Source organism: Nicotiana tomentosiformis, chromosome 6, assembly GCF_000390325.3.
Source record: "Nicotiana tomentosiformis chromosome 6, ASM39032v3, whole genome shotgun sequence".
Lineage (NCBI taxonomy): Eukaryota > Viridiplantae > Streptophyta > Magnoliopsida > Solanales > Solanaceae > Nicotiana > Nicotiana tomentosiformis.
In genome coordinates this window covers 119024947-119097035 of record NC_090817.1, presented here as the reverse complement: position 1 = coordinate 119097035, position 72089 = coordinate 119024947, and the positions used below count along the sequence as shown (strand labels likewise).

General features: G+C 38.1%; 2 protein-coding genes across 4 annotated transcripts; one reads left to right on the top strand and one right to left on the bottom strand.

Moving 5' to 3' along the window:
• Window positions 1-35094: 35094 nt before the first annotated feature.
• LOC104110659 (flotillin-like protein 4) lies at window positions 35095-37568 on the top strand. The gene is made up of 3 exons (XM_009620192.4): window positions 35095-35553; window positions 35999-36627; window positions 36957-37568. Exons 1-3 carry the CDS (start codon window positions 35256-35258, stop codon window positions 37464-37466), a joined length of 1437 nt encoding a protein of 478 aa, XP_009618487.1. The 5' UTR covers window positions 35095-35255; the 3' UTR covers window positions 37467-37568.
• An 867-nt stretch (window positions 37569-38435) lies between these two features.
• Window positions 38436-52968, bottom strand: LOC104110660 (trafficking protein particle complex II-specific subunit 120 homolog). Of its 3 annotated transcripts, XM_009620195.4 has the most exons (11): window positions 52380-52513; window positions 51599-52046; window positions 50987-51193; window positions 50681-50863; window positions 48873-48982; window positions 47028-47096; window positions 45647-45932; window positions 44700-44992; window positions 41116-41993; window positions 39269-40177; window positions 38436-38922 (listed from the first exon to the last, which is right to left on the bottom strand). In XM_009620195.4, exons 3-11 carry the CDS (start codon window positions 51107-51109, stop codon window positions 38702-38704), a joined length of 3072 nt encoding a protein of 1023 aa, XP_009618490.1. In that variant the 5' UTR covers window positions 51110-51193; window positions 51599-52046; window positions 52380-52513; the 3' UTR covers window positions 38436-38701. The 3 variants fall into 3 exon arrangements, with proteins under 3 accessions (XP_009618490.1, XP_009618488.1, XP_009618489.1); XM_009620193.4 differs by lacking the exon at window positions 51599-52046 and having other exon boundaries at window positions 52380-52968; XM_009620194.4 differs by lacking the exon at window positions 51599-52046 and having other exon boundaries at window positions 47037-47096; window positions 52380-52968.
• Window positions 52969-72089: the final 19121 nt, after the last annotated feature.

Genomic DNA, 72089 nt, shown 5'->3' with positions numbered 1-72089 from the left:
GGAGTTCCAATATTTTTGTCATTTTGGACATTTTCAACATGATTTTGGGTGATTTTTCAGAGAGAATTCACGGAGGAACTTGAGGTAAGTCATATGTGATCATTGTTAGTCAATTATATTGGATTATCATTGAATATTTCGAATAGATTACATGTTTTTAAGGTGAAATTAGAAGATTTGGGCCTAGGAATTTCAAAATGAGAATTTGAGATTTGGAAGTCAAGTTGATGTCGGATTTTAGTAAAAATGGTATGGTTGGACTCGTGGTTGAATGAGCGTTCATATTTAGTAACTTTCGCCGGATTCCGAGACGTGTGCCCCACGGGCAATCTTTGAGTTAATTTCAGATTTTTATTTAAAAATGTAGTATTTTCTTATGAAATTTATTCTACAATTTTTGTTGACTGTATCGAATTAATTATGACTAGATACGAGTCGATCGGAGTCGGAAAATCGAGGAAAAAGTATACTACTTGGTTAAATTGGTACAAGTCGAGGTAAGTGACTTGTCTAACCTTGTGTGAGGGAAATTTCCCCTATGATTGATATTGAAGTGATAAACTGAAATGTGTTGAAAGTCGTGTACATGAGGTAAAGAGTGTGTATACGGGCTAAATGTAAAAGATTATGTCCTTAAATTGTGTAGATCGTTGTTGCATATTAATTAAATAATTTTACCTTGTTATGTTCTTCATTATTGATGTAAATGTTTATATTTTAAATTTGCTTGACCTTTTCCTGCTAATTGTTTTACCTGTTTAGTTGAAACTTGGTTTCTTTAATTCTGTGCATTATTTGAAGGGTGATTTTCTTTAAATTAAATATTATTAATATGAATTATTTGACATTTTAAATTTGGTATTGAATTAACGTATTAAAAATTTTGAAATATTATTTTGTTCAGTTATTTATTCCCGAATATTTTGTGAGATTTTCATACTCATTGTGATGGAGCCGTGAGCTCTTTATTGTGGAAAAATATTATTGTTGAATTATTTTGACATGAGCCGTGAGCTCTTTATTATGAAAAAAATATTGTTGTTGATTTATTTTGGCAAATTAAAATATTGGCACTTGAGGTGCGAATTGTGATATTGATACGCATGCGGTGGTATAAGGTTTGGGTGTTAAAATGCATGCGGTGAGATAAGGGTGGCTTGATACGCGTGGCTAGTAGGGAAAACTACTAGAAGTCATGCGGTGTGATAAGGATGGCTAAAACGCGGGATGCTATTTCGGGAAAAATATTTTCTTTAAAATAAATTGTGAAGGCTCCCGCGGTAATATAAGAAAATGTGATATTGTGAATTTATTTATGATTTGGGACTATGAGGCGGTACCTCGGGAGTGCCCTTGTTGATATTGATTTATAGCCGCACTTGCCTTTGATTATTGTTGTGATTTTCTTAAAGTTGAAAAGAATTATGTTTTGTTTTCACGAGGTACTAATTGCCATTATTTGGTGTAATTAAATGGTGACATACTATTTGATCCATTTCCATTGTCATTTTATCTTATTATATTGTTAAACATTTTACCATGTTATTATTTATTTTTCAGTAGGACCTGACCTCGTCACTACTCTACCGAGGTTAGGCTTGGCACTTACTGGGTACCGCTGTGGTGTACTCATACTACGCTTCTGCACATCTTTTTGTGTAGATCCAGGTACATCTTATCAGACCAGGCATCAGTAAACTAGTTGTACGAGGAGACTTCGAGGTATATCTGTCAGCGTCCGTAGACTCCGGAGTCCCCTTCTATCTTACTATGTTGTCTTCCTTATTTGCTTTAGACTCTGATATATAGAGACATAGAGAATAAATTTTTAGAAGCTTGTGACTTATTTCTACTGCATTTTGGGAGTTGTAATTATTGAATTGTAGTTATTTATTTTAGATTTTATGATAGGCTTACCTAGTCTTAGAGATTAGGTGCCATCACGACCTCGTACGGAGGGAATTTGGAGTCGTGACAAGTTGGTATCAGAGCTCTAGGCTCATAGGTGTTATGAGTCACAAGCAGGTTTATTAGAGTCTTGCGGATCGGTACTGAGACGTCTGTACTTATCTTCAGGAGGCTATGGAACTGTTAGGAAAAATATTCACTTCTTTGATTCCTTATCGTGCGTAATTGTTGACTTCAAAGTTCTAAACCATTATCTTTCTATTCTCTCACATATGGTGAGGACACGCACAACTGGATCCGATGATCAAAACCCGCGCCCCCTGTTAGAGCCGCAAGAGGCCAGGGTCGGGGCAGAGGTCGAGGAAGATCACGTGGTGCAGCCAGAGCACCTGCACGAACTGCTACACCAGAGCCACCAGTAGCTCCAATTGGAGAGCAGGCACCTGAGATGCCTGTTACTACTCCTGCACTTCAGGAGATTTTTGCCCAGTTTTTGAGCATGTTTGGCACTCTAACTCAGGCAAGGTTAATTCCACTTGCTCCTGCCACATCTCAGGCCGGGGGAGGAACACAGACTCCCGCCGCCCATACTCCAGAGCCACGGGCCCAAGTTGACCATGCCCTAGAGGTTATACCAGTGCAGCCAGTTGTCCCAGTTCGGCCTGAGATTAGGACAACAATTTCAGAGGGGGAGCAGCTTAGGCTCGAGAGGTACAAGAAGTACCACCCTCCCACTTTCAGCGGTTTAGCTTCAGAGGATGCTCAAGATTTTCTGGAGGAATATCATTGTATCCTTCGTACCATGGGTATTGTGGATTCCAGTGGGGTTTCTTTCACGATATTCCAGTTTAGAGGAGCAGCCTACCAGTGGTAGTGGGCATATGAGTTGGATAGTCCCGCTGAGGCATCTTCACTCACTTGGACTCAATTTTCATATATGTTCTTAAGGGAGTATGTTCCTCATAGTCTTAGAGATGCATGGCGCACAGAGTTTGAGCAGCTATGCCAGGGTTCTATGACCGTGTCAGAATATGCGGTCCGATTCAGTGATTTGGCTAGGCATGCACCAGCCTTAGTTGCTATTGTTCGAGAGTGGGTTCGCAGATTTATTGAGGGTCTTCACCCTAGTATCAGATTCAGTATGGCCCGAGAGCTAGAGATGGACATCACATACCAATAGGTGGTGTCAATTGCTAGGAGATTGAAGGTATGCAGACTCGGGAGAGGGAAGAGAGGGAAACTAAGAGACCCCGAGATTCTGGCATATATAATAATTCTCGTGCCCCAGTTGCAGCCCATCATGGTAGAGGTTATGTGAACCGTCCTATTCATTCAGTACTTCCAGCTTCCAATGGTATTCCGGCTACTCCCAGACCTCAGGTTCCATATTATGCACCGCCAGTGTCTACTGTACCTCCTGTACGGGGTGTTTTTAGCGGGCAGTCTAGTCGATCAGGCCCGAGCCAGTCCCAGCAGCTACGTCCTCCGAGGGCTTGTTTTGAGTGTGGTGGCACTCGTCATATCATGAGAGATTACCTCAAATTTAGGAGGGGTGCACCTCCACAGATTTCTCAGGCCCCACCTATTCCACAGGGCCCTCAGGCTTCTCAAGCCATGATTATTGCACCAGTTGCCACTCCACCTGCACATCCATCTAGAGGTGGAGGTCGGACAGGTAGAGGTCGCCCTAGAGAGGGAGGCCAGGCCAGATATTATGCCCTTCCTGCTAGAACAGAGGCTGTTGTATCCGATTCTGTTATCACAGGTATTATTCTGGTCTGTCATAGAGATGCATCAGTCTTATTTGATCCAGGCTCCACTTCTTCTTATGTGTCATCTTATTTTGCCCTGTATTTGGGCGTATCACGTGATTCCTTGAGTTCTTCTGTTTATGTATCTACACCCATGGGTGAATTTATTATTTTGGACCGCGTATATAGGTCGTGTTTAATTGTTATCAGTGGTTTTGAGACCAGAGCTAATTTATTATTGCACAGTATGGTGGATTTTGACATTATTTTGGGCATGGACTGGTTGTTGCCCTATCACGCTATTCTTGATTGTTACACCAAGACGGTGATGTTGTCTATGCCAGGTCTACCATGGCTCGAGTGGAGAGGTACCTCGGATCATATTCCTAGCAGGGTTGTTTCATTTCTTAAAGCTGACCGAATGGTTGAGAAGGGGTGTGATGTGTATCTGGCCTATGTGAGAGATGTTAGTATTGATACTCCTACCATGGAGTCAGTTCCTAGAGTAAGGGATTTTCCTGATGTATTTTCAGCGGATCTCCCGGGTATGCCACCCGACAGGGATATTGATTTTGGCATTGATTTGTTACCGGGCACTCAGCCCATTTCTATTCCACTATATCGTATGGCCCTGCAGAGCTGAAAGAATTAAAAGAATAGTTACATGAGTTTCTTGATAAGGGCTTCATTCGGCCCAGTGTATCGCCTTGGGGTGCTCCTATCTTATTTGTGAAGAAGAAGGATGGTTCTATGCGGATGTGTATTGATTATCGCCAGCTGAACAAAGTCACAGTGAAGAACATGTACCCATTGCCTCGTATTGATGACTTATTTGATCAATTATAAGTTGCTAGAGTGTTTTCCAAGATTGACTTACGTTCAGGATATCATCATTTGAAGATTCGGGAGCCAGATATCCCGAAGACTACTTTCGGGACCAGATATGGTCACTATGAGTTTCTTGTTGTATATTTTGGGCTGACCAATGCCCCAGCAGCTTTTATGCACTTGATGCATAGTGTGTTCCGACCTTATCTTGATTCTTTCGTAATTGTGTTCATTGGCGACATTCTAGTGTATTCCCAGAGTCTGGAAGATCATGAACAACACCTGAGGACTGTGCTTCAGACTTTGAGAGAAAAGAAGTTATATGCAAAATTTTCAAAGTGTAAATTCTGGCTTGATTCAGTGGGAGTTTTGGGCCATATAGTTTCGTGCGAGGGGATCAAGGTAGATTCGAAGAAGATTGAAGAAGTGCAGAGTTGGTCCAGACCGTCCTCAGCTACGGAAATTCAGAGTTTCCTTGGTTTGGCAGGGTATTATCGCTGATTTGTAGAGGGTTTCTCTTATATTGCTGTATCTATGACCAAATTAACCCAGAATGGTGCTCCGTTCAGGTGGACTGAGGAATGTGAGGAGAGCTTCAAAAAGCTCAAGATAGCTTTGACTACAGCACCAGTATTGGTGTTACCTATAGGTTTAGGGTCTTATACTGTGTATTGTGATGCATCGCGTATTGGTCTCGGCGCAATGTTGATGCAAGACGGTAGGGTGATTGCCTACGCATCCAGACAGTTAAAGGTACATGAGAAGAATTATTCGGTCCACGACCTTGAGTTAGCAGCTATTGTTCATGCCTTGAAGATTTGTCGGCATTACTTATACGGTGTCCATTGTGAGGTCTACACCGATCACCGGAGTCTACAACATCTGTTTAAACATAAAGATCTTAATTTGCGATAGCGGAGATGGTTGGAGTTGCTTAAGGATTATGATATCACCATTTTCTATCATCCTGGGAAGGCTAATGTAGTAGCTGATGGCTTGAATCGTAAGGCGGAGAGTTTGGGCAGCATAGCATATCTACTAGTAGCAGAGAGGCCTTTAGCCTTGGATGTTCAGGCCTTGGCCAACCAGTTTGTCAGGTTGGATATTTTTTAGCCGAGCTGAATTTTGGCTTGTGTGGTTTCTCAGTCTTCTCTTTATGATCGTATCAGGGAGCGTCAGTACGATGACCCCTATTTGTATGTCGTTAAGGATATAGTTCAGCATGGTGATGCCAAGGAAGTCACTATTGGAGATGATGATGTATTACGGATACAGGGCAGGCTATGTGTACCTAATATGGATGGTTTGCGTGAGTTGATTCTCCAGGAGGCTCACAGTTCGCGGTACTCCATTCATCCGGGTACTGCAAAGATGTATCAGGACTTGAGACAGCACTATTGGTGGAGGCGGATGAAGAAAGACATATTGGAGTATGTAGCTCGGTGTCTAAATTGTCAGCATGTGAAATACGAGCATCAACGACCGGGTGGATTGCTTCAGAAGTTAGAGATTCCAGAATGGAAATGGGAGCGGATCACTATGGATTTCGTTATTGGGCTCCCACGGACTCAGAGAAAGTTCGATGCAGTTTGGGTGATTGTGGATAGGTTGACCAAGTCATCTCATTTCATTTATGTGATGACTACCTACTCTTCCGAGCAGTTGGCTTGAATCTATATTCGCGAGATTGTCAGACTTCACGGCGTACCGGTATCTATCATCTCTGACCGGGGTACACAGTTTACATCATAATTCTGGAGGGCAGTACAACGTGAGTTGGGTACTCGGGTAGAGTTGAGTACATCATTTCACCCTCAGACGGACGGGCAGTCCGAACGCACTATTTAGATACTGGAGGATATGCTTCGTGCGTGTGTGATAGATTTTGGGGGTGCTTGGGATCAATTCTTTCCACTTGCGGAGTTTGCTTACAATAACAGTTATCAGTCGAGCATTCAGATAGCTCCGTATGAGGCCTTGTATGGTAGGCGATGCCGGTCTCTAGTGGGTTGGTTCGAACCGGGCGAAGCTAGGCTATTGGGTATAGACTTGGTTCAGGATGCCTTGGAAAAGGTTAAATTGATTCAGGATTGACTTCGTACAGCCCAATCTAGATAGAAGAGTTGCGCATATCGAAAAGTTCGTGATGTTGCATTCATGGTTGGTGAGCGGGTCTTGCTCCGGGTTTAACCTATGAAGGGTGTTATGAGGTTCGGGAAGAAGGGCAAGTTGAGCCCTAGGTATATTGGGCCTTTTGAGATTCTTGAAAGAGTTGGAGAGATGGCTTACAGACTTGCACTACCACCTAGTCTCTCTACAGTTCATTCGGTATTTCATGTTTCTATGCTCTGGAAGTATCACGGCGATTCGTCTCATGTGTTAGACTTCAGTTCAGTTCAGTTGGACAAGGATCTATCTTATGTTGAGGAACCAATGGCTATTTTGGATAGGCAGGTTCGAAAGCTGAGGTCAAAGAACATTGCTTCTGTGAAGGTTCAGTGGAGGGGTCATCCGGTTGAGGAGGCGACTTGGGAGATCGAGCATGATATGCGCAGCTGTTATCCTCATCTTTTCACCCCTCTAGGTATAATTCTAAAATCGTTCGAGGACGAATGTTTGTTTAAGAGGTGGAGAATGTAATGACCTAACTGGTCATTTTGACTTTTCAAATCCCGTTCCACTAAATAAAACTCCCCGTATGTGCTTTTATAAATTATGACTTGCGGGGATGGTTGGTTCGGGATTTGGAAGTGTTCCGATTGAAATCGGAACACTTGATTCCTTAAGTTGGCCTTAAAATGCTAAGTTTGACTGCGGTCAACATTTTGAGAAAACGACCCCGGAATAGAATTTTGATAATTCCAATAGCTCCGTATGGTGATTTTGGACTTAGAAGCGTGTTCGAAATTTTATTTGGAAGTCCGCAGTTAAATTATGCTTGAAATGGCTAAAATAGGAATTTAAGCTTGGAAGTTTGACCGGGGAGTTGACTTTTATTATCGGGGTCGGAATCCAGTTCTAAAAATTTTCATAGCTCCGTTATGTCATTTATGAAGCAAAATTTGAGGGCAATCGGACTTGATTTGATAGGTTCTGGTCTCGTTTGTAGAAATTGAAAGTTTCAAAGCTCATTGGGCTTGAATCTATGTGTGATTCGTGTTTTAGTGTTGTTGGATGTGATTTGAAGACTCATCTAAGTTCGTATAATGTATTAGGACTTGTTGGTATATTTGGTTGAGGTCCCGAGGGGCTCGGGCGTGTTCTGGATGGTTAACAGATCAAATTTGGACTTAGAACAATTGAAACTTGCTGTTGCCTACTGATACAATCGCACCTGCGGAATTTGGCTTGCCGGTGCGAGCTCGCAGAAGCGAGCATGGGAGCGCAGAAGCGGAAAAGGGAGAGTTGGCAGCGGCCGCAGATGCGAAGGAAAATACCGCATCTGCGAGTCCGCAGATGCAGACGAGGGATCGCAGAAACGAAGTTAGCCGCAGAAGTGAGGGAGGCCTTCGCATCTGCGAAAGCGCAAATGCGGTCACGTGCATCGCTTGTGCGAAAGCCCTGACAGACTATAAAACAGAGGGGTTCTGACACTTTTGTCATTTTGGACATTTTCAACATGGTTTTGGGCGATTTTTCAGAGAGAATTCATGGAGGAACTTGAGGTAAGTCACATGTGATCATTGTTAGTCAATTATATTGGATTATCATTGAATATTTTGAATAGATTATATGTTTTTAAGGTGAAATTAGAAGATTTGGGCCTAGGGATTTCAAAATGAGAATTTGAGATTTGGAAGTCAAGTTGATGTCGGATTTTAGTAAAAATGGTATGGTTGGACTCGTGGTTGAATGAGCGTTCATATTTAGTAACTTTCGCCGGATTCCGAAACGTGTGCCCCACGGGCAATCTTTGAGTTAATTTCAGATTTTTATTTAAAAATATAGTATTTTCTTATGAAATTTATTCTACAATTTTTGTTGGCTGTATCGAATTAATTATGACTAGATACGAGTCGATCGGAGTCGAAAAATCGAGGAAAAGGCATACTACTTGGTTAAATTGGAGCAAGTCGAGGTAAGTGACTTCTCTAACCTTGTGTGGGAAAAATTTCCCCTAGGATTGGTATTGAAGTGATAAATTAAAATGTGTTGAAAGTCATGTACACGAGGTGACGAGTGTGTACACGGGCTAAATGTGAAAGATTATGTCATTAAATTGTGTAGATCGGTGTTGCATATTAATTAAATTATTTTACCTTGTATATTCTTCATCATTGATGTAAATGTTTATATTTTAAATTTGCTTGACCTTTTCCTGCTAATTGTTTTACCTGTTTAGTTGAAACATGATTTCTTTAATTCTGTGCATTATTTGAAGGGTGATTTTCTTTAAATTAAATATTATTAATATGAATTATTTGACATTTTAAATTAGGTATTGAAGCAACGTATTAAAAATTTTAAAATATTATTTTGTTGAGTTATTTATTCCCGAATATTTTGTGAGATTTTCGTACTCATTGTGATGGAGTCGTAAGCTCTTTATTGTGAAAAAATATTATTGTTGAATTATTTTGACATGAGCCGTGTGCTCTTTATTATGAAAAAATATTGTTGTTGATTTATTTTGGCAAATTAAAATATTTGGCTACTTGAGGTGCAAATTGTGATATATTGTGATATTGATACGCATGCGGTGGTATAAGGTTTGGGTGTTGAAATGCATACGGTGAGATAAGGGTTGTGACTTGATACGCGTGGCTAGTAGGAGAAACTACTAGAAGCCACGCGGTGTGATAAGGATGGCTAAAACGCGGGATGCTATTTTGAAAAAAATATTTTCTTTAAAATAAATTGTGAAGGCTCCCGCGGTGATATAAGAAAATGAGATATTGTGAATTTATTTTTGATTTGGAACTACAAGGCGGTACCTCGGGAGTGCCCTTGTTGATATTGATTTATGGCCGCAGTTGCCTTTGATTATTGTTGTGATTTTCTTAAAGTTGAAAAGAATTCTGTTTTGTTTCCACGAGGTATTAATTTCCATTATTTGGTATAATTAAATGGTGACATACTACTTGATTCATTTCTATTATCATTTTATCTTATTATATTGTTAAATATTTTACCATGTTATTATTTATTTTTCAGTAGGGCCTGACCTGACCTCGTCACTACTCTACCGAGGTTAGGCTTGACACTTACTGGGTACCGCTGTGGTGTACTCATACTACGCTTCTGCACATCATTTTATGCAGATCCAGATATATCTTATTAGACCAGGCATCAGTAAACTAGCTGTACGAGGAGACTTCGAGATATATCTGCCAGCGTCTGCAGACTCCGGAGTCCCCTTCTATCTTACTATGTTGTCTTCCTTATTTGCTTTAAACTCTGATGTATAGAGACATAGAGAATAAATTCTTAGAAGCTTGTGACTTATTTCTACCGGATTTTGGGAGTTGTAATTATTGAATTGTAGTTATTTATTTCAGATATTTATTATTATTCCGCATTGATAGGCTTACCTAGTCTTAGAGACTAGGTGCCATCACGACCTCCTACGGAGGGAATTTGGGATCGTGATATTTACCCTTTAAAAATATATTTTATACTCGATAAAACAATCATTTAATTATTTTTCTAATATTTAGGAATTCAAAAATCAACTAATTTTTTTTTAAAAAAAATATCTTATTTAAACTACATAGAAGGTCCTAATATTTGGGACTTCAAATTTAATTAAAATTTACTTTACTTCAATTCTTTTCTTAAACCAACATTATATCTTTGCGGACTTTAAACATGCTTTTGGAGTTTAATGCGTATCCTTAGCCTGTAATGTATATAATTCTTAGTATCTTTTTCTTTTACAAATACTTTCAATAATTGATTACCTAAAAGACATCATCAATGCATGTTAATTGTTTTTTTCCTCTTATTTTTAAAGAGTTTTGATTTAACTTTAGGTATAAATTTCTAGAAGTCAGAATCATTGTTAATGTTAATTTTAAAAATAAATTAATCTACATCCATACTATGTAAAATTATAACTATAACTGATATTTAAACTTTAAATAAACTAATATACTTGGAACTTTGAAATAACTATAATTTTGAAAAATTGTCTTAATGAACATGATTTTAAAATTGGAAAATTGTCAATGACAGAGTTTATTCAGAATGAGTTTAAGGTAATGTTAACTTTTATTTGGTCTTCGATAAATATGTATAGAAGGAATTTAGACTTAGACCAATAAGAATCTAGCCAATATTTTTACATAAGAAGAGGTTCACTTACCGTATATATAATTTTGATGACCTTTAAATGAACAAATAAGATTTTTATGTACTTAAATTAAAAAAATTAATGTTAGACTAAACCCAAGAAAGGAAAAAAAAAAGAGCAGAACACGTTTTTAAACTTTTAATATCTTTTGTTATAAAGTAACTCAACCTCATTTTTCTACATAAAATAATTATATTAGAATCTTGATAAATTAAAATTAGATTTTATTTTTGTATTGTCCAATAAAATAGAAAACTAATTTATTCCTTACATGATGATTATCATAAAGTTTTTATACTTTATTTATACCAACTGAAAGACTGTGTGCTAAGTTGCGTTGAAAATACATGTTTGTCCAAAATTAACAATTAATTAAGTAATAATTAATTTATTATTTTATTGTATTATGATATTCTGAATATAACATTAATAAGAGAGATGTTGCGTGAGATATAACAACATAACATATATTTATATAATAATTAATAAAATCCCAAACTCCAAATACTATATAACTAATTCAACTAAATTCATCTTCTTTATATATTTTAAAGATATTGAATTCAATTATTGTATTAATGTAATAACATTTATTGTAATCATTTGAACAACTATCGCTTTTATTTTAACATCAATTGTTATTTTTCAATAATTTATTCTCTTTTACACGTTTTATACTAATTGACGCGATATATATCTGCAACGCACATACACTAAAACTAGTAAAAAAAAATATATTAAGTATAAATATAAAAACATTGCTTGTCATTAAGTGGTTTATTTATCTGTTTACTTTTTCAAATATAAATATTGCTTACGAAAAAACAGTGTATGTCACTAAGAGAGAGTGCGAGTTAAAAAAGATGAAGAGTTAGTATTGCAAGTAACCAAAACAATTACTAGTATATTAGGCTACTAGAAAGCATAAACTAATGGTTACTAGCATTAGGGGTGTTCATAAAAATACGAAAAATCGAACCAACAACAACAACAACATCATATCCAGTAATATTCCACATTGTGGAGTCTTGAGAGGGTAGTGTGTACGCATACCTTACCCCTACCTTGTGAGGATAGAAAGGTTGTTTCCACTAGACCCTCGGCTCAGGAAAGCAGCACCACATTAATGAAAATATAGATAAGAAGGGACAGTACCAAAAAACTATATAAAAGTAGAATAAAAATAACAAGACAGTAAGGTGATCAACAATGAAAGAAAACACCGGTTAGTCATAAAAACCTACTACCAATCGAAAGAGACTGCGTGCCAATACTACTGTTATGAATACTTTAGACTACCTACTCTACTACTCTAATCCTCGACCTCCATATCTTCCTATTAAGGGTCATGTCCTCGATTTGGTTTGGTTTTGAATTTTAAAAACCAATCCAATTTGGTTTGATTTTGGTTTTAATCAAAAAATAACCAAAAAAAAAAGCGAACCAAACCGAATATAGAAGTAACTATTTAAAATTTATTTTATATATATATATAATATATATATATATATATATATATATATATATATATATATATATATATATATATATACAAAGTTTTTAAAAATTTATGTTACATTTTAATAGTTTGCACTTTTAGTCTAGTTCTTTGCCTTTACATTCTAGTTTGATTAGTAGTTTTCTTTTGCTAAGTACAAGAATTTATTTCATGTTAAAAATAATTTATTTTTAATTGAGTCCTAAAATTATTTATCACTATTGTGATGACCCAATATGTCATCTTTAATTTTAAACATTTATTTCTGTGTTCTGAGATCTCGAATAGCATCTTTCAGCATTCCTCAACTTGCATGCGTAGTTCGTAAATTTTTTCAGAAAGTTTTTATATGAAAAATTAATAAAAATGTGAAATTGAGCTGTAAAACTCATTTGAGTTGACTTCGGTCAATATTTTGAGCAAATGGACTCGGATCAGTGTTTTAATAATTTCAGTGGGTCTGTATGATAATTTTGGACTTAGGAGCGTGTTCGAAAAATTATTGGAGGTCCGTAGTTAAATTAGGCTTGAAATGACTAAAATAGAAATTTAAGCTTGGAAGTTTGACCGGAGAGTTGACTTTTTGATATTGGGGTCGGAATCCAATTCTGAAAATTTAAATAAGTCCGTTATGTCATTTATGACTTATGTGCAAAATTTAAGGTCAATCGGACTTGATTTGATAGGTTTCGACATCGAATGTAGAAGTTGAAAATTCTTAAGTTCCTTAAGCTTGAATTGGGTATGATTCATGGTTTTAGTGTTCTTTGATGTGATTTGAGGTTTCTACTAAGTTCATATGATGTTTTACGACTTGTTGGTATATTTGGTTGAGGTCTCGGGGGCCTCGGGTGAGTTTCGGATGGTTAACGGATCGAAATTTGGACTTAAACAAATGCTGGAAATTTTGGCCTTCTGGTGCAATCGCACCTGCGGAATTTAGCTCGCAGGTGCGAGCTCACAGAAGCGAGCCTTGCATCGCAGAAGCGGAAAAGGGGAAGAGACAGCCTCGTCGCAGAAGCGGACGCTTCATCACAGAAGCGGACTCTTGTCCGCAGAAGCGACTAAGTCCGCAAGTGCGAAAGCACTGGACAGATTACAAAACAGAGGGGTTTCGAGATTTTTCTCATTTATGGATATTTCAAGTACATGTTGGGGCGATTTTTGGGCAAGAATTCACGGAAAAATTTGAGGTAAGTCACTTGTGATCATTGTTAGTAAATAATATTGAATTATCATCGATTATTCAGACTAGATTACGTGTTTTTGAGGTGAAATTCGAGGATTTGGGCCTAGGGATTTGAAGGTCGATGTAACGATCCGACCAGTTATTTTGAGCTCTAGCGTGTCGTTCGGCGGTTTGAGGCCTTGAGTAGCTTTACTTCAGGTATTATGACTTGTACGCATGGTTGGAATTTAATTTCGGGAAGTTCGGAGTTGATTTGGAAAGAAAATTCTCATTCCGAAAGCTTTAAGTTGGAAAGATTGACTAAGGTGGGATTTTTGAGTAAATGACCTCAGAATCGGGGTTTGAAGGTTCCAACAGGTTCGTATGATGATTTTGGACTTGAGCTTATGTTCGAATCGTTTTTTGGATGACCCGGGAGCGTTTCGACGCCTATTATGGAAGTTGGCATTTTGGAAAAATTTCATTAACTTGAGTTGGAGTGCATTTCAATTTATCAATGTCCGTTTGGGGTTCCGAGTCTAGGAATAGCTCTGTATGGTGATTCTGGTATTGGGAGCACGTCCGGAAATGGATTTGGGGGTCCGTAGGTCATTTTGAGGTCATTTAGCGAAAGTTAGAAATTTAAAGGTTTTTGGAGAGTTTGACTTGGAGTGAACTTTTTGATATCAGGGTCGGATTCCGATTCCGAAAGTTAGAATAGGTCTATAATATCACATATGACTTGTGCACAAAATTTGAGGTCAATCGGACGTGATTTGATAGGTTTCGGCATCGATTGAAGAAGTTGAAGTTTCAAAGTTCACCAAGTTTGAATTGGAGGGCGATTCGCGTTTTAGCATTGTTTGAAGTGATTTAAAGGCTCGACTAAGTTCGTAATGTGTTTTGGGACGTGTTGGTATATTTGGTTGAGGTTCCGAGGGCCTCTGATGGATTCCGAATAGTTAACGGATCGAGTTTGGACTTGGATGAAATGCTAAGGCAGCTGATATCTGGTGCAATTGCACCTGCGTGAAAAGGACCGCAGGTGCGAGCCATGAGTCGAAGGTGCGATAGAGAGTAGGTTGGCCAGCAACCGCAGGTGCGGAACATTGGGCGCACCTGCAAAGGCGCAGGTGCGAGATTGTTGGGCCGAGCTGGAACCGCATTTGCGATAGAATTTCCGCAGGTGCGGGACCGCAGATACGGCCAAGGCACCGCAGGAGCGTAGGTCGGGCCTGGGCAGTGTTCTTTTAAAGACGGGAGTTGGACTCATTTCCACCCACTTCTTCATGGGAGCCGACTTTGGGGACGATTTTGGAGCACCATTTTCATAGTCAATCATGAGGTAAGTGATTTCTACTAGTTGTGAGTTAAATACAAGGTTTATACATGGATTTAGATATGAAAATTTGTAGAAATTTGAAATTTTGAAGAAAGACCTAGAAATTGGTATTTTTGCATTTTGACCACGAGTTTGGGCACGGATTTGAGAATAAATCATATATTTGAGTTCATAGTGTTATAGGTAATGATTATCTTCAAATATTTTCGGAATCCGGGCAAGTGGGCCCGAGGGTGATTTTTATCGACTTTTCAAGCGGAGTTGGAAATTGTTGTAAATTGAATTATAATGAGTATTAGAATATATATTTATGGATTTGCACATTTATTGACTAGTTTTGGAGTGACGGGCATCAGTTTGAGTTGATGGAGAGGCTTTGGAGCTGGTTATGGAATTTGCGGAGCAAGGTAAGTCTCCTTTCTAACCTTGTAAGAGGGAATTAAACCCCACAGGTGAATTGAATTAATATGTGCTTCCATTTGCGGGGGCTACATACACACGAGGTGACAAGAGTCCGTACGTAGCTACTAGTTATGCCTATGTCTGGGTAGTTTTAGGTTTACACCATGCCTTGCTGATACCGTTATTTGATTACGTTATTATTTGCCTTGAAAAGAATTGAGATCGAGTATGCTTATTAAATGCCTTGAAAAGAGTTGAAATTGAGGATTTCGAGACTTGAAAGTTTTCATTGAATTTCGTATTTTTGAAAGAAAAAAAAAGAATTTAAGAATATTATAATAACTTAAGAAATCTATGTGCAACCGCGTCGCACAATATATTTCGCGAGCGGGGTAAATTTCCACTACAATCATGGGAGCGGGCCGTTCGCCTCGGCAGGTTAATAGATGCATATATGGTTCGTGCCGTTCGACCCTCGGCAGTGCATAATTTATATTTACATATTGGTTCGTGCCGTTCGACCCTCGACAGTGCACAATTTATATTTATATTGGATCGGGTCGTACGACCTCGGCATGATTTGCGCATAATTGAATTGTTTTCTCTAAAATTTATGATAATTGATATTGCTCCATTGGCCATAGATACAAGATGATAAACGATGAACAATGAATTTGGAAATTTCTTATTAACAAAAGAATTGTTTTCTTATTTCATGAAATTGAGCTTACGGCCATTCTACGTACTCCATGCTTAATTATATCATTAATATTTTATTTATAGCCCATAGTAAGTGTCGGAGTCGACCCCTCGTCACTACTTATTCGAGGTTAGGTGGGATACTTACTGGGTACGCGTTGATTTACGTACTCATGTTGCACTTGCTGTACATTTTTGTGCAGGTACATATATGTCTAGTGGCCTTGTGGGCGTAGAGATACGGTTATTGCGAGGACTTAGGAGAGCTACACTCTATACCACAATCCGCAGCCAACAGAGTCTCCTTCACAGTTACTTATGTATTTTCCTGTCTAATTTGTATTCTGGACAGGTGTTGTATTTTATTTTATCTTTCTAGTTATTGCTCATGCACTTGTGACACCAAATTTTGGGGTGATTATGGGTTGTTCAGTATTGAAAATTGTTAAGATATTATTACTTACTCTGTAAATTCCATACTTTTACCATTTAATGGAAGGAAATTTTGATTTCAAAAATACTAAAATGAGTAACTAAGTTAATCAATTATTGTTGGCTTTCCTGTCAGCGGTGTTCGGCGCCATCATGACCTTTAATGGATTTTGGGTCGTGACAACATGGTATCAGAGCACTAGGTTCACTTAGATCTCACGAGTCATGAGAAAGTCTAGTAGAGTCTTGCGGATCGGTGCATAGACGTTTGTACTTATCTTCGAGAGGCTACAGGTCTGTTAGGAGCACTTCCCTTCTTGATTCTTCATCGTGCGATTTGATTCCTTCGAGGATCATGCCTTCATTTCTTTCCTATTCAATCTTATGCGACGTGAAGCGCTTGTCATAATCGGGAATTGAGGAATTGTAACGGCACTACTGATATAGAGCAGGATGTTTCTCCCTGCGTATTCGATTGGGCTAATGTCATCGCCTTGTGGAAGGATGTTATGTCATCTCAGCTCAGTAGTTGTATTTCTGATGGTTTTGGGGCTTTGCACCAATTGCTATAATGTTCATGAGTTGTTATCACACAGTATTAAAATAATGGTAGGATACTTGTCTACGTGTAGGGGCAGTGAATGAATTGAAAGGAGGTTTTTCTCAATGCGTGATTCAGAGGTTCAATGTTTTATTTCCAGCGGAGGGAAAGGCAATCGAACTGAGAGTGTTCAGGTTGGATTAATGGAGTAACGAGACTTGGTATTTTCAAGTGTGGTGGAATCTTCATCCGAGATGTGGTGTCATCGTCCTTGATTGAATGTGTTAAGTTTACCGGTGTTATGGCCTTCTTCAAATTGCCTTTGGGGCAGAGTGTTGTGAATGGTGCCGGGGGAAGCGGCTGTCAGATATCGCAGTGTGTTGTGGTTCAGAATCGAATCGGTAATCCTAATATTGATGGCTCATGGAATATGATCTTCGGGGAGGTTTATAGTTGGCGGCGATCTGTTGGTTCGGGTGCTACAGAGATGAATTTTGAGTTAAGGCAACAACTGGGTAGCGAAGGATGAGGAAGGACATGTGGGAGGTGTCTGGCGATGGTTAAACTTCTAGAAGGCCAAGTGTAAGGAAACAGGAGTCGAGTAGTTGCTTAAAAGAGAGGGTTTGATCAAAATGGGAGAGTGGTAGAGTAGCATACGGGCTCTATGGTAGGATAGCTACACGCCTTGGGGAAAGTTAGAGTGATTTGGGATTCATGGTGGACAGTAACTAGGTTTACGTGATTAATTTGGAATATTGGCTGCTATATTGAGGAAGATTGGGTGTTGATGAAGCTTCTACGAAGAATTTTACTGATTATCCAGTAAGAGGTCAAATATGTGAATGCAGCTAGTGATTCAGAATATTCATAAAATGTTTAACATAAGGATTTCGAGGAAATTTGGCGGGTTGATTGTGCAAGATCATATCAATAGGGGATCAGGAATCTTGGTGAGTTCCAGGGTTATGCAATGGTAGCTTCAGGCTAAGTGGGAGAGCCCCACCGTCTATGATTGGATTGTGTAGTTGTCAACTAGTGCGTTTATGGTTATCGGTGTATTGGTGGGTTACCATGACTAAGGAAAGAAAACATCAGTGGTAGTTTGAGCAAAGTATTTGAGGAATGTGTGCTATATTTGGCCTTATCGATTCGTGTTCAGGTTTTGGGAAGGCTCAGAGTCTATGCTTTGTGTGGATGTGATGTATAAGGAAGGGGATTCAGCCAGTTGCTTCTTTGAGAGGGTGTTCATGTGCTAACAGGGCCTTGGAGCTTGATCATAATTGGGCACAAGTCAGAATGGGTGACTCAATAATGGTCCTAGTAAGTTCAAAAATTAAAGTGTCATGCCTAAGGATTTCGAGTCCATAGTATGGTTAAGTATCGAGCTTTGGCAGTGGATTATGAAAGGTAGCTTGGAGTGTTCTACATTATCTTCGGTCTGCGGTGTGGCATTTGAGGAATGGGAGAAAATAACTTCAGATTCATAGAGGGATTTTCAGAATGGGTGTATCAGTTGAAGATGTGAATATGCGCATAAAGAGGGTATGAGATGGTTCGTGGGTTTTGGAGACAACGTGGTCTCGTGAAATAAGGTCACTCAGGATGAGTGCGGATTTGGGTTCATGATGTTTTGAATGGAGCTATTATTATTCCTAAGGCAAGTCCAGGGTAAATTAGAAGAAATCAAATCAGTTAGCAATGGTTGAATTGGCGTGATGGTGGCAATAATCAATTCCTTCAGTGTGTTAAGTATACATGTGATTTGTGGCGGTACGTGCGAGGCTTGACGGCCACCGTAATTGATTTTACTTGGAGACACTCGAGTTATTATGGACTGTTATATGTAGATAGATCTCGGAAGGGACATGGTGGTTTAGACCACTACTTGGGGTTGTATTTTCTGCGGTTATGAGAATTCAGTCGCGTGTTGCAATGGTTCTCCTAAAATGAGCTAAGTGAAAGGTTGCTATATGACGGAGTGTTTATTCTATTAGTGGATCAGGGGTTATTATGCAATTCTTGTACTCTCACGTATTGTCATGTAGGATACAGTGAGCGACCTGGAAATCGAAAGCTGAGGATCAAGGTTGCGGTTCTGTGTTGACAAGAATGTCACGAGCTCGGACGAGCAGGAAAGAATTCAGATGGTTAGAATCAGCTGGTATTGTCTTTAGCGTCACCTGAGATCGGTGTCCTATGTAAGAGGCTTTGCGTACTGATTGTGGATTCTTGATTTGCTTTACCACATTAGTATGGCCGATGGTTTGGATGTGTAGACTTGTTATCTGATGCGGAAGGTCGTGGGAGCGTGTCCCACGGAAAGATTATATAAGTGTGACATGTAGTCACTTGCGTGATTGAAGATTGAAACCAAGTATGGAGATTGTGGTACTATCGCTAATTTGAGAATTTATGCCTGAAGGGCGCTCAGTTCATTTGGTTGTAGACTGTGAAAGTTTGTTCCGGGTTTGACGGCTATTCTTATGTGTCATGAATAGGTCATTGTGGGTCCTTGAGGGGCTATTTAGCTAAGCATGGTATGATCAGAATCAGTTTGAGGTCCGTGGATAGATCTAAATGTGAATGTGGCTCTATATCAGGCCGGATGTGTTCATTTCAGCATAGCGTTGTTTTCAAAGGGGTCTTCGGGCCTTGGATGTTATTTTTCTCGTCAGCTATTCCGCGTAATCTATATTATGCCAGGTGGGTAATGAGGTGGTTTGATTATTCGCACTCGTATTGAGATCCCTTGTAATTTGTGGTGTTGTGAGAGCAGGAAGACTCTCAAGATACAAGTCATTTATTGCACCTTAGTTGTGCTTGAGTTTCATAGCGTATGGCGCTATCCGCCTCCCCAGGATTTGTATTATGCACTTGGCGTGCTTATGGTTGATATTCGGGCATTTTGTGAGTATAAGCGTTACGACTCGAGGTCTGTTTTCTTTAGATTATTATGTGTGGATCGGGTGGCACGCTACCACAGGTATATGGTTGGATCGGGTGGCACGCCGCCACGGATATGTTGTTTGGATCGGGTGGCACGCCGCCACGGGTATCATGGTTGGATCGGGTTGCATGCCGCAATGGTATCATATGTGGATCGAGTTACACACCGCAACAGTGTGATGTTGAGTACATTTCCCTATATCTATTCTTGTGTTTTTTGTCTCTCATTTCCGAGGAAGATTCATAACACCTCTTCGGTCGTTTAATTAGTTACGTGGGTTGAGTAGTTCGTTCCACGGTTCGTTTTCCTTATATATCGCATTCGAGTTTGTAGCTTGTTAGCACATTATGGCATCATTTGAGACTTTTGGCAGTGTCTGAGGTGGCTTATTGCCTGAGCAGCTTGTACTGGGTGAGACCAGATTATTGGACATGGGATCAGTGCGATCAAATTTATATGAAGCACGTTAAGAGTAAATATTGTTATTCAGTCCAGAATGAGGTAATGGTTCTTGTCGGGAGGGGAGACTCCACAAATTGTGATTCAGCAGGTGGTTATGAGTTCTACACATCTTCTCTGTCGTGGCAGTATTGCGAGAGTTAAAGCAAGGCTTAATTGGTCATGAGGTACACTATGGGCTTTGGTCAGTGGAAATTTTAGCTGTTATGCTTTGGAAAGAGTGCCTTGGGCAAATGAGTTAGGTGGTGCGTGGTAAGAATTCAGTGAGAGTATACAATCATGTATTAGTGCATCGTTTAGTGATTGAAATGGTGTTCATATGTTGGAAACAGGCCTAGTAGAGAATTTCGGATGTTGGAATTTGGATCTAAGGCTTATTTGCCTAAATAAAGGGGATGATCTTCAGAATTGCTCGAGCTAATGTGCTCAGCTGGGTTGTGGTAGCACGAGTAGGTGCACAAGGTGTTAGACAGTGATTTCAGACAACTCCGGAGCATTTCTTAGCACGTTCGAATACGAACGTATGTTTAAGTGGGAGAGAATGAAACGACCCGACTGGTCATTTTGAGCTCTAGCGTGTCGTTTGGCGGTTTGAGGCCTTGAGTAGCTTCACTTTAGGTATTATGACTTGTACGCGTGGTCGGATTTTAATTTCGGGAAGTTCGAAGTTGATTTGGAAAGAAAATTCTCATTCCGAAAGCTTTAAGTTGGAAAGATTGACTAAGTTCTGATTTTTGAGTAAATGACCTCGGAATCGGGGTTTGAAGGTTCCAACAGGTTCGTATGATGATTTTGGACTTGGGCGTATGTTCGGATCAGGTTTTGGATGACCCGAGAGCATTTCGACGCTTATTATGAAAGTTGGCATTTTGGAAGAATTTCATAAATTTGAGTTGGAGTGCATTTCAATGTTATCAATGTCCGTTTGGGGTTCCGAGTCTGGGAATAGCTTCGTATGGTGATTCTGGTATTGGAAGCGTATCCAAAAGTGGATTTGGAGGTCCGTAGGTCATTTTGAGGTCATTTGGTGAAAGTTAGAAATTTGAAGGTTTTTGGAGAGTTTGACCGGGAGTGGACTTTTTGATATCGGGGTCGGATTCCGATTCCGGAAGTTGGAATAGGACTGTAATGTCAAATGTGACTTGAGGTTCCGAGGGCCTCGGGTGGATTCCGGATGGTTAACGGATCGAGTTTGGACTTGGATGAAATGTTGAGGCAGCTGATATCTGGTGCAATCACACCTGCGTGAAAAGGGTCGCAGGTGAAAGCCACGAGTCGCAGGTGTGAAAGAGAGGAGGCTGGCTAGCAACCGCAGGTGCTGACTATTGGGCGCACCTGCGAAGGCGCAGGTGCGAAGAGACCAACGCAGGTGCGACGCATGGACCGCAGAAGCGGACGCACAGACGCGCTACATGGAGCGCAGGTGCGGGACTGTTGGGCAGAGCTGGAGCTGTACCTGCGATGGAATTTCCGCAGGTGCGGGATCGCAGATGCGACCAAGGCACTGCAGGTGCGTAGGTCGAGCCTGGGTAGTGTTCTTTTAAAGGCAGGGGTTGGACTCATTTCCACCCCATTTCTTCATGGGAGCCGACTTTGGAGACGATTTTGGAGCACCATTTTCATCGTCAATCATAAGGTAAGTGATTTCTGCTAGTTGTGAGTTAAATACAAGGTTTATACATGGATTTAGATATGAAAATTTGTAGAAATTTGAGATTTTGAACAAAAGACTTAGAAATTGGTATTTTTGCATTTTGACCACGAGTTTGGGCACGTATTTGGAATAAATCATATATTTGAGTTCATAGTGTTATGGGTAATGATTATCTTCAAAAAAATTTGAAATTCGGACACGTGGGCCCGAGGGTGATTTTTATCGTCTTTTCGAGCGGAGTTGGAAATTATTGTAAATTGAATTATAATGAATATTAGAGTATATCTTTATGGACTTGCACATTTATTGACTAGTTTTGGAGCGACGGGCATCAGTTTGATTTGATGGAGAGGCTATGGAGCTGGTTATGGAATTTGCGGAGCAAGGTAAGTCTCCTTTCTAACCTTGTAAGAGGGAATTAACCCCATAGGTGAATTGAATTAATATGTGTTTCCATTTGCGGTGGCTACATATGCACGAGGTGACGAGAGTCCGTACGTAGCTACTAGTTATACTATGTCCGGGTAGTTTTAGGTTTACACCATGCCTTGCTGATACCGTTATTTGATTACGTTATTATTTGCCTTGAAAAGAATTGAGATCGAGTATGATTATTAAATGCCTTGAAAAGAGTTGAAATTGAGGATTTCAAGACTTGAAAGTTTTCATTGAATTTTGTATTTTTGAAAAAAAAAAAGAATTTAAGAATATTATAATAACTTAAGAAATCTATGTGCAACCGCGTTGCAAATATATTCCGCAAGCAGGGTAAATTTCCACTACTCTCATGAGAGCGGGCCGTTCGCCTCGGCAGATTAATAGATGCATCTATGGTTCGTGCCGTTCGACCCTCGGCAGTGCACAGTTTTTATTTACATGTTGGTCTGTGCCGTTCGACCCTCGGCAGTGCACAGTTTATATTTATGTTGGATCGGGTCGTACGATCTCGGCATGATTTGCGCATGATTGAATTATTTGCTTTGGAATTTATGATAATTGACATTGCTCCATTGGTCGGAGATACAAGATGATAAACGATGAACAATAAATTTGGAAACTTCTTATTAACAAAAGAATTGTTTACTTATTTTATGATATTGAGCTTACAACCGTTCTACGTAATCAATGCTTAATTATATCATTGATATTTTATTTATAGCCCATAGTAAGTGTCGGAGTCGACCCTCGTCACTACTTCTTCGAGGTTAGGCAGGATACTTACTGGGTACGCGTTGATTTATGTACTCATGCTACACTTGCTGCACATTTTTGTGCAGGTACATATATGTCTAGTGGCCTTGTGGGCGCAGAGACACGGTTATTGCGGGGACTTAGGAGAGCTGCACTCTATACCAAGATCCACAGCCAGCAGAGTCTACTTCACAGTTACTAATGTATTTACCAGTCTAATTTGTATTCTGGACAGGTATTGTATTATATTTTATCTTTCTAGTTGATGCTCATGCACTTGTGACTCCGAATTTTGGGGTGATTATGGGTTGTTCAGTATTGAAAATTGTTAAGATATTATTACTTACTCTGTAAATTCTACCTTTTTACCATTTAATGGAAGGAAATTATGATTTTAAAAATACTAAAATGAGTAATTAAGTTAATCAATTATTGTTGGCTTGCCTGACACCGGTATCCGGTGCCATCATGACCTTTAATGGATTTTGGGTCGTGACAGTCGAGTTGATGTCGGAATTTGGTAAAATTTGTGTGGTTGGACTCGTGGTTGAATGGGCGTCCATATTTTGTAACTTCTGTCGGATTCCGAGATGTGGGCCCTATTGTCGATTTTTGAGTTAATTTTCGAATTTTAATTAGAAAATTTAGTATTTTCATATAGAATTGATTTCTATAATTCGTGTTGAGTATATTGAATTTTTTGTAACTAGATTCAAGGCATTCAGACACCAATTCGCGAGGCAAAGGTTTATTAAATCTTGAGTTGGTTGCAAATCGAGGTAAGTGTCGTGGTTAACCTTAACTTGAGGGAGTAGGACTTATTTGTTTATTTTCTACGTGATTTAATGTGCGGGTACAACGTATATGTGAGGTGAAGAGTACTTATGCGTTGTGGTTGAGTCAAAGCATGCAGATGGAATTTGATTATTGTGAATACTTACCTATTTAATAAAGATATTCATGCTTAAGTTATTATTGTTTATTTGATCATTTTTCATGAGATTATTGCTAGTTTAACTATTGTTGAATATTTTGGAAGGTGAAGTCAGTATTCTGGTATTGAATTGATTGATAATTATATATATCCCCACATTTAAATACTCTTTCAAATTTATATTATTATTTTTATGGTAAGAAAGAGTGTAAAAGTACGAAGGGTGATGCCATGCCATTTATATTATCCTTGCCATGGTGAGAAAGAGTGTAAAAGCACGAAGGGTGATGACATGTCATTTTCAAAGAGTGTAAAAGCACAAAGGGTGATGTCATGCCAGAAGAGAGTTAAAGCACAAAGGGTGATACCATGCCAGAAGAGAGTAAAGCACGAAGGGTGATGTCGTGCCAGAGGAGAGTTAAAGCACGAAGGGTCATGTCGTGCCAACCTTATTATTTATTTATAAATTTATGGGAAGGATGAGAGTTAAAGCATGAAGGGTGGTGCCGTGCCATTTCATATTTTCAGTTGCTCATTTTATTGTTGATAAATTAATTGGCTGCTATGTGACACTTCTCCTGCTGAAATTACTATATCATCCCCCTTCGCATGTTCCCTCCCAAATTTATAAATTATTATTTATTGTGCTATTGTTGCTTCGTATGTGTATATACTTGTACAATTTGTTTACGTACGTGTCTTGTCATAGCCTCGTCACTACTTTGTCGAGGTTACGCTCGACACTTACAGAGTACATGGGGTCGATTATACTCATAATACACACTGCACTTCTTGTGCAGATTTTGGAGTTGGTCCCAGCAGAGTACCATAGACTTGCTCGGATTCAGCTACCCAGAGGAGACTTGAGGTATAACTGCATAGCGTCCGCAGTTCTGAAGTCCCCTTCTATCTTATTTTAGTTGTGTATTATCTTTCAAACAGCTTGAATTCTATTCAGACCTTTATTTGTATTATTCTAGTAACTCGTGCACTTGTGACACCAGATTCGGGGATGTATTTTGATGATTCGGTAGTTATGGTCTTCCGCACTTTATTTTAGTATGTGACTTCCATTTAATTTAATTTATTTAAAAATGGTTAAGATTATTCTAACGTTGGCTTGTCTAGTAAGTGAAATGTTAGCGTCATCACGGTCTCGAAGGTGGAAATTTCGGGTCTTGACAAGTTGGTATCGGAGCACTAGGTAACTTAGGTCTCATAAGTCACGAGCAAGCTTAGTAGAGTTTGAAGGATCGGTACGGAGACGTCTGTACTTATCTTTCAGAGGCTATGAAGTTTAGGAACAATATCACTTCTTTCTTATTCTATCATGCGATTCTAATTCTATCACCAATGAATGAACCATTCTATTCTTATTCTCTCGCAGATGGTGAGAACACGTAATACATCTACCGACGGACAGGGACCAGAACCCTCGGTGGCAACTATGACCAGGGGTAGAGGCCGAGGCCGAGGTTGTGCCAGAGGTAGAGGCAGAGGCAGAGCTCAATCTAGAGTTCGAGCAGCAGTACTCATAGTGGAGCCTCAGGTGGATCTTCAAGAGGAGGTTCCAGTTCAGACTGTACCCGTTGGACCAGTTCAGGTCCCATAAGGATTCATAGCTACTCCAGTGCTTCAGGACGCTCTAGTCCGTTTGGTGAGCCTTATGGAGGGTGTGGCACAGAATGGTACATTTCCAGTGCCACCAGCCGTCTCACAGGCTAGGGGAGGAGAACAAACTCCTACTAATTCCGCTCCAGAGTAGATGGCTCCCCAGTATCAGCTCCAGCAGCCTCACCAGTTGGGGTAGTTCAGCCAGTTGTTGTGGCACAGGCCGGTGATATGCCCGCCATGTCTTCTGAGGCTTTATTGAGGTTGGACAAGTTTACTAAGCTCTTTCCAGTTCACTTCAGTGGTACACCTTCTGAGGACCCACAGGATTATCTTGACCGCTGCCATGAGGTGTTGCGGAATATGGGTATAGTTGAGACCAATGGGGTCGGTTTTGCTGTATTTCAGATGACGGGTTCTGCCAAGAGGTGGTGGAGAGATTTTATGTTTACCAGACCAGCTGGGTTGCCTGCACTGACTTAGGAGAAGTTCTCACGACTATTTCTAGAGAAGTTCCTCCCTATCACATTGAGAGAGGATTATCGCAGGCAATTTGAGCATCTCTAACAGGGCAGTATGACTGTTACTCAGTACGAGACCCGTTTTGTGAATCTAGCCCGTCATGCTCTCCTTTTACTCCCTAATGAGGGAGAGAGAGTGAGGAGGTTTATTGATGGACTCACTCACCTTATCAGGCTTCAGATGGCCAAGAAGACCGGAAGTGAGATTCCTTTTCAGGCGGCTGCTAATGTTGCTAGGAGGATCGAGATGGTTCTTGCACAGGAGAGAGGGCAGGGGTCTGATAAGAGGCCTCGTCAGTTCGGTGGGTTCAATGGTGCCTCGTCTGGAGGCAGGGGTAATTTTGGTAGATGCCATCCTCCCAGGCCTTTTCATTCAGTGCTCCAGGCATCCTACAGTGCTTCAGGTGGTCGCGGCCCTCATATGTCTCATTCTGACCAGCTAGCTTACAGTGCACCACCAGCTCCTAATAGTGCACCTCCGATCTAGAGTTTTCAGGGTGGTTACTCAGGTTGACAGGGTCATCAGTCACAGCAGCCGAGGTCCTGTTATACGTGTGGTGATATGAGGCACATTACTAGATTTTGCCCTTGGGCGTCGGGCAGCTCACAACAGCAGGGCTCTCGTGCCATGGTCCCGTTACCGGTTTCTTCACCGCCTGCTTAGCTAGCTAGAGGTAGGGGTCAGGTAGCTAGAGGTAGAGGTCAGGCCATTAGAGGTGGAGGTCAGGCTGTTAGAGGTGGAGGCCAGCCAGTTAGAGGCCGTCCCAGGGACGCGGTTCAGAATAGTGGGGCCCTGCCCCGATTTTATGCTTTTCCAGCTAGGCATAAGGCCGATTCATCTGATGTCGTGATCACAAGTATTGTTTCAGTTTTCCATAGAGATGCTTCAGTTTTATTTGATCTAGGATCTACTTATTCCTATGTGTCCTCCTATTTTGCTTCATATCTGGTTGTGCCCTGTGATTCTCTGAGTGCTTTTGTGTGTGTGTCCACGCCGGTGGGAGATTCTGTCATGGTAGATCATGTCTATCATTCATGTATGGTTACTATTGGGAGTCTTGAGACTAGCATGGATCTTCTACTTCTTGATATGGTAGATTTTGATGTCATTTTGGGTATGGATTGGTTGTCACCTTATCATGCTATATTGGATTGTCACGCCAAAATGGTGACCTTAGCCATGCCGGGATTGCCTCAATTAGAGTGGAAAGGGATTCTTGGCCATTCTATCAGCAAGGTTATCTCTTATGTAAAAGCTCGGCATATGGTCGAGAAGGGGTGTCTAGCTTATTTAGCTTATATTCGCGATCCCACTGCGGATGTTCCTTCTATGGATTCAGTCCCAGTCATCCATGAGTTTCCAGATATTGACTTCTGTATTGATTTGGCTCCGGGCTCCCAGCCAATTTCTATTCCACCATACCGTATGGCCCCGCCAGAGCTAAAGGAATTAAAGGTACAATTAAAAGACTTGCTTGATCAGGGATTTATTAGACCTAGTATCTCTCCCTGAGGTGAACCAATGTTATTTGTAAAGAAGAAATATGGTTCAATGCGGATGTGTATAGATTATCGGCAGTTGAACAAGGCTACTATCAAGAACAAGTATTCGTTGCCAAGAATTGATGACATATTCGATCAGCTTCAGGGTGCCAAGGTGTTTTCAAAGATTGATTTGAGGTCTGGTTATCATCAGTTGAAGATTAGGGCATCTGATGTCCCTAAGATGCCTTTTCCGACTTGGTATGGGCATTACGAATTCCTTGTGATGTCATTTGGACTAACAAATACCCCAACAACATTTATGGATTTAATGAACCGGGTATTCAAACCCTATTTGGATTCTTTTGTGGTTGTATTCATTGATGATATCTTGATTTACTCCAGCAGTCGAGAGGAGCATGAGCAACATCTTCAGATTGTGCTTCAGACTCTGAAGAATAATCAATTATATGCCAAATTTTCAAAATGCGAATTTTGGTTAGACTTAGTTGCCTTTTGGGGGCATGTAGTATCGACTGAAGGCATAAAAGTGGATCCTAAGAAGATTGAGGCAGTTCAGAATTGGCCTAGACCTACTTCAGCTATAGAGATACGGAGTTTCCTGGGTTTGACATGTTATTATCGCCGGTTTGTGGAGGGGTTTTCATCCATAGCATCCCCACTTACCAAATTGACCCAGAAGGGTGACCCATTCAGATGGTTAGACGAGTGTGAGTTGAGCTTTCAGAGGCTCAAGACTGCTTTGACTACGGCTCCAGTGTTGGTATTGCCCATAGGTTCAGGATCTTATACGGTGTATTGTGATGCACCTCGCATTGGGCTTGGTGCAGTATTAATGCAATATGGCAGAGTGATTGGATATGCGTCACGACAGTTGAAAGTTCATAAGAAGAATTACCCTGTTCATGACTTAGAATTGGCATCCATTGTTCATGCACTGAAGATTTGGAGGCATTACCTTTAAGATGTCTCGTGTGAGGTATTCACTGATCATCGTAGTCTACAGTATCTGTTCAAACAAAAAGATCTCAATTTGAGGCAGAGAAGATGGTTGGAGCTGTTGAAAGACTATGATATCACCATTTTATATTACCCCGGAAAGGCCAATGTGGTGGCTGATGCTTTGAGTAGAAAGGATGTGAGTATGGGCAGCCTTGCGTATATTCAGGTTGGTGAGAGGCCATTAGCTGTAGTTGTTCAGACTTTGGCCAATCAGTTCATGAGGTTAGATGTTTCAGAGTCCAGTCAGATTCTAGCTTACACAGTCACTCGATCTCCCTTGTATGAACGTATCATAGAGCGACAGTATGATGATCCTCATTTGCTTGTCCTTAAGGACATGGTGCGGCACGGTGGTGCCAAACAGGTTGTTGTAGGGGAAGATGGAGTTCTGCGGATGCAGGGTCGTATTTATGTGCCTCATGTGGACGGACTTCATGAATTAATTCTTGAGGAGGCCCACAGTTCCCGGTATTCTATTCATCCGGGTGCCGCCAAAATGTATCAAGATTTGCGGCAACATTATTGGTGGAGGAGAATGAAGAAGGATATAATTGCATATGTAGCTCAGTGTTTAAATTGTCAGCAAGTCAAGTACAAGCATCAGAGACCTGGTGGTTTGCTTCAGAAGTTAGAAATTCCTGAGTGGAAGTGGGAGCGTATCACTATGAATTTTTTTTTGGGGCTTCCACAGACTCAGAGAAAGTTCGATGTAGTATGGGTCATTGTGGACAGGTTGACCAAGTCAGCACATTTTATTCCAGTAGCAGTTACCTATTCTTCAGAGCGGTTAGTGGAGATTTACATTCGCGAGATTGTACGCCTTCACGGTGTTCCCGTGTCTATCATTTCTGATCAAGGTACGCAGTTCACCTCGCACTTATAGAGGGATGTACAACGTGAATTGGACACGCGGGTTGAGTTGAATACAATATTTCATCCTCAGACAGACGGACAGTCCGAGCGCACTATTCTGATATTGGAAGATATGCTTCGCGCTTGCGTTATAGACTTTGGAGGTTCTTGGGATCAGTTTTTGCCACTTGCGTTGGCTAGTTTGAACCTGGAGGGGCTCTGTTGTTGGGTACTGATTTGGTACAGGATGCCTTGGATAAGGTCAAGGTTATTCAAGATCGACTTCGCACAGCTCAGTCTAGGATAAAGAGTAATGCCGACCGTAAAGTTTGTGATATTGTATTCATGGTTGGGGAAAGAGTATTGCTCTGGGTTTCACCTATGAAGGGTGTAATGAAGTTCGGAAAGAAGGGCAAGTTGAGCCCTAGGTATATCGGGCCCTTCGAAATTCTTGAAAGGGTAGATGAAATAGCCTACAGGCTTGCACTACTACCAAGTTTATCAGCAGTTCACCCGGTGTTCCATGTGTCTAAGCTCCGGAAATATCATAATGATCTATCCCATGTGTTAGATTTTAGCTCAGTCCAATTGGACAAGGATTTGACTTATGAGGAGAAGCCGGTAGCTATTCTAGCCTGGCAGGTCCGACAGTTGAGGTCTAAGAGTTATCCATCAGTTTGAGTGTAATGGAGAGGTCAGCCAGTAGAAGCATCTACCTACGAGTCTAAGTCGGACATGCGGAGTAGATATTCACACCTTTTTACCAGCCCAGGTAGTTTTTCTAATTTCGTTCGAGGACGAACGTTTGTTTTGGAGGTGGAGAATGTGATGACTCAATATGTCATCTTTAATTTTAAATATTTATCTATGTGTTCTGAGACCTCGAATAGCACCTTTCAGCATTCTTTGACTTGCGTGCATAGTCCATAAATTTTTTCGGAAAGTTTTTTATGTGAAAAATTGATTAAAATATGAAATGGAGTTTTAAAACTCACTTGAGTTAACTTCGGTCAATATTTTGAGCAAACGGACCCAGATCAATATTTTAACGGTTCCGGTGGGTCCGTATGGTGATTTTAGACTTAGGAACGTGTTCGAAAAATTATTTGGAGGTCCGTAGTTAAATTAGGCTTGAAATAGCTAAAATAAAAATTTAAGCTTGGAAGTTTGATCGGGGAGTTGACATTTTGATATCGGGGTCGAAATCCAATTCTGAAAATTTGAATAGGTCCGTTATATCATTTATGACTTATGTGCAAAATTTGAGGTCAATCGGACTTGATTTGAAAGGTTTCGGCATCGAATGTAGAAGTTGAAAATTCTTAAGTTCCTTAAGCTTGAATTGGGGTATGATTCATGGTTTTAGCGTTGTTTGATATGATTTGAGGTTTTGACAAAGTTCGTATGATATTTTAGGACTTGTTGGTATATTTGATTAAGGTCCTGGGGGGCTCGGATGAGTTTCGGATGGTTAACAGATCGAAATTTGGACTTAAACAGCTGCAGAAAATTTTGGCCTTCTAGTGCAATCGCACCTGCGGAATTTAGCTCGCAGAAGCGAGCCTTGCATCGTAGAAGCGGAAAAGGGGAAGGGGAAGCTTCATCGTAGAAGCGGACTCTTGTCCACAGAAGCGAGCCAGCCTGCAGAAGCGACTACAATCTCCGCAAAAGCAGAACCGCAGATGCGGTTAAGTGTCCGCAGGGGCGAAAGCACTGCACAGATTACAAAACAGAGGGGTTCCGAGATTTTTCTCTTTTTGGACATTTCAAGTATGGGTTGGGGCGATTTTTGAGCAAGAATTCACGGGAAAACTTGAGGTAAGTCACTTGTGATCATTGTTAATCAATAATATTGAATTACCATCGATTATTCCGACTAGATTACATATTTTTGAGGTGAAATTCGAGGATTTGGGCCTAGGGATTTGAAAATAAGATTTGAGGATTTGAAGGTCGAGTTGATGTCGGAATTTGGTAAAATTTGTATGGTTGGACTCGTGGTTGAATGGGCATTCATATTTTATAACTTTTGTCGGATTCTGAGATTGTTCAAGCTTGTCTTCTTGGTAATAGTGAACAATTGTAACTAAATCTTAGTTCTCTGTGGGATTCGACTCCGGACTCTTAGACCGAATTATATTTGCAGCGACCGCTTATCCTTTTTAGAAGTAGAGTCGGGCATGATCAGTCTCTATTTTTTTTCTTTCTCAGCATCAATTTTTTTGTTGCACCAAGTTTATATATATGTGTGTGTGTAACGGTACAAGGATGAGCTGTAATGGATTTGATAATAATATCAACATACACAAACTTTAACGGTAATTTGCTATCAAGTATGTGTTTATCTAGAAAATTCAATTTCTTTATCTAAAAATGAAAAATATCGTTTCAAATTCGTGCAAAAGTACATTACATTTTTGCATGATGATAGATAAATCGCATGGCCAAACAATCTTCAATGTTGATTTGTATCTACCACAATATGTTTTATCATATTTTATTTTATGTTGCACTTTCTGAAGGGGCCAATATCCACAACAAGAGGTCATGATAGAGTTATGAGAACTGATAAAAAGAACATACACCAGGAAATATTGTCTATGAGAGTAAGTATTATTAGATGAGATACACTTCAATACATATTTGCACCTCATAAAATCAAAATAAGCAAAAAATTAAAAATTTCTAATTAAACTATAATAGTTCATCTTTGTAAGTTAAGAGGATATCTTATCATCTTAACATCAACAAATAAATCACAGACGATCCACATTGATCATTCGCTAAAACTTGCACTTTATTCTTTCATGTATAATTATTTACTTAAAATTTTATTTAATAATATTAATATTATTTTATAAAATTGTGTACTATGCGACTTAGCATACACGTCGAGAAACTAGTATTTATAAAAAAAACGAACCAAAATATTATATCTCAAAAGTACAAAATTCATTTCTAGTTGAAAGTTTCTCTATTCTTTTCCCTTGCTCCAGGTTAGTCTGAAAACATCTAGGGAAAAAAAAAAAAGACCTAATACACAATAAGTTAATTATATACTGAAATTTTTAAAGACGCTACTAAAAATTGTACTTGTCTATTTTATGTATTTTATTGTTTGGTTTCAATTACCGTGTTTCTATTTATTAATGAGAAAAATAATATGTCTTTTACTTTTGTGAATTTATCTAATAACTAATCAGATTTTTTCTGAAATACTGAGATTAGTGAGATAGATGACGATAATAGTAATGCTAATAAATGACGATAATGATGTATAAACCAAATGAATGTCTTGGTTCATCATAAAAAGATTAAAATATTAACATGCGAATGAAGAATTTGGGGATTTGCTGTTGTACCTTATATTTGTGTCACATTTTAACTTGTACCCTATTTTTTAAAATTATTGATTTGGTAGCCATCTCACAAAAAATCCGTAATAATATGACAATTACACCCCTGACAAAAGATATAAAACGATCTCCTCCTCTCCTCTCAGCAACTTTATAAAAAAATCAGAAACTTGTCCAGGTTCCTCTTCAGAATCATACTTGCATGAAGTTGTTTCACCTTGAAGCTAAAACTTCATGATAATGTAGCATAAATTTGTTTCATGTTGAAGCTAAAACTTCATGTTAATATATCATGAAGTTTTTTCACATTAAAGCTAAAACTTTATGTTAATGCATGCTGAAGTTATTTATCCTGTAGTCTACAGTTTTGTCATGAATTTTATCCGAAACTTCAGTCTAAATATGATGAAGTTATTTAGTTCATTTGCTAAAACTTCAGACTAAACATGCTGAAGTTATTTAGTTCATTTGCTAAAACTTCAGACTAAACATGCTTAAGTTATTTAGTTCATTTGCTAAAACTTCAGACTAAACATGCTTAAGTTTTTGTTTTGTAGTATGTAATTTTCTAATGAGTTTTTGCTAATGCATGCTGAAGCTATTTAGTTCATTTGCTAAAATTTCAGACAAAACATGCTGAAGTTATTTAGTTCATTTGCTAAAATTTCAGACTAAACATGCTGAAATTTTTTAGTTCATTTGCTAAAATTTCAGACTAAACATGCTTAAGTTTTTGTCTTGCAGTATGTAATTTTCTAAAGAGTTTTTGCTAATGCATGCTGAAGTTATTTAGTTCATTTGCTAAAATTTCATACCAAAACATGTTGAAGTTTTGTAACGCAATCTACAGTTTTGTCCTGAGTTTTATCCGAAACTTCAGTCTAAACAAGCTGAAGTTTTTTAGTTTATTTGCTAAAACTTCAGCCTAAACATGCTTAAATTTTTGTCCTGCAGTTTGTCAATAATCTTTTATTAAAGAAGGAAAAAATCGTCTTTTTAAAACGCTTTTAACCAAAAAAAAAAAAAATGGGTACGGATGCAAACGGAAAAATAAAACAGGTATAAGTTAAAAAGGGACGACCAAATAGGGCGTTCCATGCAATTTTTACAAGAATTTGGCGATGATTGAAAATCTTGAGTTCTCTAATTTGTCTAATATCTCATCTTTTGTATAGTACCCAAGGCAGATTAAGCAAAATTTCTTTGAGCATATTTAGTGAAACTTAATCCTCATGAGCTTTTCCTTGAATAAGGATTTTATAAATTACATTAGCCTACGAAATATTAGATGAGAAAAATATATTTTATAAAAGAATAATTCATAGAAGACTAAGCCGTCCATGGGAATTTTAAGTGCACAAGGGACGGAGAAGGAGACTGGGTCAGCGCATTATGTCAATCACAATTTTTTTTCTTTTTTCTCTTATAATACTAGTTGAATCCACAAAACTACTGAATGGTGTATAAGAAATCTAATATTCATTCACTCTTAAAGATTTTAGGTTCGAGTTCGGAGAGTGAAGAACTTCTTTATGATGAGCGTTTTATCCCGTTTAGTGAGTCTACCTAGCGAAACGACATTAGTCAAATCAATATATTTCGGATAACAAAATACACACATAATCTCACTAATACTATTAACCTGTTAGTCTTGTTAATATGAAACGATTACGTCAACCACGATTAATATATCAAAAGACAACCTACTCATTTAGGTTAGCTTAATTTAATAAGCAAATCTACACAAGTTCACACTAAATGCTAACGTTGATAATATCCTAGAATTGCTAGGAAACTGTAGTACAGCTTAATTAATTGTCATTTGAGGATCGTTTTCAAACGCCACACACTGCCCCTCCACAAAGAAATAACACATTCAAACTACCTTGCATTTTCAGCTTATAATATAATCATTTTCTTGGTCGTACTTTACAACTTAGAAAAGAATGAAAAGACAGCAAAAAATATCGACCTTTCCCATCGTTCTTAGCAGGCATTAATAACTATGGTTTGACTATATGATGTATTGTGGACCTTTTCTAATGAATACTTGGAAATCAATTAATCTTCATTTTTCTATCTTGACAACGATTGCAACCAAAATATAAAATACATAAGGTTACAAACAACATATTATAAATCCTCATAATCAGTATCTTAATGTTCTTCTTGTAGTATTCTTTTATAGCTTTGAAATTTCAAAAGAAAAAAAAAATCCAAATGGTATGTTCAACTTTCTTTGACATGTTCACCTCAAACTTCAGTATATATACTCTCTAAATCTGATCCATATAACTCCATTATAGTACACCTCCAACACCAAATCTAATCCATCCAAAATACCAAAAAACTTGTGTCGAGAAAATGTATAGAGTTGCAAGTGCATCAGAGTACTTGGTGATCACAGGGCTAGGGATCCCTGATATAAATATAGCCAAGAAAGCTTGGGTACTTCCTGGACAATCTAGTAGAAAGTTTGATGTTTCCCCTGTGAATTACACTTTTGAAGTCCAAGCCATGAGTGCTGAAAAACTCCCTTTTGTTCTTCCAGCAGTTTTCACAATCGGTCCTAGAATTGATGATGAAGGCAGCCTCTTGAAGTACGCAAAACTCATCTCTCCACATGACAAACTCTCAAACCATGTCAAAGATCTTGTTCAAGGTATAATTGTTTTTCTAATAACAATGGTGTCTAGCACAGCTCGACACAACTCGAGTATTCCATAGTATACCTACCATCTCCCACCAGCATAATACTAGTAACTCTACCCAGTAATATTTAGGCAGAAAATTACCTATTTTTTGTCGCTACTGGATTTGAACCCAAGTCCCTATGGTTTTTATCTCATTTCATTGGCGGTGCCCTCATATAACTCCATATGCAGACGGAGTATATTGTCTAGGGGTTTAAAGGAACCCAATATTTTTATACAGAATATAGATATATAAGAGAAAACCCACTAGAATTTAACAAGTATTGAACATAGAATTTTAAAAAGTAGAATGAACCGAGTGCTAAGAACCTTAAGGTTGAATCATCAAGTATAAATACTAATCCGCCTATATTTGAGTACTATCATTAATTTGGTTATTTTTACTTGTTCAAGGTATCATTGAAGGAGAAACTCGAGTTCTTGCTGCATCAATGACAATGGAGGAAATATTCAAAGGAACCAAAGAGTTCAAACAAGAAGTATTCGGGAAAGTCCAACTTGAACTAAACCAATTTGGGCTATTAATCTACAATGCAAATGTCAAACAGCTAGTTGATGTTCCAGGACACGAGTACTTCTCCTACTTGGGTCAAAAGACACAAATGGAAGCCGCAAATCAAGCGAAAATAGACGTTGCAGAAGCCAGAATGAAAGGAGAGATTGGAGCAAAGCTAAGATCAGGACAAACACTACAGAATGCCGCAAAAATTGATGCAGAAACAAGGATTATATCGACACAAAGGGAAGGAGAAGGGAAGAAAGAGGAGATGAAGGTGAAGACTGATGTGAAGGTTTATGAAAACCATAGAGAAGCAGAAGTTGCTGAAGCAAATGCAGAATTGGCAAAGAAGAAAGCAGGGTGGGCTAAGGATGCACAAGTAGCAGAGGTGGAGGCAGAGAAAGCTGTGGCTTTGAGGGATGCCGAGTTGCAGAGGGAAGTGGAGAGGATGAATGCTTTGGCCATGACAGAGAAGCTTAAGGCTGAATTCTTAAGCAAAGCTAGTGTTGAGTATGAAACTAAGGTTAGCCTAATGCCTTTGACAACATCATTGATTACGAGAGAATCAACAATAATTCAAAAATTCATGAACAATTTTTACGTTGTCACACCTTAAAGAGGGATTTAAATTATATACTATGATGATTTGTTAACACTAACAATGTAGTTTAAAATTATGGTATAGTAGGTCAGTTACTATTTTTATTAAGTTACTGATTAATGCTTATCACACCAATTTACATGTAATTATCTTACAAGTAATCTGATTATCTAAATTTCACGGTCAGTGCATAAAACTAAAAAGAAAAAAAAAACGAAACTATGAAGCTTCTAATGCCTCATTTTCTAAAGGTGCAAGAGGCAAATTGGGAGCTCTACAAGAAACAAAAAGAAGCAGAAGCATATCTCTACGAAAAGGAGAAAGAAGCAGCAGCGCAGAAAGCAATTGCAGAAGCTGATTTCTACAGTCGTAAACAGATAATTGATGGAGATTTATATGCAAAAATGAAAGAAGCAGAAGGACTTAAAGCTCTAGCAGAAGCTCAAGGCACCTATTTGCACTCTCTCTTAGAAGCTTTGGGTGGAAACTATGCTGCTCTAAGGGATTACTTAATGATAAGTGGTGGAATGTTTCAAGAACTTGCCAAGATTAATGCTGAGGCTATCCATGGCCTACAACCCAAAATCAGCATTTGGACAACTGGAGGATCTGAGGCAGCAGCAGAAGGTGGTGGAAGTGCCTTAAAAGAAGTTGCTGGCATCTACAAAACATTGCCACCATTGTTCAAGACTGTTCAAGAACAGACTGGAATGTTGCCACCTTCATGGATGGGCACCATGACTAATGACACTAGTCATTGACTCTTGTTCTCTTTGACGAATAATGTAATGATCAAAATGTCACACTTTTGCTATTTTGTTCAAATAAGAACCCCACGGGAATGGTCCACTACATTAGTGCTAGTGCATGTGACTTGAGGCTTGCTCAGTTAGTGAGGCTACTTCTAAGAAGCAGGTCAAAAGTTTGAGTCATGAGGGGATGATTGTTGAACTTAAGAAAGTTCAATGGCTTCCGTTTTTCTACATCTCTTTTTTACATGTTGCCCAATTTGATGTTGGGATCTTTTTAAATTGGGCATCTTTGATTTGCTTTTCCAATCAAATTATTTACTAGTCGGTCAAATGAATGACTATTAGAACATGAAAGACAGCTGAATATAAAATGAGACCTGGCAAACTATTTCACTGCCTTGAGTTGTGAAGCACAAAGAATTAAGTTGTGATTAAGATTTTTTTTTTTTTTTTTAAACGATCAGAAAAAAACAGAATAACTGAAAATGAAAAAAAGGCCCCGAAATTTCACTGTCACGGCCAGCTTACAGCATTGATGATTGGATTTGAAAGAACAAAAGAAGATATAAATCATACCCCTTCCCCCAAACAAAACAAAACAAAAGAAAAAAGGAGGAACGTGTGTTCTACAATAGAAGATAGAACGTGCGCAACTCTAGAACAAATTCTCCAAAACAAAAGAAAATTAATATTAATATAATGGAGAAAAACATGGAACAGATAGTAAGAAGAAAAAGGATATGCATTAAAGAATCATGAAATTGAAACAAATTTGATGTGTCTGCTAAGCAAGCAGCAGCAGCCAACAGGGAAAGAGAAATGGCAGCATCCAAAAATCAGTAGAATATGTGGGATCAAAAGGGGAATTCATGGTACCACGTACACTCATTAGTGCCCCACTCCAAAAGACAAAATGAACAACTAGTACACAGTTCACAGTAGAAGCGTCTACTTTAAGACCATTAAAAGAAATTCATAGGCAACAAAATCATAAAGCTCTAAACTGCAGGGAAAAATGTCCAGCCATTCAGTGTCCGGTACAGTTTTACAATCTCTGTACATGGAATCCTATTGTATATCAATTGAAAACTGAGTGATACAGTTTTCTCCTAAGCACAATGAAAATCTATGAATAGGAATCACCAGAACTGCCAAGTGCAAATAGCAAGGTATACTCTACAAATAGTTATGGCTCAAGATGGCAAATTCACCTTGTTTAGTAAAGGATGGACACTTCAACAAGGTCACATAGTCCCGTCCACTCGGATATGGAATGGTGGCCCACGACAAAATATGGATTCGTCGCATGAATTAGCTCTTGCTCTGGCTCGCAGCATTTCATTAGCATCATCGATCACAGCAGCAGCTAATAGTGTGTACTCACCAGGAACCAGGAAATACAAGGAGAACGAATGTCTATATTCCTTCAGTGGAGGTACCTCCATGGTGACACCGCTGAGAACACCTAAAAATGATCAAGAAACCATAAACATATCAGATCAAGAGCGATACAGGTCTTCATTTGCACATCATGTGTATAGTTGCTCTCTTAATTTTTGTAAAGTGAAGGCAGCATTCATAAACACACAAAAAAAAAAAAAAAGGCAGCTAATGAAAACTTCCCTCATTGATGTGACTACTCCAAAATAATTACAGAAGTTACTGAAATAGCACTATATTTGCAATAAAAGCTTATAACTAAGTACTTGGTAAATGTTGAAATGCTACACATGCAAAAACAAAATTACAGTGGCAGTTCAACTTAAATAAGAACATGGAAAAGGGAGAGAACTAATGTTTTAGAATAGCACCTGCCCATAACACCGTCGCTTTATCACCTTCGACGCAGTTCTCCCCAGCTATATCTCTGCATGTGATGCTCAGACTGACTTTAATCATTTCCTTGGTATTATTGCGTACCAGCACTTCTACCGGTGTCATGTCATGAGCTCTTAATGAACCTTTACGTGTACCCTGAATATCAGATTCTTCATCCAAATTAAGTTCAGCAAAATCTTGTAAAGTATTTTTGCCACACCTAAACCCAAAGGTCAATGGATCTGGTAGTAGTACATCCATCATGGATGATTGTAGGGCAGCCTGTATTGCATCTTTTATGTTTAGTTCTCCTGAATTGTTTCGGCCGGATTGCCACCTGACTTTGATTCTAGAGATTAAATTCTTGATGGAAGCATTAAGTTCAGCTTTGCTACTTTTCTCCGAGAAGCTCGATCTTCTACTAGTGGTCCCATTCATTTGGGACTCCTTAACCAGGAAAGAACCATCAAGAACAGGTAACTTAAAATGTTCTAATGGTATTAACACCCTGGCAGTATAATCTCTGTCAATCCTAGTTTTAGGATAATCATATTCAGGATTCTCCTCATCATTAAAATCCTCGATATTAACGGACACCCCAATCTCAAAGACAACATCAGTTGGATTGGATAACTCCAGCTCGAGGAAGCGCAGGCCCCAACTTCCTCTGTAAGGATCAATTTTCATGAATCTATCAGTACGAGGGGATTCCCCGGTGGAACTGGTTTCCACTAGAATTTTTGAATGATTCTCCCCCACATGAGCAGGGATCTCCATAGATAACAAACGAGCCTTCACAAGAGACAAACCCTGCAAAACACATATGTTCAGGGGAACGACTAAGCGCCTACCAGGAGGAACAGATCCATTTGTTGATGCATCTCCAGAATAAGCAAGTGGGCCTGATAAGAGAAGCAGATCAGTCACTATAGAAAGATTTTTATGAAACCCAACTCCAAATACCAGTTAGAGAATCTAAATATCCAGGATGAGCTAGTGAACAACAAGAGTAGCAGATCATTAAGCAAAACAAAAAGACATGAAATCCAACTGAATACCAATCAGAGAACCCAAATTTAATAAATAATAATGAAATATTGGCAGACAAACAATAGTCTAAATCATGAACCTTTTGACTGAAGCATGAAGCTATTACATTTCTTGCTACCCATTTCTCTTTGGACTGCTTCTATAGCTGAAAACTTGACAGGGTGCCGGTGCAACCAACAGAAACAAATCGAAAACAATAAAAATCTCATCTCACGTTGCACACTTTCTCTTACTAAACCTCCTTGGCATGCAATCATGTCACTGACCAATTAATTGACGTTCTCCACTTTCATCATTTTACATGGTCTCCTAGCATTGTGCACAAATATTCTACGTATACCCATAGAGTAATTGCTGTTTTATGTTCCCAATTTTACAACCCAATATTTGATTTGGTCCCTAACATTTGATCTCTCTCAATTGTATCCTAAAGGAATATGATCCCTCTTATGTTGGTGCAGAAGATCACTGCCAGTCCAACCCTTTTACATTGCAAAAGTGGCTATGCACAAAATAAAAAGAATAGTGGCGCTAACCTCCATATCCAAATCCACACGCAGTGGTTTAAGTGCTAACTCATATGGAAAAGAAGAAAAAAAAAGGGACCGTGCATAATGGTGCGGAAAGCAACACAAAAAAGAGGGGCTCCAAGAGAATGCAGGGACTTCCTCGTCTGGTTGCACTGACATATGTTCATATCATAAATCCAGGATGCAGCATTCAAGTTCAACAAAAGTGCTTCATTTCCCTAGTCTATCGCATACCTTGGAACATTCAGTTGAATGCTTACCTGCATAGTGGATCAGCAGCACAGGGCTGCTTCCATCCTTGAGTTGCCTCCCAGTGCTTCCAGATATGTTCTTGCCAGGCGCAGCATCCAGATCCGAAAGTCCAAGCTGCCAAGCCTTTAAGGTGACAGGTATTCTCACTTCAGCACCGGCCTTCAAAGGAAGGGAAGACTTCAAGGTTTCATAAGCAATTGACTGGATTGAGTCTTGATTTTTTCCAGATAATGAGATGTGGGCTTGCTCAATTGGAACCGTCCCGGCATTCGCCAAGCTTATCTGCACTTCCCGAATCTCGCCTTCATATAAAATTATAGCACCATCACTACCCACAACACGTGATATTAGCAATGGCAAAGGCGGAACCACTGAAATATTTGGAACCGTAACATTTTTCAACTTTGGTGACCCACAACAGCGGAAAGGGTCAGACAGCAGAAGTCCTTGAGCCGCTCCCACGAGAAGATTATCCACATCCTTAAAATAATGTTCAGTGATAACACCAAAACAATGAACAATACATCCCGGAATTTTCAGTGAACCTACTTCAGTAGGAATTCCAGCTACTGCTATTACTTTGGAAGAATTAGGAGGCAGACTAACACTGATGGGAAAAGCATCAAAATTCCCTGAATGCACAGATAGATATATACTATCCACCTTCAAATCAAATCCACAAGGATTTGCCAACTCCACTAACACTTGTACTGCTTCACCTACAACCCATATAAGCTCCTGCTTACTGCTTTGATTCGCCTCCCCTTTGCTGAAAGGTGTATAAATAAAAGGTCCTGAAGGAGCAGCCCCTGCCCACCAATCATCTCTCCCATGATTACGTTTTACTATGTCCTGTTGGGAGGAATGAAGTGGAAAAGAATGCAACCTGGGAGCATTTATATAGAGGAAAGGATAATTAGGCCTCTCAATCAAAATTGATCTGAAAATAAGATCATAGATTGCAGACACCATAAAGTTCAAAACAGTACCAGTATGCGGGAAAATTATTCCAAACTGCAAAATATTAATTGTAAATACGAGGAAACTAAGAATGAATCAGATAATATTTACTGCTTTCTGAAGAGACTAATGAAAAAGTTTCAAACAATTATTCGTAAGTGTTCCACCATTAGTAATACTGTTATAGTAGGGTGAGAGATGGACATACATCAAAGGAATAGTTTTATGATAAACAGGTCATATTTATGGAACATTACAATTTTTCTGATTTTTTATGAGCTTATCAGTAAAGTAAACTCCTAGTTATATGCTGAAGAAATGGTTAATACAGGGATTGGCCTTAAAACAGGCAATTTGAGCATCTTACAAGCCGGAGCTAGTTAGCAGTGTGTAACAATAGATCCTGAAGTAACACCAGCATTGTCAATGTACTTCTGATTCAACTTAGAACAAGTATCTAACTCCAAATTTTATGTACAGATGCACGTTTGCTGGGATTAAAAACCGAAAAGAATAAAGAGTGGAGGGCACCAAAGGCAACTACCATATAACTAGATCTTTCTGAATTGCTAGCTCCGTTCATTTACTCCACCTATTCCTCCTTTGATCATCTCACACATAATAAAAGATAGTATAAGAAGAACAGAATACTTTTAGTATCTAGTGAAGTGCAACATAAGCAACCCAGGACTAGAATAACCATTAACCAAATAGGAAACTGGGAAAGCAAACCATATCAAAAGATCCAGGAAGACGATCAAAAGATAGCCTTTATAGTTCGTTTCATCCTTTTTTTTTATCAGAGATACTAAAATGGTCACGAATGACAAACCTAAGTCTGACACTACCAAGATCAAACTAGACATATCTGTGGTAATTTCTTCACCAAAAACCCGTCTTCAACATAAACATGAAATCACAACTCAGCTAATATTCCAGCTCCTATTTTCTGTTGATATATCTCATTTCAGTTCCTAGTCTCCACTTATAGTCACCACGAGTAAGAAAATAGCTGCTACAGATAATTAGGTTAACTACTCTGCCCTGATAGTCTTCCTTTCAAACTTTCTCTCACTCCACTTGGGCACAGGAAGAGTCCACCGCTAGCATATAGCTTAAATCATTCATCAGCTGATCAGGGGCGGATGCACATGGAAGGGAGTGGGTTCACGTGAAACCATCCTCCTCTCCCTAAATTATGTATAGCACTAGCGTATTTCAGCTTAAATACTTAAATTAACATGGGTGAACACAAGCTCAAGTGAGCACTTTAGTGCATTAGTAAGGAGGTGTACCTTCTACCTTTTAGTCAGGGGTTTTGATCTATGTACTCTTTCTTCTTTTAAATCATATTTTAATTAATAAAAAGGGTTAAATCCCCATGCCCCTGTCGCCTTTTCTAATTAAACACACTTTTTTGTTTCCTTTTCTTTATTGGTTACACTTTTTTTTTGTTCTTTTTTCCTTTCTCTTTCTTTAGTCTTTGTTTTGACTTTTCAAATTCTTAAACAAAAAATACATCTCCCAAACACCGTCTAAAAAACTTGGGTCTCTGACGCTCATGATGCACCCATGCTCTTAAAATCCTGGATACCCCTCTGCAGTCTTAGCACATTCAAGACAGTGAAATGATATCTGTAATGGTTCACATCATTTTTTTGGGTAAGCAATTCAAATAATTTTCTTTCATGTCACACTGAGACGGTATCAACTTTACATAGGTATAGCATTAATATAACAACAAAATGCCTCAGTCCCAAACAAGTTGGATAAGCTATAAGAATCCTCACTAATTCATTAAATTAATCTCAGGACAACATTTATGGTATCAATCCAGATATCTATACAAAGAGAAACGTTTTCTTGATACCAAAATAATAAAAAAGAATTAACTTAAATAGCCGCTCATCCAACCGCTTAAACTAAAAATAGTCGGCGGATGTATAATATATGTATAGTTCTTGTATAATATGCGTATAACCGTGTATAATCAGTGCGTAAGCTAAGTATACCGGCTAGAAAAAGTAAACAGTAAATCCGATCAGCTATTTATGTAAAGATCCTACATATTGAATCAAATTAAACCTTCTTTTAACACGTTAGAGACATGACTTTAAAGAATATAAGAAATGCTTATTCTTTTGCAACATCATATTACACCAGAAAGGTAAATGCAAAATGATATGAAGATTAGCCACCCAACAATGATATGTCGTACAAAGAGCCCAGGTGGGACCAGGAGAACCTCTCCCTTAGAATGGCAATATCACCACAATCTTCCAGCCTCACGTAAAAACTAGAGAATGAACTTTTAAAATGTGCCATCTTATATCTATGAAATATGAAGCGTAAAACAAAGTGATTTACATGGTTTTCCATGTAAATATTTGGAACTACACAGTTCAATGTGCTAAGCGGAAAATAGAGTGTTAAAGCATAAGATACCATCTTCGTATATCCCTTCCCCAACAAATGAGAAAAAGAAGATTGGCCAGCTTTGAGGGAAGATGAAAGTAAAGAACATATGAGCTGAAACATTTGCTTATTTATGAAGAGAAGGACTACTCTAAACACTGAAAAATATTAGAATCTCAATCACATCAGAAGCTTTATTATATTTCACAAGCAATACCTTATAAAAGGTAAGGCCGGATCAGCACAGCGAGTTCCTGAAGGAAGTCTCTCTGATGCATTTGAAAGTGCACTTGCAAGACCATTTTGCCCAGCAGGTGTAATAAGAGGATAATAGGACCTAAGAAGACGTGCTGCTGCACTCCATGCAGTAAGAGGATCTCCACCACGAACAGCTGATAGAAGTATTTCCCTCAGCACAACCATTTGAATGCTACTCCATTGAGATTCAAATAGTGAGACTATCCAATTGTGATGCGCTTTTCCACCATCGGAATGATTTTGTCCATTTTCCTTCATAAATAATATAAAGTAGAAAACAAAAGTTAAGTCTTTAACAGACACATGAGGCAAAAGAAACCATGATGGATACACTCGTGACACATTCACCTTGCATGTGTTTTGACTCAACAATCGGATGTAATATTCATCAGTAAACATACTTTGGCACAATATAGTGCAGTGCTACTAAATTAAATCTAACCAGACGGGTACTCAACAACTTTCATTTGCTTTTTCTTTCTATTCGTCTGGAAACCTAGCAGCTCCTGCTGATGAATAAAATATATCAGTTTCTTTCTCATTCCCTCTGCCAAGATTATTAAATAACTACAAGTGGTGACAGACCTATATTCAGTCTTAAGTTCATCATTAGAGATGTAAATTTCATAAGCCTGAGGAGACAATTTATTGGAAAAGTTATGAAGACTTTGTATGACCATTTATATCTGATGTATGTGAGCAAAAAAAGCTACCAAACCACACAGTAGAAAGATTTTTCCTTCTTTAAAAACAGTACAATGAAGGACGTCGCGCTTTCTGCCCCCCCCCCTCCCCCAAACATCCCAACCCCTCCCTCCCCCCTTAGATGACCTCAGGGACAGGGCTATAGGGTGCCACTCAAAACGAAGCATGCATCATGAAGAACAATATGGATTTTTGAGTCACCTGATAAAGAGCATGGTCAGTGGAGGCTCTACTTTGAACACGATAAGCTTTTGTGGTCATTGCCAGTACTTGCATTGAACTGATTGCAGCCAATCGATTCTCTTGTTGCAAATATAGCTGAGCCACCTGCCTTGAGAAAAAAGCAGCCTTTCGGTGATAACCAAGAGTCCCAAAGAGACGAGCTATTTCAATGTATAATATCAATCTGTCACTAGCATCAATCAAAGATTTTGCTCCATCAGCGGCTGCTGTCAATAAATCAACCACTTCTTTGGCCAGCTCCTTCCTGCCAAACCAATAAGAACGAATGACGAGGAAAGTAAACTTCAAAAACTGCTCAAGAAGTAGGAGATCACGGAAATAATCCTACATCCAAGTAATATTACACCACAATCTTCCAGATTTCTTCAATAGTTTGATATGGACTGAAGAAAAGATCCGCATTTTGAAAAAAACGTGGTATTATTGACTTCTCTTGTATGAACTACAGCGGATAAACAAAAGATAAATTGAAGGCATTATTGAACAGATGAAGCTACTTGTATGTTGCAGATTTTAGATACTGATATTCATGCAACTAATTTACCATCACTTTGGACCATTTTTATAAAAGCAATTGATCTGAATTCAGATACACAGCTTTATTATTTCTCATTTTCCACTCAAACCATAACTTTTGAGGAGCATATTTGTGTAGCCTGAATGCAATAAGTAGCCTAGATAAACCAGATAAGACAGCATGCTAGATGAAAACATACTGTTTGCTAAACGTGGGAATTTGTTTTTTTGTCCTGTTCATCAACCTTATCGTCTGCACTGCACCCCACCCCAGCTTTTTTGTGGGGAGGGGGGGGGGGGGGGGGAGTCAAGCCAAGTAAATTATAAGTACCACCATGTTTAATTAAATCCCACAAATTATTCATCCATGACCAAATATATACAGCAAAGAGTTCAGGTGAGCTAATGATATGAATTGCAATCGAGCTAGCAAGCAAAACTAGTTGCGACATTTTCGCTTGAATGGAGTATCTGAACAATTTCCCATTTTCTATGACAAATGCTAATGCTCGAAAAGAGATACTGATGATTGTTTGGACGAACATGTTCTTTTTTAGTGTGAGCAATTTCAATTGTGTTCACCTTCTCAAAAAAAAAAATTGTGTTATATCTTACAATTTAATTCATAATTTACAAAATGGGCATTAAGAAACAGAAATAAATCTCAATTTAACATATAAGTACATCAGAAAGGCAACCAACAGATACAACACATCAAGTTTTACAGTCTAGCTACATTTCATTATTAAACTGGATTTTATCAGAAAGGAACATAACTAAACCGGTATTGAAAAAGATCATTCTGGAATTATATTGTCTTTACCAAGAGTACCTGCAGAGGTATCGTGCTAATTTGAGAGTAGCCTCGAGCTCGAAACTTAGAGGAGAAACTCTACACCAAAAACAATAGTAATAATTATATATGCTGAATTAGATAATAAACAGAGATTTTAATTAAGCAATATCGTACATGCAGTAGGGAAATCATCTAGTTTATACCACAAAGGAAATATGAGAAATTAGATCCATTTTGAACACACATTAAAATGAGGATGATCTCAGCCAGCAGTCCACAACTGAGCCATATGGAGAAATGGCTCAGCAATGGTTCTATGTCGTATCTGAACAATTTAAATGGTTAAACAGTTCAGATATAGGATGAGGATCCATATCACTACTCTTATGTCATGCTAAGTGTTTGTTATGGACAAAAAGGCTCTCAATTCAAGTTTTTTTCTCCCATATCGCAAGGTGAAACATCCCCTCACATCCTCTGGACAATGCTTGTGCTTTGCCCCACTGAGACATAGTTTTCCTCACATATTCAGTCATGAAAGTTTACTGGAATCGGCCCCCAACTATTGGTTCGTTCTACTGACCTGCCAAAGTCTTCATGCAAACTTAATTTAGGTTTCACAAAACTTGTCCTGCATCATAGAGCTCTAAACTTTTGAACAAGTGACTAATAGCCTGTTTGGCCAAGCTTCTCCCCACCCCAAAAGTGTTTTTTTCCTCAAAAAGCACTTTTGTTCTCAACTTGAGGTGTTTGGCCAAGCTTTTTTGGGGGAAAAAAAGTGCTTTTGGGAAGAAGCAGAAGTAGTTTTAGAGAAGCAGAAAAAAGTAGCTTCTCCCCGGAAGCAGAAGCAGTTTTGACTTTTCTTCTTACCAAGAATACCCTTAGCTATATGGTATATAGTAAAATAACCTTGCTTATTTTAAACCTAATACTTACAATTAGAGATTATATTATTGAACTCTCCTAATGTATTAATATTTCTTTTTATTTTTAGGATAGCTTTCTAATATATGGTGACATTTGGAATGAATACTTTTATATTTGTTAAATGATTTTTTTGATATATTTAAATCATCTTAAAATAATTAAAGTACTTTTTAATTTTATTTTCATGTTTTACTTAAATAAAATGAAAAAACTTAATTATTATCTTTAATAATAAATATTTGAGATTATCTATTTATTCATATAATATTAACTATTAAGTAAATCTCTTCATGTCCTTATTCGCAATTTGATATTTAAAAGCACTTTTTGAAAAGCTTGGCCAAACACAAATTATTGCTCAAAAGTGCTTTTCAGATTAATAAGCCAAACACAAACTGCTTCTCTCCAAAAGTGTTTTTCGACTCGAAAAGCACTTCTCAAAATAAGCAGATTTTTCCAGCTTGGCCAAACAGGCTATAAGTTGTTCCGTGAAGCTCAACCACTTCTACAGGTTTAATCTGTTAAACTTCTGAAAAAAGAAGGATCGGGAACTAACTCATTTTGTGAACAAAACAATATTAGACACTTTTGAATTAACTGCCCCACCAAAAATAAGCAACTTAGCCTTTTTACTTTACTAACCGAGGACTTGCAGGTTCCTAACATAATGATTAAGACACATTCATATTCCAGGAATCCTGGATTAAGAACTATTAAAATTAAGATGGAAATGTAATTTTAAGTCCATTTTTATTCTATCGGGCATAGCAGAAGTGTCCCAGAGGGAGATAGAACTTTTCCCCCTCAAACTCTTCTGCACAAATCAGCAAGAAAAAGAAGCTAAATCCAACATATACACCCAATGATTATTACTAAATTCGTGATAAAGGTGCTTATGTAACTACAGCTACAGTAAAGACTAAAGACTGAAAGAAAGAAATATACCTTTGAGCATTGTCTTGAATAAATGACTTTCTGTAATGCAAAATGACACTATTGTAACGGTATTTGACCTCATCATCTAGAACTTGATCCCTCTGGCCCATTTGATCTATCTAATCATCAGAATAATAACCAATTAGATTCAACCAAGGAGATAAAGGTAAAAACTTGTGACTTAAGAATGAACAAACTCTTGAGAAGAAATTGCCAAAATGGCAACATAAGATACAACACCAACTCTGCAATAAGTACTAACATTCTTGTGGTCTTAATATCCGCAATATTTCCTCCTTTTACACCATAAATTAGTAATTTTCCCTTTTAGTTCAAGTTTTATGCGCCTGTCTCTTTTACATCATGGTAATAGAAGCATCATTAGATTGTCTACAGTAAACACAAAACAGGTTTGAAGACATTAACCTTGGAACAATTTTAGCATCCCGTGCATTTACGGGCCTCAAAGTTTACCTGTTCCTTTCTCAGTCCTTAGCAACCATGTTTCCAGTATCATTTAATAGCTGTGCTCCACCACCCCAAAAAATCCAAAATAAAACAACCACATAAAGGTCTATATCCATCCATTTTTCTTTTAGTTTTTTTAAAAGGTAAATGTTTTTTATTAATGAAAAAATCTCCTGTATACAAGCAGTATACTGAAAAGTAGAGAATGTACAGAGATCTAGATCCATCCATAAACCACATGCACACGCTGAAATGCCTTCAATTCTGAACCAGCATATGTTTGCAACACTTATCAGGAGCTATATGCAGGTAACAATGTTGATAAACCTAACTGATTGCCATTTCAATTACAATGCATGGTTGAATGCAGAACCTATTAGTATTAGTTTGACGTAAGGAATAAAACACTGTTCGAACACACAGCATACTCCCCGCTTAATGGTGTCCTCTCAAATTCATACAACAAATTTTTTTGTCCCTTTCTTAGACACTAGTTTGGGACAGTACTGAGTAGGAGTGCAAACGGGCGAGTTAGGTCAAATATGGACGGATCGACAAGGGGTAATATAAAAAACGGATAATTTATCCGATCCGACCCATATTTAATACAGATAAAAAACGGATTAACACACGGATAATATGGATATCAATATTATCCATGGCTTCTTGAATATGATTACTTTTGGGAGAATTCCTCGAGTGGTCCCAAACTTGAGGAACCCCCAATTTGAGTCCTTGCAAATATAAAAGTGAAACCCATTAGTTATCCATTGGTTATTCATTTTATAAGTGAGTAATATGGTTCTTATCCATATTTGACCCATTTTAAGAAGTTCAATATCCAACCCATTTTTTAGTGGATAATATGGATGGATAACTGTTTCTTTTATCCTTTTTGCCACCACTAGTACTGAGGCATAGTTGTAGTTTTGTTGTTTTCTTAGACAGTATTTGTTAGTTCATCTATGTAGCTAAAAAGGCACTTGTGGTCACTAGAAGCAAATACAATTTTGAGAACGACTAAAAGGTTTCATAAAACAAAATGTAAAACAAAAAAGCAATAAGAATTTAAAAAGATTACATGCATGGCATCATTGATAGAGACTTACAAAGTCCAATGCACTTAAGCACAGTGATGATAAAATAAATCAACAATTGTATATGTGATTACAGATGTCAAATATGGTCTTCAACTCCTACCATTATCAAATATATGGTTTCCAACTCCATAATGCGGTCTAGCATGTACAGCTTATATTAGATGATTGTCAAACAATGACTTCTCTCAGCAACTTAAAAAAAACTCTTATAAGATGCACGGGCATCAATAAAAGTCTGTTCAAACTTACCAACAATGCACAAACACTGCCTTCCATTGCCCCAGCATACCAGAAGAAGTCCCCAGTCAATCTAGCAAGTTCCAATGAAGTTGAATAATGGGCATTAGCATCAACAGGTGACCCTGCCAAGAGACAGTAATCGCCAATAGTTTTTTGTGCTCGGCCCAGTCTTCGTTTCTTAGCCTTGATGACCTATAAGGTTCTCCAATGCAGATCGAGAAGTTAATAATTTAAATGGTAATGAAAGCCTACCACATCCAAAAAGTAAACCAGATAAGTATAGAAATAAATCCTTAAAACACCTAAAATATAAACCTCCTCTGAGCTAAGACTGGCTTGAGAATCTAAAGGTGTCTTCAAAATAGTTCCACCAGACTCTGCTTGAAGAACTGATTTCTCAAATTCCATCAACAATGAGGCAGCAATATCCTGCATCATAGTTTGCAAGTGGAATTCCTGAGTTTGCCGATCGGCAGGGGGAAACAAAATCAAGTTGCTCCCTTTGAAGCTTTCATCCTCTAGCTGCACAAAAATGCAATTTAGGCATGTCAAGTCATGCACGAAAAGAACAAACTTGAAAACAAGGACACACCAAAGAAGGTATCAAGAGAAGAACCTAGACTATCAGCATTTAAATATTCAAAAAGAAAACGATGCAAGAATTCAATTATTTGTGGCTTTCAAAAACCTAGCCTTCAAAAAGAGTGTACAAACACATACACATATATATTTTCTTATACGTTCATTTTTGCAAGGAAGAATTATAGTTTTGCTAGACATTTGTATGTTAGAGTATAGATAAGTGTGAGATTTAGAAGAACATCTATTTTCAAAAATCCTTAAATTGTCTTAAAAGACATTACTACGTATCTTAATACAATGGGCCCGAATAGAGCGGAAAGTACATAGAGCATTCATTTCGCTTACCCCAATTAGTTTGGGATAGTGGAGCAGTTGATTGATTGATTGATTCTTGTAGGATAACGAAGAAGCTTGTCATATAGTACGCATCGAAGGAACTTCTATTTCTTTTCTCTTTTTCAGTACAAAGAATAGAACAATGAAGTATCTGTAGTCTGCTGCACAAAGGAGTAGATGGCTTGCTAGCGTATGATCCTCAAAGCACTAAAGCAGTAATCATTGTTAACTCGATAAAATTTTCTGTAAGTCGATTTCATTACTATGACAAATTGCAAAGGTCGCGGAGATACTCATTTCCGTATCTATCAATCAATCAATCAATCAATCAGCTATGCATCAATCACAAAAAAGTTGAGTTGAAGTTGATTAATCCTCTATATGACTATATCCATTCCGCTCTATTCAGGTGATCAGGTCCAATCTCTACCAATAATAAAACATTTCCAACTATAAACTATAAAACAAAGAAAACAAACAGAGTTAGAACCTAAGAATAACTAGGGCAAAACACAAAGCAATGCCGAACAACTGAATGGATACAAATAATTCATAAAACTGACCTGACTAATTAGAATTCAGGCATATTTGATCAAATTGAAAAAGAAGAGAGCAACAAAGTATCTAAAGTTTGCTGCACAATTGGAGTAAATACCTTGCTATATAAGTATAAATATATCCGAGTTTAACTTTTTTATAAGCTGATTTTATGCTAGATTCTACTGTGTTATCAATTATTCAAATATCAAAAAGTTTCTACAAAATCAAAGAAGTCAAAGAGAATTAGAACCTGAGAATCGCCGGGGCAAAAAGCGAAGCAACGCTGAACAACTGAAGAAGAGTAACTCTTACAGGCGGTGACAAACTGATCCATGACAGAATGTAGATCAGGGGAAGAAGGACAGTGACAAATGCCTATAACAGCGAAGATCTTCCGGTTTGATTGGAAGTCTTCCCAAGGACTAGGCGGTGACCCGCCGACCATGAATTTGAACCGGAGGCTACCGGAATCCCAAGGTTGATGAGCGAATGGAGATTTTTGATGTTCTGTGTAGAATGAACTGATAGAAGATAATGATACTGTGTAGTGACGTACTAACATAGAAGTGTAGTCGCGGAATAAAGGGATTGTAATGGATCCGATTGGTAGAACTGCTACTCGGATCATACAGCTTGTTTCAATGCTCACGTCGGGTTCCATTTCGGAGTCTGCCGGAAAATGAACGCCGGAGAAGGGGGGAAATGGAGGTAGTGGAGATGAGCTGCTCCGGCGAAGCGGTTGTAGATCGGATTTTAAGCATAGGAAGGTTTATTTGAGAAATTCTTCCCAAAAATGTGTACTTTTTGACTGCCACTATGCAGAACGCAAAACCGCATTTACTGAATTAAAACTACGGTTATTACTTATTTGATGAGGTTTTTTTTTCTTTTCATGTTATTTGATGAGTTACAACTTACACGTCTAGCAGCGAGGATATTTAATTATTATTCACAATTGAAAAGGAAAAATACACTTTTTCAATACCAATTGATTTGATACTTTTTGTGACTTTGCTTATCATAGTAAACTTAAAATTTTCGAATTAAATAGACTATATGAATAGATTGTTTAATTTTAGATAACTAAAAGTTACACAAAATATGGTATATGCTGCATCTTTTTGTCATAACGAAATGGTTCACGAATAATTAGAAATATTATATAAACTTTAAAGTTCAATTTATTTGAATATCAAGAAAGGAAAGTGACAATTGAAAAAAAAAAAGAAGAAAGGAAAGTGACAAACATTTTTTATAAAGGAAGTATTATTTTTTTTAAGAATTATTTTAGTGTATTGTTTTACTAGCCTATTGTTTTTAGTTACCTTTGGAAATAAGCTTTTATATATATATATATATATATATATATATATATATATATATGTGTGTGTGTGTGTGTGTGTGTGTGAGGGGCGCATGTTTAGACCCCATAGCACATTCAATAAATTGAGAATCATATTGCTTCAAGTTATCACAATTGATACCAATGTTATGTTTTTCTTAATATGCCTTCAAAGTAGTTTTGGTTTTCCGTGATCTATCATAGTATAATTCAACAAATTGATTAAGTTAAGTTGTTCTAGTGTGAACATTCTACACTTCCAACCAAGAGGTTGTTGTTGTTGTTGTAATTAAGTTAAGTTGTATATACTTTGAGAACCTTTAAAAACTCTCTCTCTCTCTAACAAATGTTTCTCTTCCTTCTCTCTAACTTTCTGACTACCTACATCTTCCACCTCGCCTCGTTTTTACGACCAACAATCAATGAACCGTAACTAACGATATCTACTCATCAGCCTATCCATCCCCTTCCATCAACGGACCCACCAAATCCTCATACTATGCAAATAGACAACCCTAACTTCTAATCACCACCAAAATCATACCTACATACACGTACTTCCAATTCAAACTTCCCTGCGTCAACTTTACAATCGATACATGATGAAATAGATCTCACAGATGAAATTTCTAACTCGGACGAATTAGACACCTTCATCCCATTAACAACAAATGGCAAATCTTATCTATAATCTCCCTGGAAAAACTCAGTCATAATCAAGGTTTTTGGTAAGACAGTGGGTCATCAATTATTAAAAACCAAACTTACTAACCTATGGAAACCCACTGAGGAACTTCCTCTCATAGACCTGGGGTCAAATATTTTCCTTATTAAGTTTCATTATGAGGAAAATATGTTCAAAGCTTTACATAAAGGACCTTGGTTCATTTTAAATCATTTTCTTTCTGTTCGACGTTGGGAGCCTAAATTCATTGCTCCAAGCGCACAACTAACATATGCTGCCTTATGGGTACGTCTTCCAGAACTCCCAACTGAATTCTATGACCTTGAAATACTACAAAGGGTAGGAAACAAAATAGGACAACTCTTAAAAGTCGATACGTGTACATCGACAACTACAAGAGGCAAGTGTACCCGTATTTGTATCGAGGTACCTCTTGAGAAGCCCCTCAAAACACATGTTCATATAGGAACCCACAAACAAGTTCTACTCTATGAAAGTTTAAACCTATTATGCACCAAATGTGGCAGATTTGGCCACGCCAGCTGGAACTGCCAATTCACCCTAACTCCACCACTAAACTCCCTTCCAACCTCATCCATGAACCTACCCACCTCACCCTCTCCAGTCATAAACCTAGAGTCGGAATGGAAAACCGTTACATTTACGAAAAAATCAAACATTAAACACATGGGACACATCAATGGACGATCATCATCAGAAGTTTCACAAATTCCTGCCACTACTTACCGCCCAACACTAATGCAGGGGAAGGCGGCATCCACGTTAGCACCTCAGGTAAGGCCAGGTAATGTTTTTAACCCTAATTTTAGTCACTCACGGGCTCACCCCAATATTCCACAATGTACTCATACTAGCCCACCTCCAGTGACAACAAATAACCATTTCTCCTACTTAGAAGGTTTAGACACTCCTACTGAGGAACACACCCGTGGGCCTAGAAGCCCACAATTACCCACAAACAAATTGTCGGACTCAACCGAGGCCCTATGCGTAACAACCCAACAAGCAAGTCCAATGCATACTAACACATTTGTCCAATCCACTACCCTAAAACACACTGAACTGGGGAAAGATCCACACGCTATGGACCTCACTCCCCCAGGCATAGACACTCTTCCTATTACTTCTATCAAATCCCATGCACATATGGACACTTCACCTCCATCACCACGTCATTCCATAGCACATACAGCTGGCCTAAATGGCAAATTAACCTGCTTTTTAAACGACAACTCGGCAACCAACTCTGACACCATATCCACACACTCAATCTCTTCTGTTTTCTCGCCGTCTCTTTGCATGCGACCCCTTCTCCTCCAATGACTAACGACTCTACACATATCACATGCAAAAACTCTCCTACTCTAATGGAACATCATGATTCCACTTCATGTGAAACTCCATTATCATCCTGCACCCCTACGTCAACCACTACACCCACAAATACACCTTCCTCCACAAAAGACATCAAACATTCACTAACTCTCAACCACGTCTACTCCGAAGCTCCTATATCAATATATCACCAGTCCAGCAATAATGCAAAGACCCTGGAACGCATCACTCAGGGAGAGAATTCGGACAAACAATCAACATTTCCACTTCCCACACCTAATAATGAATAGACCACCCCATCCAAATCCGACCACACCTCTCATCTACACCTCCCAAACTCCTCCACTAGATTACACACTCCAGTCATGGCTCGAGATGGTCCTGCAGGGTTATGCCATGGTATTCACGATGGAACTCAACAACCAGGAAGTAATACTACTTGTTCAAAACCCAATCCACTTAGTGGAGATAGTAACGGAGGGTATGTGCCTAGGGATGGAGGTGTATGCCCAAAGCCAGTGGTGCTCAACCCAAATGCCACTCCTACTCGACCAACACAGACCCTCTTCCTTCACACCAACACCATGGGCATACCCAGCGACTCCCCCAGTCCACACTCTCAACCAGACGATGAGGTTACTCTCATTCTACCCACCCCATCACACATGGATGATCTATGCCCCATGGTTCCAACACATGAGTTCCTTCACACCACCACAACATCACATGTCCCCAACCAGCATACGTGATCTCATTTCCCCATGCACAGTCCACCCAACACTCCCCCTCCATCACCCAATGCACTAAGCGACCAAACTCGATTAGAACTAGCACAAATAATTAAGGAGGTGAGGGAAACAATGACAGAATTTATGTGGCTAAAGGGAATTTATCTCTACAGCCTCAAAGAGCAGTACGCAAAAAAGTTCATTCTCAAATGCCCCCTAGAACTAACATCTTGTAGTCTCAACTTCAGGGCAACTACAAATCAAGAAGTGGGAAAATATGCCATGGTCATGATCCCAACACTTTGTCCGACCAACTCAATGAACTCTCAAGTTCAGGCGACATATCCTCACCCCTTGGGAGAGAGGACTGACTTCCCTAATAACACCACTCACACCCAATCCATAATGGATCTCATAGTATGGAATTGTATGGGCTCACAAAATACGGAGTTTAGGAGACAATTCCGCTCACTCCTAGATCACCATAGGCCAGTTCTAGTTGTCCTCTTGGAAGCTCATATGCATGATCACACTGTTCTTAAGAATGATTTTAATTTCTCCAATATGTCCCAAGTCTCTGCACAAGGTCTTTCAGGTGGTATAGTTATCATGTGGCATTGTGACCTAGTTACAGTTGATGATCTCAGCATGACCACACAGGAGATACAATGCATGGTCCAGGTATGGCCTAATCCTACTAAGTGGTTATTTTCAATAATATATGCCAATAACTCTACTAATTCATGTAACATACTTTGGCAAAATTTAAAATGTATACAGGATTGCTATAGGGGTCCTTGGTTAGTCGGGGGGAGGGGGAATTTTAATGAAGTACTTAGAGCCAATGAAAAATTTGGTGATGTTACGTCTCGCATTTTCATACGTTAAAGTTTCGTCGTAAGTTAATCGACGTAAATTCGGGAATGGGGTTATTTTGGGATTATAAGTATTATGCTATTTCAAACACGTGATGAGTAAACTCGTGAAGGAGAGAGGGTAAGAAAATAGAAGGAAATGAGTTTCGTCGAAGTTTGGAAATTTGGGATAAAATACGGTCCAAGCTATAATACCCCGTATTTATGGACTAGCGCCATACAAGGTACCATATGACCATGATAGTATGATGTATAAAGTGTATTAAAAATGAGTAATATTTTAAGTAATTTGAGATAATTCTTATATGTGGGTAATTGGTTAATTATTGATTTAATGGGAGATTAACCATATAATTAAGGATTTGTGGATAATTGTAGGTGGGGACAAAGCCCTCCCCCCTCCCCTCACGTGGCATTAAGTGGAGGAATATTGGATAAGTGACTCTTGACTTTAGACCATTGAATTAAGAGGACACATGGATAATATCCTAATCCACTCCTTGCAAACACGTAGAAAGAGATTTCACAATACTCATCCTTACACTTATCTTGAATTAATACCAAACTTCATTTGGTAAGGGAGTTACACATAATGCAAAGCCAAGAACGATAATCATTCCTACACTTTTTCTTGAATTAATATCAAACTCCATTTGGTAAGGGAGTTATACAGAAAGGCAAAGCCAAGAACGAAGGTGAGGGGATTTGGAAATTCATTCGAGACTCCATATTATAATAGCAAAAGGATTTTTCGATTTTAAGGGAGTACGGTAAAATCCTTCTCAAGAATATCATACAGATTTTCCCTACTCCAGGTATGTTAAGGCTAAGCCCTTCCTTCATTTTGTCATGATCTTGTAATTACATACGTTTGATAACGAGGCATAAAGAGAAGTTCGTATTCCTGAACTTATGTACATTATCCTAGTCTCATAAATTATAGTATTCTCCCTTATCGGGACTTTATATTCAATTGAGTATTGTCTTCTTCCAATCAAGAGAGAAGAGGTTTATATATATATATATATATATATATATATATATATATATATATATATATATATATATATATATATATATATATATATAGTATTACAGTATTTTCACCACCATCGAGCTATAATCGGTGGGTAGGCCCCTATTGGGCAACCTCTGATCAGATGATAAGTTATATACCGAGCCTACTGTGGCCGAGATAAAGGGCCTAGTATGGCCGAGCGCCTATGAGCGAGCCTACTACGGCGGAGTAGTTACACATTCCAAATCTTATAGGGCCGGACACTTATTTTACTTATTATATTGAGAGAGTTAAGTCAATATCAGCAAGTAAGTATATCTCCAGATCATCTTTGACTCCTAGTTACTTTCAGTTATTATATTATCAGTTCAGTTTCAGCTTTCGGTTATTTTATTGCCTTGCATACTCGGTACATTATTTCGTACCGACGTCCCTTTTTCTGGGGATTGCATTTCATGCGTGCAGGTTCAGACATATAGGCGGGTATACCTCCTCAGTAGGTGTTTCCCGAGTTCAGCTTTATCGGTAAGCTCCACGTCCTTTGGAGTTGCCAGATCTAGAAGTTTTGTGTGCATCTTGTCTATATATGTATATAGGTTATGGGTAGGTCGGGGCCCTGTTCCTATCACGGTACATCCATTAGTAGAGGCTTGTAGACATAACCTGTTAGTTAGTGTAGTATGTTGGGCTTGTAGGCCGTGTATGTATATTTTGTTGGTTTGTCAGTTGTAGTAGTTATGACGGCCTTGCCGGCCCAGCTTTATATTGGTGTTTAGTCAGCGTTGGTTTCCATTTAGTTTTATATTTTGCTTCGCAAATTGTCTTGCAATGTGGCCCATGGCCAAAGTATGTTCAGAGCTCCTTAGTCACAAGTTGATACGCAAGGATAGATGAGGCACCGGGGTGCCGGTCTCCCCCCTCCCCAGGCTCGGGGCGTGACAGCTGGCAACCCTATTAGCAATAAAGGGCAGATGCTTTCGCACAGTGTATTAATTATTGTAAGTTACTAGATTTAGGCTTTAAGGGTAGTCGTTATACATGGACTAACAAACGTCGTCATGGTTACACGATTCTAGAAAGACTAGATCGGCTTCTAGCCAATTATGATTGGCCAAACCTCTTTCATGAAGCAATGGTACAACATCTTCCTCGTACCCATTCGAACCATTGTCCATTACTTGTAACACTTCAACCCAATAAAGTCCATAAGCAACACATCTTCCGATTTGAAATAATTTAGACAACACATCCTACCTTCCATAATTTAGTATAATACTCCTGGCAGAATGCTTCCACATTAATAGAAGCTACTAAGACCTTCCAAAATAATGTTACATACTGGAATAAGCATACTTTTGGTGATATTTTTACCAAAAAACGTAAATTACTTGGCAGAATCAATGGGATTCAGTCTTCGATTCACTACCCAACTAGTAGGTTTCTACAAAACTTAGAGGTTGAGCTTTCTCATGAATTTAGTGGGGTACTAAAACTAGAGGAAGACTTTTGGAAGTTAAAATACTGTATCAATTAATTAAACGAAGGCAATGCCAACACCAAATTCTTCCATATGACTACTTTACAATGGCATAGACGTAATCGCATCAACACACTCAAGGACAATGTAGGAAATTGGACGTTTGACCCCATACAAATTCAACAACAAATTTTCACCTATTATAATCAACTATTTACCACTACCAAATCCTGTAGTATCAATCAATATCCTGCTTCTCATACAACTTCGTCATTATGCAACACAGATCAAAAAACATTATCAGCACCCTTAACCCTTTCGGAAATAATTCAAGCCCTTCATTCTTTTAAACTACTAAAGGCACCTGGCTCAGATGGCTTACACCATTACTTCTTTCAAAAATATTGGAAAGAAGTAGGCCAGTCCGTTTGTTCTTCTATGTCAAAAAGCTTTCAAAGAAAATCAGATTCCACCGGATATCAACAAAACTTACTTGTGTCTACTCCCAAAACTCACAAATGCGGCCTCCATTACCCAATTTCACCCCATTAGCCTATACAACACTATTTATAAATTGATTACGAAAATAATTATGATCCGTCTTAAACCTTTTCTACATAATACACAGTCTAGTTTCCAACAAGGGAAGCGAGCTTCCGATTATGCAATCCTTGTCCAGGAAATTCTTACCCATTTCCAAAAAAAAGAAAAAAGGCAACACAAGTCACATGCTTCTCAAACTAGACCTGTAAAAAGCTTTCGATAAATTAGAACGGTCTTTTATCAAGAATACTCTTCACTATTTTAATTTACCAACCACACTCATTTCCTTGATAATGTCTTGTATTACAATGTCCTCCATATCTATCTTGATCAACGGCACACGGACAAACTACTTCCAACCATCAAGAAGTATACGACAAGGGGCCCCACTATCTCCATATATCTTTATTATGTGTATGGAATGCCTTTCCCGCACAATCTTTCAGTCAGTTAATTACCTCCTATGGAAACCCATACAATTGTCACACAACGACCCTCAATTATCGTAATTGGTTTTTTGCGGACGATATCATTCTCCTTTCTAAAGTGACTAAAGCAAGTTGTCACACTATCATTGACACTCTTAATGGCTTTACTACTCTATCAGGCCAAACTATAAACTTCCAAAAATCTAAAATTTTCTTCTTCAGGAATTGTAATACAACCGATAAAAACTACATCCTCTCTTGTTTTAGCATGAATGAAGGAACGACCTTTGGGAAATATTTGGGTTTCCCATTTTAGACACGGCCTAATAAATCCGATTTCCAATTCCTTCTAGACAACTTCAAAGCGAAACTTGCTGGCTGGAAAACTAATTTCCTATCCCTAGCGGGGAAAATAACCCTTATTAAATCCACACTCACTAGCATACCTAATCATATAATGCAATATATTGCAATTCCCCAATCTATAATTCATAAGATGGAACAGTACATGCGCAACTTCCTTTTGGGGTACTACTCATCTAAAAAGGAAACTTTACTTAGTAAACTGAAAAAAAATCACCACTGTCACACCTCCTTTTTCCCGAGGGATAAGGGAGTTTTTTCAATTAAAGTGACATTATTCGAAATGGGATTATTTATTTAATTCAGAGTCGCCACTTGGAATATTTATCATGGTGTCCCAAGTCACCGGTTTATTTTAAAATCCCAAATCGAGGAAATTAACTCTATTTATGGTCCGCAAATACAGAAGACCGGGTAAGAATTATGTTAACACGGAAAAATATGTGAGGCACTCTTGAGTTCCGTGGTTTTAGCACGGTCGCTTAAAAATTAACATTTAACTTAATTATCTGATTTATTACATGTTCAAAAACTTTTTATGCGTTACCGCTTCTATACCGCTTTTAATAATTATGGAATTTATTTGAATAAGTCGCGATGTCGCGTACACGTTTATTTTTGTACATATTATGAATTGCGCCACGTAAAACGCACATGCGACTTACAACATGTGTATTGTTTATTATTATTTAAAGTTGAGGTCAAATCGCGTGAAACGCACACTTAAGTTTGGGGTTTACGTATCGTGACCATACCACGGGAACCGTACCCATGGTCACGATGATTTATTAGCCGGACTTAAAGCAAACTACGAGGTTTGTGAATTATTTTCCTAAGCTACTTTGAGATTTATTGTAAAGTCGCATTAATATGGCAAAGAAATTGTGGGAGTCAATAACTTGACTAAAGAATTTTGGTGCGTTCAAAATATTTCAATAGCTTATGATGATTTTGATTTGTGGATTCACGGATGGAACCTCATTACATCCCATGCATTTAGATTAACTAAGGGATAACAAACGGTCAGTTTGCAATTAAATAGATCAAATACGGACTTCAACAAATTAATACCAAGGAGGCTAGTTTATTTAGGCCATTATCCTACTTTAAAGTGAAGACAAATCCCTTATGGACCTTGAATTTGCTGGGCTATACATATTTAACATGCCTAAAATGGATCTTTTAAACAGGTCACTTGTGAATGTAAAAATGGGCCTCAGAATAAAAACCAGTCTGTCTCTAAGCTTCTTTGAGAATCAAAATAACGCCATAGTTGTGAACGTATCTACAACTGGACGTGCATCAGAGGTCAAGAGTCCTTATGACTCCGTTTTAATTATCAACCTTGCTGGGGAAATTTTTAAGCCTAGTGACCCCTGATTATAGCAGGACCAATAAAAATAGAAAATAAGTCTCTGAAACTGGAATGAATCAACAGCAATATCAAAATAGTAGCAACAGAAACATCAAGAAATGATGCTAAATCAAACTCCAAAAGAACCCAGAAAAGAGAAAACCAAATAGCAGAAAATGAAGCCAACTAAGAAGCCACTTTTTTTTTGTTCTTTTTCTGAAGTTTTTAGGCTGTACTTCTGTTTTTGAAATGAAGGTGAATGGAAGGGATTATTTGAGAATTGTAGTGAATTCGTCTGTGTGTGAGTGAGGGAATATGAGTTCTTATATAGAGAATGATGAGAGAATAATCTGAGGCATGTAGTCCCTAAAAATAAGGGGAAAGAGCATCTTTTCTTAACAGATTTGGACATCTGTCCTCTTTTCTAACAGCTGTTCTTTTCTCTATTTTTAAGCACCTTTCCCACTTCTGAAATTAACTCTTTTACCCCAATTTCTAACCTAATTCTCTGATTTTTATTGCATTCTAATTCTTCTCTAGAAGCTTCCTAAACAACTAAACAAGATTCCCTATTTTTCAATGCCCTTTAGCCCCCTCAAAATTTTGACCCCAGATTTGACCTAAACTCTTTATCTTATTAGATTTTGATCCCTTATCTCTATTCTATAACATTCAAGCTATTAACAAGAAAGATTTTACTAATTTTTAAATTCCTAAACGCTCTGATCAGAACTAACAACTAATTTAATTTTAATCTCAGGATTTAGGACTAAATGGCATTAGTGATAAGACTTAATTAATACGACATCACATTGATAAACAACTACCAATTAACCAACACTTAACACACTTTAACATAACATAATTAAGACTAACTTAATCGAAACCTTAGTTAATCTAACAAACTACTGCTCTTAAACACCTAAATGCAACCAAAACACACAAAACACTAATAAAAAATAGTAAATCAGGCGGCTAAAATGAAGAACATAAAGGATCAAAAAAGGAAAATTACCCACTAACGAACACGACCAAGCTTAAGAAATCCGACCAATGGTCGATATCGTTGTGTGAGCACTGATTCATGCTTGAAATGCAGAACCAATGCTACATGGAGCGATAGTGACCATAGACGGCCAGGAGGTTGAATGGCCAAATTCGATGGTCGTCAAACGATATGAAACCAATATATTTTGGTAACTCTTAACACAATCAGTCCATTGATGCGGGTTATAACGTAAGGCTACTCGAATTTAGAAGAAAAAACAAAAAAAGGAAAATCTAGGTTTTCTTAACTTCTTAGATCTAAAATCTACGAAGTTGTAAGGATTTTTGAAGGTAGTGGTTTGTGGATTAGGAATGAGGAGGAGAAGAAGGTTGTGTGGTGACTGTCACACCTCTTTTTTCCACGCAACGCTTATTGGGATCGTTTGGAGACTGTCCGCCGGTGAGGGATTTTGGGGATTTAAGGAGGCTAGGGTTGAAGAGTGAGAGAGATGAGAGAAATGGGAGGGGTTCTTAGGGTTTGGGGGGGAGGGGGGGGGGGTCTTTAGGACAGTTATAAGGGGTTTGGGGGTTCAGTTCCTAGCCGTCGGATGATGGAAGATCAACGGTTGAGATGGGGCGTTACTAAAATATTGTTGTTTGGTTATAAGGGGTGTGGACCAGGTGAAGTGAACCGGGACGGGCATATTTGGATTTTGGGCCTTAAATTAAATGGCCCAAGCGACATTAAAGACCTAATAGCCTACTTCCTTCTTATTTTGCTTTTAAACTCTAACCTAAATTAATTAAAATTTTAACTCAAATCTAATTTGCAAAATTAAACCTACTTACATATTTTCTAATAATTGACTAAATTAATTAACTAAAAATGCATGTAAAGTTACTAAATTATTTTTTTTGTGATTTTCGTGTATTAATTCTATAATTAATAAGTAATTAATTTCTAAAAATACAATTAAAGCCTAAAATGATATGGAATGAAGATTTGAATTTTTTATGGTGTTTTCTATGATTTTAAGATATTAAATATGGACAAAAATGCAACTAAATACAAACAAACAATTAACATTAAATTCCTAGAAATTCTATAACAATTAAAAACAATTAGAAATATTTATTTTTGTGGATTTTGTAGGAGTATTTTGGTATGGAAAAAATTACGTGCTCAAAACCACCCAAAGGGCTTTGGGAGACTAGAAATCTAGCGCCTAGAACTAAAAAATAATGCTCTATTAGCTAGCCTCTCCTGGAGACTTTTTTACTCGCCCACTCAACTTTGGGTAGCAACCCTCTTACATAAGTATAATAAGAATCCTCCTAAAAAATGGGGTCATTCTAGTACATGGAAAAATATCCTTTTGGGTTGGACACATGGCCAACTAGGTATACAATGGCAAATCGGTAGCATTTCTAATATTAACTTCTGGACGGATGCCTGGCTTGCTCCAGCCACTACGATGAGATCACTAATCTCGGGACCTTTGCCTTCCAACCACCTAAGCAATACTATATCTACCTACAGGACAAACACTGATTGAGATTGGAAAAAATTTTCTCTTACTTTTATAGACAATATAAAGAGCTTAATTAAAAGATTACATGTGTCTGCCTACACCAATAATTTTGATAATATCTACCGGGGATTAACTCATCATAGGCAATTTACAGTGCAATCCATATACAATGCCCTATTACGCCAGTGCCTACCCAGCACAACGCACACACCTCCATATGCATGGATTTGGAGAATTCCAGTAACCCCAAAAATTAAAAAAATTTGTGGCTACTAATGCACAACCGTTTCCCTACATGACAATACTTGCATCATATTAGTATACTTTCAGATGATCTTTGCCAAATTTGTAAATACGCCACCGAATCAATTAATCATATATTCCTATATTGTCCAAACGCACAATTCTTATGGACCCACTTCAGCTTAAATCATGTTATTAACCATATCAATAGGATTTCCCAAACGTCACAATGGTTAATACCTCTATTGCAGGCTAAGAGGAATCCCATGCCTTATAAAATTAACCGTCAAACTTTCATCCCCTTTACCTTGTGAAATAATTGGCTTACTCGTAACGATAATAATTTTAATCACATTCAACGCCAAATATCCACCAAACATGTCACTAATCAAGCTCTGGAATTTACTTACATGGCTACCAATCTTAAAACAAATTCCAACCCGATACTACTGCCTATAAAATGGATTCCTCCCAAACCAAATTATTTCAAATTGAATACCAATGGAGCAGCCTCAATAGCTACTACAAAAGCAGGTATAAGAGGGCTCATTCGTGACTCCCAAGGGAATTGGATCATCGAATTTGCGGGGAACATCTCCCCCACTAACAACATTCATGTGGAATTACAAGCACTCTTTCATGGGTTGGAATTGACATACCTTCATCATTTGGTTCCGCTGGAAGTGAACGTTGACGCGTCTGAGGTATTAACAATTATAAGAAATGATAACATACATTACACTAATATTATATTTGACTGCAGACACCTCCTGGACCAGCTGCATAATGTAACAATCACACATGTCTACAGAGAAGAGAATGCGATGGCAGATAGATTAGCCAAGAAAGGTTGTTCGATGGCACCGACTATGACACCAACTGTTTTGACTCGCCACCGGTTTTTGTTATCAACAACTTACAAATGGATCAAGAGGGAGCCATACACTATAGGAAGGTGAAACAAACGAGAAAGGGACATGAAAACTACAACAACACTTTTTGCTGCACAAAATGATGGACCTGCCTCTACAGCTGCCAATGGAGTTACTATAGTAGAAAACTTCATTTTGCCTAATGATCAACCTTTATTTTGTACAAACTTATGTCATGATCGTACATGTAATAGTCAACTAACTAGCTCTACTAATGTGATGAACCCTACACATCACCCTCTTTGTAGCAACACTTTTCATTAGTTAATGCAGTAAGTATTATTTTTCGTACCAAAAAAACAAAATCAACAAATTATGTTTATGTCTTTTATTTCTGCAGCACTTAAACCAAAATACATGTTAATAAGTTCCTTCGTTCCTCTTTTAAAGTCATTAAATCAATTCAAATGATGTTTTCTTTCTTAAAGTGACATTCTTGAGTATGCATGTTCTTGACTTTGGAGTGAAATATTTAAGTGGTGTTTGAAGGCTCTTAGTATTTGTTATGTGCAAGAGTACACCCACGAAATTTGATATATATATATATATATATATATATATATATATATATATATAGTATTTGTTATGTGCAAGAGTACACCCACAGAATTTGATATATATCTATATATATGTGCGCGCGCGCGCGTGTATACGGTCAAGACCGAGTCTGCCCTTCTTATGATAAATCGATATTGGAACATAATGGTCTGAGGTTCATCATTGTAATATCGAAGCCATAATGCAAAGTTAAGTTGTCAAGCTCGGGCTCCAGAGACCAATCGATATCGAGTTCGACCAGTATCGAGCTCGGGCTCAGAGACCGATCGATAACGAGTTCGACCAAGATCGAGCTCGAGACTCAGAGACCGATTAAGACTGAGATCGGTCAAGATCGAGATCGAGCCAAGAAATAAAAAGGCCGTTATAGTCGAAAGTGGGGAGAGACTCTCGGCGAAAATCACGGCTTGAATAAAGGAGAAGCTAATTACTTAATCTATCATAGGATCCCCACTATATATTTTTAATTATATTCAAAGTAGGATTCCTCTACTATATTAAGAGTGGTTATTATTTGTAAAAGAAATGGACAGAGGGAGACATTCATTCATTCATTCACACATTCAGATCTATTGAGATTTACATAACATCTAGCAACTATTATCTTTTTTGGGCTTTGATACTGATTCATTCTGTTCCTTCATCAATCACTCTCTATTCAATTTGGGTTTGTATTCATTTTTTTACAGTTAATATTCGCTATATCTTTACCTATTTTTATAATTTGTACCAAGTTATACCACGTATCCTTAGAACTACGTATAAATTTAACTCTATCCGTTTTTCAGGTAAACAGTTTGGCACCCACCATGGGGCTAAGGATAATAGTGGTTGTTTGGTACGAATCTCTGTAAAACACACTATTTTACACTTGCTTTTGGAAGTGTCTTTGATTTCAGGTTAAAAACAACGAACTCTCAATTATTGGCCCTATCTATCGACAACGAAGCTGGCCTTCAAGATGAGAATAATAACCTGATGCTCGGGAATAAAAGGCCACTCGTTGACCCCGTTGGAACTCGGGCCGCAGATCCAATTGACGTTAATTCGCATGTGTAACGACCTGACTTGTCGTTTTAAGAATTTATACCCCGTTCAATGACTTAAGGTCCCGAAAAACTTCATAATATGTATTATGACTCGCGGGTGTGGTCGAGTTTGATTTTCGGAAGATTTAGAATTTAATTGAAAGAGAAATTCTCATTTTGAAGCTTAAATGGAAAGAGTTGACCAAAGAGTTGACTTTTAAGCAAACGACCTCGGAATAGAATTTTGATGATGTCAATAGCTTTGTATGGTGATTTTGGACATAGGCGCGTGTTCAGATTTGGATTTGGAAGTCCGTAGGACAATTCGACGCATTTTGGCGAAAGTTGGAAAATAGATGATTTTCGAAAAGTTCGATCGAAGGTTGAATTTTTGATAACGCGGTCGGAATCTGATTATGGAAATTGGAATAGGTCTATTATATCACTTATGACTTGTGTGCAAAATTTGAGGTCAATCGGACTTGATTCGATAGGTTTCGGCATCGAATGTTGAAGTTGGAAATTTCATAATAGACTAAAGTTTCAAGTGAGTTCGCATAAGACTTAACTTCAAATAATCATACCTATCTTGATATGAATATTTATATGGTGTGTTACCTATCAAAAGAAAGGTATATGTGTCTAGTTTTCAACACTTCAAACCGTTCGTCATTTGGACCCACCTACAAGAAGTTATGACCAAATTACCAAAGGCTGGAAAAATGCGATTCTGCGACCAATTCCTGCGATCGCAGAACCATTATGCGATCGCAGAAGTAGTTATGCGACCGCAAGATGGTCGCAAACCTATCTAGTGAAGGCTATTTCTGGGCATCGATTTTGCGGTGCATTTTGCGACCCGCATACCCATTCTGCGGTCCATTATGCGACCGCAGATCTGCTTTCGGAGAGTTAATTTTTCTATTTTTATAACCCGACCCAATTTTGATAAATAGACTTTGGGGTTTATTTTGAGGCAATTATCTGAGGTTTTTTTAGACAGAAGTGAGAGTTTTCTAGAGAGAGGAAGTATATGAAGTATTTTGTTCATCAAGATCTTGTCCAAACTTTGAAATCCAACAAGGAAATCTCACAAGTTCTTCATCTAAGAGGTAAGGTTCCATACCCTAGTTTTCAATTTCGAATTTGGGTAGAAGATGGTTGATTAGGAGTATGATTCTTGGGTATGAGAGTATTATTTATACATGTATGTACCAATAAGATTTGTGGGAAGATTGTTGGGTTAAATAAGTAAAGATTGGGTTGAGGAGTGAAGGAAATCTTGTAGAAGAACCTTGGAACCAAATTTGCACACCTAATATTTGATAAAATATTCAAATGAGCTGAAACCATGAAAAATCTTCCTAATTATGGTTCAATTTTATTATGCTTCTAAATAGATTAAAGTTGCTAGAATTTTCGAAACCTCATAGTAATGTAAGGAAGGCTTAAGAAAGATTGGAGCCGTCTAGAGGTCAATTCAAGCAAGAAGGCGATTTTGGAATATCGGTCTAACTTCAAAAAAAGTAAGTGCCTTGCTTAACCTAGAGTGGGGGAATTTTCCCTTAGGCATTGAGTCTTATGTGCAAATTGTGTAATTGAAAATCATGTATGCGAGGTGACGAGTACGTACTTGGTTTATATGTGCGAATTTCATTGATTAAAAATCCTTATATGCCCTTATGTATTAAATTAAAAACTACTGGTACTTATTAAATCCTCTATTAGTCATGCCTAGATCCTTGTTTGTTGAAATTATTTTTATATGATGATTTGGTGTGATTGCCACCTTGAATTTATGTGAAATATAATTTGTTAAGATTTTGTGCACATTATGGTCGAGCCATGGGCTCCTTATTGTGGAAAATGATGTATTGTTGATTTCTGTGGCAAGTTAAAATATTTGAGCACTCGATGTGCAATTTGTGATATGTTATAATATTTGAGCACTTGATGAGCCATTTGTGATATGTGAGTACTTGATGTGCAGTTGTTGAAATCATATTTACTTTGGGATTACGGAACGGTATTCCGGGAGATCCCCCTGCCCTGCATATTTACTTTGGGACTACGGAACGGTATTCCGGGAGATCCCCCTGTCTTGCACATTTACTTTTGGGACTACGCACATTTACTTTTGGGACTACGAAGCAGTACCTCGGAAGATTCCCCCTGTCTTGTATATTTACTTTTGGGACTACAAGGCGGTACTTCGGGAGTGCCCTTTTGTTGATATTTTTCTATGGATACACTTGCCTTTGGTTATTTTATTTTTTCATAATTTGTAAATTCTTGTGTTTTCCGTGATGTATTATTTGACTTAATATTAAGTGTTTTGTATTTCTTGATGTATTGCGTTGACCTTGACTTTTTCGTACGAGACTTTGAGGATTTGTATTTTTGGGTTGTACTTGTTTTTGATGATTGAGTTGTTTTAAATAAAAGAAAAATTTCTAGTATGTTTAATTTAATAAATTCTATATCAAAATCAGTAGTTTAGCTGATGCTTTATTTTAATGGAAATGTCATTTTTCCTCACTCAAATGATTTCTAAAATAAACTTATCTTTTTGTTGATTTCTTACTTGATTTAAAGATTTTTAACCTTACTTTATTGAAAATAAATTGATCATGCGGATCTTATATACATTGATATTTTGGTACGTGTTGTCCGTGCAGTTATGAAAATAATATGAGCATGAGGTGCCGGGCAAAAATATGATGATTTTATTATTGACACGTGAGTTGTCGGTGTGATGGTGATAGAAATATGGGCACGAGGTGCCGTGGAAAATATAAAAGTGGGTTGAGACCCGAAATTTTTATGGTTGTGAAATGAGGTGTCACATGGTGACTTTTACTTGAAAATATATTTATTGGAAAGAATTATATTTGAAAGATATTTATCTTAAAGAATAATATGTGAAGGATTTATATTTGAAGGACTTGACTTGTTGATTGTACTTGTGTTCCTTATTCGCCTGAGTAATAATTATGATGTTCTTATTGCCTTGTTGTCATATCACTGGTTGAGTTTGTTGTTATCATTGCTAGTTGTTTTCCAGTACTATTGTATACTGCTATATTGTACAGGTTATTTGACTAGTGAGTGTCTTGATTGTACCTCGTCTTTACTCCACTGAGGTTAGTCTTGATACTTACTGGGTACCGACCGTGGTGTAATCATACTACACTTCTGCATATTTTTGTGCAGAGCCAGGTATTGGAGGTATCGGACCTGGACAGAGTTAGAGTGTGATCGCAAGGATTCAAGGTAGAGCTGCTTGGTCGTCGCAGTCCCTTGGAGTCTGTTCATTTCATTGTCCTGTTAATTTTTAATCAAACAGTATTGAGTATTCGATCATTGAGATCATTTCATGTATTATGTTAGAGTTCGTGACTCAGTACTACCAGTCTTGGGAGGTTGTTATAATTATTTCCATTGTTGGTTTCATTTATTGAAAAAATGACTTCGAAATGTAATGGAAATCGGCTTACCTAGTCTTAGAGATTAGGTGCCATCACGACGCTTATCGTGGGATTTTGGGTCGTGACAAGTTGGTATCAGAGCGCTAGGTTCATAGGTTCTACGAGTCACGAACAAGTCTAGTAGATTCTTGCGGATTGGTACGGAGACGTCTGTACTTATCTTCGAGAGGCTACAAAACTGTTAGGAAATTTCACTTCTTTCATTCCTTATCGTGCGACAATTATTCAGCTTGAAGCATATATCTTATGTTCTTTTGCATCCACTCGTGTATGAAAGTGCGCACTCGGTATCAACTATGCGCCAACAGTTCGTAATACTATAGAGGGGTTATAAGGAGGCCAAAGTTGCTCAACCATTATTACAATGTGTCGTCCATATCGAGGATGCGAAAGTTTTGAGAGATCATACAGTTGTGCACATTGAGGTGCAGCAGGTTCTGACATCTGGTTGATAAGTATGATATTAAGAAGGTTTAATTAATTGCCTAATCTTCACAATTGTGGTAGGGTCACGGGGTGGATATAGATCTGAAATAGTTGGTGGTATTAGAGGCTATTTAGTTCGTATGGGATTTCTATTTAGCTAAGGGTACATACGCAACAAAGGCTCTGGAGGAAGCGAGTTTAACTATCACGAGGATGACATGCGCCAAATAAATGGCTTGAGGTATCTTATGATCGGTGTCCTACGAGCGATGAAGGTTAGTATTATGGATCATCGGAATGTGTCATATAGCTTCGCGCCAAGTGAGGAAGTCCACTATCAATGATCAGATTGCGGGGTCATGTGTTATATGAGTTTTGGCTTGAGATGTATTTATGTTGTCTTGAAAGGTTCTACGAAACTTGTATATGATTAATAGCTGAGATTTGTATGGGATATTGCTGGGACTTGCAGTATTCCCGCGTCGTTAATTATTCTACATTTTAGTATCAACGGGGTCATGGAAACAATTCCAGAATACTCGAGGTGTTCCAAATAAATGGCTTGAGGTGTCTTATGATCGGTGTCCTACGAGCGAT

What these genes read in the sequence shown, in the direction of transcription:
- LOC104110659 (XM_009620192.4), top strand. Translation starts at nt 35,256, where the DNA reads ATGTATAGAGTTGCAAGTGCATCAGAGTACTTGGTGATCACAGGGCTA. An exon ending in TGTCAAAGATCTTGTTCAAG is followed by an intron (nt 35,554 to 35,998) that starts GTATAATTGTTT and finishes TACTTGTTCAAG; the next exon opens with GTATCATTGAAGGAGAAACT. An exon ending in GTGTTGAGTATGAAACTAAG is followed by an intron (nt 36,628 to 36,956) that starts GTTAGCCTAATG and finishes CATTTTCTAAAG; the next exon opens with GTGCAAGAGGCAAATTGGGA.
- LOC104110660 (XM_009620193.4), bottom strand. Translation starts at nt 52,790, where the DNA reads ATGGAACCCGACGTGAGCATTGAAACAAGCTGTATGATCCGAGTAGCA. An exon ending in CCAGTCTTAGCTCAGAGGAG is followed by an intron (nt 50,864 to 50,986) that starts GTTTATATTTTA and finishes AGAACCTTATAG; the next exon opens with GTCATCAAGGCTAAGAAACG. An exon ending in AGCGACGGTGTTATGGGCAG is followed by an intron (nt 38,923 to 39,268) that starts GTGCTATTCTAA and finishes GATCATTTTTAG; the next exon opens with GTGTTCTCAGCGGTGTCACC.